The sequence below is a fragment of the Primulina tabacum genome, chromosome 4 (genome assembly GCF_025594145.1).
Source record: "Primulina tabacum isolate GXHZ01 chromosome 4, ASM2559414v2, whole genome shotgun sequence".
NCBI classification, from domain to species: Eukaryota; Viridiplantae; Streptophyta; class Magnoliopsida; order Lamiales; family Gesneriaceae; genus Primulina; species Primulina tabacum.
This window is the reverse complement of record NC_134553.1, coordinates 5,746,414-5,806,339: the sequence shown is the minus strand read 5'-3', so window position 1 is coordinate 5,806,339 and position 59,926 is coordinate 5,746,414. Positions and strand designations below refer to the sequence as shown.

Below are 59,926 nucleotides of genomic sequence, written 5' to 3'. Positions count from 1 at the left end.
TTTAATAAAATTATGAATTGTTAGTTTGAATTAGTGCATACGAAATCACCAAGGTTATAATATAATATTTTAATTACGATTGTTGCTCATCTAAAATAATATAAACAAAATCACCCATCATCATGGTTATGAAACGTAATAATTACATCAATGTGAGTTTACACAAATATAAACAAATAATCTGATAGTCTCAATTAAGTCTCTACTTTATTCCATACTAATATTTTATGAGTATACACAACAAACCTTCAAAAAATTAAAATGCATAAAAATGATACTCGACAAAAGAATTATCTCAAATTATCACCAATCTATGTCCAAATGCATGGAATTCATAAGATTATTCGAGAAACTGCGGTAATCAAATAAAGAGTTTGAGATAAAGAAATTGATAGTGAATAGAGTTTAAATGATAGGGGATATCTATATAATTTGACATGATAAAAAACTATTTAGGTAAATTAATTTAACTGAAGACTAAAATTGATTATAGTAATTGTGTGAAGTCTATTTAAGAAAATCTCTCAAAAAATTATTCTGATGCAATATATATTATTAGACGATCTCACGAATCTTTATCTATGAGACGGATCAACCCTACCGATATTCACAATAAACAGTAATATTTTTTCATGGATGACTCAAATAAGAGATCCGTCTCACAAAATACGACCCGTGAGACCGTCTCACACAAATTTCTGCAATATTAATAATACTAGTAATATATGCACATTATTTTATATCATCTAGTAATTTTGTGTAAAAACTTGGTGAATTTCATGGAAATGAGCAAGGCAAAGATTAAATCTTTCGACATCCAATTTTTCAAACATTTGTTTAAATAACCAATCTATAACATTTTTTTATTTTAAGATAAATATTTTAATTAGAAAATTTTCAGATCCCTGAAAGTAAGATTTGTTTTTATAAAAACGGAAAAAAATAAAATAATTGTGGAAAAACGATCTATGAAAGAATAAATAAAAAACAAATGTACGATAATTTATAAATCGTAATACACAAAAATTTGTGTGAGACGGTCTCACGGGTCGTATTTTGGGAGACAGATATCTTATTTGGATCATCCATGAAAAAATATTATTTTTTATGCTAAGAGTATTACTTTTTATTGTGAATATCGGTAGGGTTAACCCGTCTCACAGATAAAGATTCGTGAGAACGTCGACAAAAGACCTACTCATGAGACGGTCTCACGAATATTTATCTGTGAGACGGGTTAACCCTACCGATATTCACAATAAAAAGTAATATTTTTTTCATGGATGACCCAAATAAAAGATTTGTCTCACAAAATACGATCCGTGAGATCGTCTAACATAAATTTTTGTCCATGGTAATATCGATTTGACTCGATAAATTATATGAAACAAAATTTCCAAATTTAGATTTGAGACCTAATTTAACAAACTCCAGCCAAACAAAAGAAAAAAGAACAAGCGAGCAATGAAAAGCTAGACATCATCCTGGAAAAGCCACCTGTTGGCTGTTGACGAAAGAGAGCCCTTCACCCAAGCAATCCAAATCCCAAACTACAACCAAAGTTTCCACACTGAGGGAGAGCCAGCATACGCCGTCGTAAGCATGGCGTCGTTGGTATTTCGAGCACCTTCTCCATCTTCAGCTTCCTGTTCGTTCTCTCGTGGCTCCCTTACCCACCCGAGCTGCATTTCCCAACGAATGGTTTCCCCTAACGCCGTCGTACGTCCGAAGCCTCTTATATTTGTTCTTCTCACGATGATTGATCCTTTTTTTATATTTATTCACGAAATATGTAGTCTGTTTTCATGTTAATTGAACAGTCCATGGTCCTGATTTTGTCGCCGAAAGTAAAATTTTCAAGTTTCTGTTTTTTTGGAGAAGAATTCTGGTTTTGACCGAACAAGAAATGAAATTTCAATTTCCTTTTCCCGAATGGACAGAAAGCAGAGCATGGGATTTTTATGCTTGTGCTTTGTTTTTTGGTATAATTAGAGATGCGAACAGATGGAGCCAGTGAATGGAAAGCCATGTTTTCCGGTTCTCAACGATAATATGCTTCCAAAGTTCTTGCAATCGAAGCGCCTGGAGAAAGCAATGAACAGAAACAGCGGTAATACCAGGCTCAAAATATTCTCTGGCACCGCCAATTCTGCACTTTCTCAGGTGAGTTGCAGTGTCTATGGAGATCATATTGGATTTTTTTGCTTCCTTACATCACTAGTCTTCTAGATTCCATTTGATAGCGTTGAACTACACAGTGTTCCTCTTATCAACATGTGGGCTTGGCCATATGGTTCCAATTTAAGTTGGTCACAAGATTTTACTTGATTGAATTGAATTAGCAGGCTCAGTTTATTGGCGTCGATATTCATCCAATGTTGATATACGTATTTGGGATTATTTTTTTGAGAAACAATAAGATTATATATGAGATAATTTGTATTTATCGCGATTCCATGGTAACAAAGAAGAACAAAGCAGAATCGAGAAAGGTTGGGAAGAATAGGGGAAAATTTCTGCTGGGAGCAAGTCAAACCAAACAACTTCTATTAACTACATTTATCATGTTTATTGCCTTTCAGTTACAAAGTGAAGCTATACAGGTGCTCTTCTTGCTCTTTAGCTATAGGTGGCTATGGATCCCTTTCATTTCTTGATCTCTGCAGCTGTATCCATTTGTCCACCCTCCATACATGTTTTTCATTATTATTGCCAAGGTTACTCCAATATTCAACCATTTTAGGCATTTACCCCTGCCAAAAGTCCTCTGTTTGGAGACTACAACACAAATGCCTTCACAATCAAACAAGGACCATCATCCTCTTTTTGCTATTTGATCAGGCAGCATTTGTTGCAGACTCTTCAAGCCATTCAAGTGTTCATCTTGCTTGTGTTGGGCAGTTTATACTTTATAGCCTTTATAATAAGCTGGTCCATGCCTTGATCTCTGTAGTTGTTTTGGGCAATCAGATTAATACTTTCTCTGCTTCTGCAATGTCTTGCATTCTCACTGTTTTACTCATATATTTATTGATATAGAGGATTTTTGTCTCTTAGGAAATTGCTTGGTATATGGGCCTCGATCTTGGAAAAGTCCATGTCAAGCGGTTTGCTGATGGAGAAATTTATGTTCAACTGCAAGAGAGTGTACGAGGATGTGATGTGTACTTGGTCCAACCCACCTGTCCTCCAGCCAACGAAAATTTTATGGAGCTTTTGGTAATGATAGATGCTTGCCGAAGGGCTTCAGCCAAAAATATTACCGCAGTGATTCCGTACTTTGGATATGCTAGAGCTGATAGAAAGGCAAGTTCAACATATGTTTTACTAGCTAGATGAGTTCTTAATGATGCACACATGCTTGATGAATTTGACAACGGATGATTTAACAAGTATCTAGCTCTAGAGTGATGATATGAATTCACCATTTTCAGCTGCACTCTATTTCAGCCTGTGAAATTGTTTTGTTTTTCTATCACTAGACCCAAGGACGTGAATCTATTGCTGCCAAGCTAGTGGCCAACCTAATCACAGAGGCAGGTGCAGATCGTGTACTTGCTTGTGATCTCCACTCTGGCCAGTCCATGGGTTACTTTGATATTCCAGTGGACCATGTTTATTGTCAGGTAATCGCATAAAGTTGCTGTTCTCTAGTTTTTTTTTCCTATTAATTAGTCACTGTTTTAACTCTTTTTTCACTGCAAAAGCCTGTCATCCTCGATTATCTTGCGAGCAAGAAAATATGTTCCAATGACTTGGTAGTGGTCTCTCCAGATGTCGGAGGAGTTGCAAGAGCTCGAGCTTTCGCCAAGAAACTATCTGATGCACCTCTAGCCATTGTGGATAAAAGGCGTCAGGGTCATAACATTGCCGAGGTAGTTTTGTGCTAACCTATTGTTCTACAATTTATTGAGTTGATAATTTATGTGCGACAAACAGGTAATAAATTCCATCTTCTCTCATTTGACCTCTTATTTATGAGCCAGGTGAATTTTGAAGGCTAAAAGATGTTATGCCAAACTATGTAAGATTAAAATGTATGAAATGTGTCGACCAGAGTTAATGTCGCGATTTTTAGCGTTGCATTAATTTTTACAAGTATTACTTGAGTTACGATTTGCTTGAATGCTGCCTTAGATTACGATTTGCTTGAATGCTGCATTAGATCAGTTTATGTGTTACCGAACTAGCTAAACCCTGGTATTAATATTATAGCATTCAAGAAAACTCATAATCACTCTTTGGTGGTCTTTATGCATGCAAATGGTAATCATATGGCGTCTTATACTTATAGACAGTATTTATATTTTTAAGACGATCTGCAAGCCCTACAGTTTCCACCAGTTAACATACAAGGATCCATTTTGGTCCTATTGGCTGTTAGAAATGATTATTTATCAAATCTATCTGCTACAAACCGACTAGCCGAAATACTAACTTATCTTTCTTGTTTAAAGTTTTAGTATCATGTTAAACAACGTCCATAGCTATTTGCAGGTAATGAATTTGATAGGTGATGTTAAAGGAAAAGTTGCAGTTATGGTGGATGATATGATTGACACAGCAGGTAAGTAAAAAGCTTATATAATTACATTATGGTATTCTTTCTTTGAAAATGGTGTGAGATTGAACTCCAATATCGCATTCTCATATTTCTAATCTTGAAAATTGCATTCAAGAAAATAATTTATGAATCATCATGCGTCATTACAACAATCTTACTAAGAGCTTGCAAAGCTTTGTCTGCCAGTTAATAATTTGAAATCGATGAGGATCAATTAGAAGCTGAATGCCGATTTTTTTCTTTCATTTAAACCTTCAAATGCTGACATATCTGTTGGCTCTTAGGAACTATTGCCAAAGGTGCAGCTTTGCTCCATGAGGAAGGTGCTAGGGAAGTATATGCATGCAGCTCTCATGCTGTTTTCAGGTGACTATTAGAGTCAATCCTTTGCCGATTAACCAGAACAAACTTCTATGTGCTAGCTGCTTTTTTTTTGTAACACTTTCATATACTATTGAACAAATTGTCTCAGCATTTTTTGTTATGTATATATTTGTCTGACGTGCAGTCATATACTAGTGGTATTCAAGTATAAAATTTTCAATTCAATTTGCTTGAATATTTATGCAAGTTAAGTTCAATTAACCATCAATTGGTATTACTCTATTTGTTGTGCATATTTTTCAAAATCGTATACATGTACCATGTGACTGAAAGAATTGGATATCTTTCAATCTAATTTTCAAATGCATAGCTTTTACAATTGACCATCAAATGGTTATGCATTGCAATCGACAAACTCTATTAGTGACTTCAGTTTTACATGCTTACAGTGGGAAATATTATTGCATTGTCCTAACATGATGACTAGTGAAACTCACTCTTGATTTATCATATTTTCGGTTTTTTATGGAAATTAAGATATTCTCTTGTTTTCCAATTACTAAGTAACATAAGAACATGCTTCGGTATTGTTAGTCTACTAGTCTTGTTATGATAGGAAAGCCGTAACGTGGTCAGCTAAGCACCACATCTTGTAAAATAATGCAATCATAGAGTTTGAAGGATTTTGTGTTTGGTCATTAAAGTCTATGATGCCGAATTTTACACTCCAAAAAGTGACTGGGCGCCATTAGTTATGCTACTTTTTCTTGCATACGATGCGAAAGAAAGAATTTATCAGGAGTGTCAGGATCGATTACAATAACTATTAGGGGATAGATATTTGTAATTGTGAAAGGTAGTAGTTAACTTGAAGAGTATCACATGTTGAAGCAATGGTACAATATAATGGAATTCATTTATCCAACTTAATTCTGTTTATTGGCATCAATGCCACTCCTGCCTTGTTTGCGGAGTAGGCATAAATTTAACGGCTTTATTGATACCTGTAATAAAATACAATGGGGCATGCATCTTACAGAAAGCAGGGACTATATGATAAAACAAAGAAGGGAGCCTGAACTATTTTTCTATGTCATGGCAGTGACAAAATCCTTTGTATCTTTAATATATCTTGACTTTTTTTTGCTGAAAGAAAGAGCTGTATTCAATGGTCACACCATGTGCATGCTTCTTGTACATGCGAAGCTTCTGCTTTATTGATGTATAGATGTTTTTTACAGCCCACCTGCGGTCGAGAGGCTGTCTAGTGGCCTATTCCAAGAGGTCATTATTACAAATACTGTTCCAGTAATGGAGAAGAATATTTCCCACAGCTGACTGTCCTGTCGGTCGCTAATATTTTGGGTGAAACAATATGGAGAGTTCATGATGACTGTTCTGTGAGCAGCATTTTCCAATGAAGGAAAGATCAGTTTACAAGAGCATAGGGAGAACATACTGCTTGACTTCGCTGATGGAAAACTAAAAAGATAATCCAATCATTAGATCTCACACCCTTTACATTTCACTCGCATGGTTATCTAATTTTATCATTTTACATATCATAAGCACCACTCACCTACCAAAGTTGCAGATATTTTAGCTTGATTAGCCTAATATCGAGCATCAATTGAGATGCAGTGTGAGCTGAATCATTCTTTTCAAGCTGTCTAGTCGAAGACGAAGTGTTTCCAACAGTTGTCTTCAAGAAATCGGGGAATCCCTGAGTTGATATTTGTGAAAACTGGAAAGGGAAAGCAAAATTAAGTATTGTTAGCTCATTTGACAGTTTTATTTAACTTATTGTTTTCCATTTAATTGCAAAGCCATGGATTCAAGAACAAGGCTCATATGAAATTGTTACACAGCAAGGTGTTTAGATACTTTTTACCCCAGTGGCAAAGTGTTGTTCTGTCTCACTGTTTAGATAGATACACTGTTCTAGTTTCATATCTCAAATTTTCACTGCATCACAAAATCTATCTTTAAGATGCATTTTTGTGTGAATGTGGTCCATCGATTATGATAAATTCCAAATCATCGCACAACGCACATAAATAATTGATTTCACTAATGTTTCAATAGAGAGATATCTTATATAAAAATGTAGAGATAATAATCATAATTTGATTTGATGAGAATTTATGCAAACAAGACAAACCCTCCCATATATCAAGACAAATCAAATTTTGACTACAAACCCTTCCATCAAGGAAAATCGCTTTTTTGACTTCAAAACACAAACTAAAGAATCCGATGCATGTGACGACAAGAATTTTTTTTCCTTGCAAATAATTCCTTCTTCGCCTTTGCATGCTTTACATCCTGTTATCCACCACCCTCTGAAAAAGTTAATATACTAAAATCACGGAACTTCTTGGGCCAAAAAAATTATAAAAAAACTTTGATTTAAATATAATAATCATTGCTTTAGTAGCTTTCAAGCGGAACATTTTCAAATTAATGAACATATTCGAATAGTTGTTTTATTTCCATCTCCAACTTTGAATTAAACAGCTCTTTCTCTAAAATTTCTATGGCATTAAGTAATAATGTGATTGGAGCCATAAACTTCATTGCAATGCTTCTTTCAATACCTATCATCGGAGCAGGAATTTGGCTGGCAACTGAACCAGACAACTCTTGTGTAAAGATTCTACAATGGCCGGTCATCGTCCTCGGAATTCTCGTCCTAGTCGTTGCACTCGCTGGTTTTGTAGGAGGGTTTTGGAGAGTTCCATGGCTGCTAATAGTCTACTTGGTAGCCATGATTATCCTCATAATATTACTTGCATGCTTAGTTGTTTTCATTTACATGGTAACATTAAAAGGGTCGGGCCATCTTGTCCCGAGTCGAGCTTACTTAGAATACAGCCTCGACGACTATTCGGGTTGGCTCCAACGAAGGGTTAGAAGTTCTTTCAAATGGGAAAGGATCAGAAGTTGTCTCAGCTCATCCAGCATGTGTGCCGAGTTGAACCAGAGTTACAGAATGGCTCAAGATTTCTTCGATGCACATATAACTCCTTTGCAGGTAATATCAAAATCTTTTCAAAGCGATATTCTAAGATAACATCTTTTTTTCAATGGATTTATGTTTGAATCTAAGCATGTTGGTAACATAAATGCTCTTCGAAAACTCCCATAGCCCCCCTTTTGCCGTTGAATATTTCTTGAAATTTCGTATGTCGAAAGAAGTGTAACCAACTCTTGTTTGATGGTTTCTGTACGTAGTCTGGATGCTGCAAACCACCTACGGAATGCGGATACACATTCGTGAATCCCACATATTGGATCAGTCCCATAAGTATAGCAGCAGATATGGACTGCTTGCAGTGGAGCAATGATCAAACCCAACTTTGTTATTCCTGCAATTCATGCAAAGCTGGATTGTTGGCCAATCTCAAGAAAGAATGGAGAAGAGCAGATATCATACTGCTCATAACTTTTGTGGGATTGGTTTCGGTTTATCTGATGGGATGTTTTGCGTTTAGGAATGCCAAAACTGAAGAGCTTTTTAGGAAATACAAGCAAGGGAATTCATATAATTAACCGATTAAGGATCATACTTAACTTTAATTTGTCCTGGACCTAGCTAGCTAGCTAGAGCATCCATGTATTGTCTCTTTCGTTTTTCTAGAATACAAACTTTTAGTATGCAAAAATAATAATGTCTTCATCTAAGTTATATATATTTTTTTACATATATTAAGGATACCATGGAGAAAATAAACTATGCAGACAAAATTTCTTAAAATAACCTTATTTAATAATAATGAGAAAACAAATTATACTTAGAAACAATGAAAGTTGAATACAATTATACACATAAAAAAAACTTTATAAATGTGGAAGGTGGAGTAGATATATATTTGGGATAGACGAAAAATGGAACGCGAACTATATAATTGAGACAAAGAAGTACCAAACAAACAAGCATATATATTATACATGAGTGTGACTAGCTGTGTGTATCAGTGCATGTATATAAATTTAAATTAAAATGGATGCAGTAAGCACCTCGAGAAATTTTTTTTTTTTAATCTGATTGAGTTCATGGGTTGATGAGATCCTACCTATGTGGGTACTATCCTCACTTCATTTCAATGGGTAAGATCTTGCCACATATACAATTTCAAAAAAAAAAAGTGGGTCATATATATGCATGGACAAATCTTGACCATCCATCCTATCATTGGAACAATGTCCCACATGGGTAGGAGGATGAAATAAACCGAGTTCATGTCTTATATTTGCAGTTACTAGAAAACTTGAATTTTTTGTCCAATGATCATGTTGTGCAAATTTATATTGTCGGTTGAAAATTAATGTGAGAATAAGTTAATAGCTAGACCGTGTTTGAAACCCTGGCAGCTGCTTTTAATTGCTAAAGATCTAAGGTCCCGGGATTCAAAACCCGGCCCCAACTATTTTATTAATTTCAATATTTATTAGATTCATATATTTTTTAAAAAAATTCTATAAAAATTAGATTAACTCGAATACACACTGAAATAATAATTTTTTTTTAAAATGAAGAATAGTACATTTTATTTCGATATGTTTGGTTTTTTATGAAATTTTTTTCCAATTTTTGATTTAGTTAAAAAATGATATTTAATTTTCAGAAAAACTAAAAATATTCGAGTTTTATTGTAAAACTCTAATAAAATATAAAAATTTCAAATTTTATTTAGAAACTCAATTTTACAGATATTTTATAAAAAATAAAATAAAAGTCAGATTGAATAAACTGATTTATATGTCTTTTTTTTTTTAAAAGTCTGACTAATTGATTACTCAAGCCTAATTTTTGAAGTAATTGGGTACTACTGGCCATTTCGGGTTAGTAAAAAAATTATACCATATTTTGAAATTATTATTTTAAAATTATTGGTATTATTTATTGAGATATTTTATCAATATTAATAAGTTTTTTTATTTAATTAATATACAAAATAATTATATTATCAAAATATTTTAAAAAATAATACTCAAACCTAGGAAAGCCCGGCCCTCGAAATTAAAATATTCCGGGCCCGGCCTTTTTTCTTAATTTGTTTTTTTTTTAAATTAAAAACCCGTCTTAGCTTTTAAATTAAATAAACAAATAAATGGAATCTCAATCAAAGGTGCTTCATTTCCTTTGCAGTTGGAGCTGAAATAGTTGTCCACAGCAAATTGGAGGTCTGTTATGGCTGACAGAGTGATAAATTATGGTATAATCGGCGTTGGAATGATGGGGAGAGAGCATCTCATTAATCTTTATCATCTCAAGCCTGAAGGGGTTGCTGTGGTTGCCATAGCTGATCCTCATTTGCCTTCTCAGCAAGAAGCCCTGAGTCTTGGACGATCATTTAACTGGCCTCTTCAGGTTTTCTTTGTTTGTTTGATTTTAATTGTATCATCTAATGATACCCAAAATGATGGTGCTTTTTATGTGTGAATTTGAAGGTTTTTCCGAGCCACAAGGAGCTTCTGGATAGTGGGTTGTGTGATGTATTGGTTGTTTCAACTCCGAACATGACTCACTGTGAAATCTTGATGGATATCATCGAATACTCGAAACCCCATCATGTGTTGGTCGAGAAGCCTCTCTGCACAACTGTTGCCGACTGCAGGAAGGTGAGGAACAAACACAACAGTGTTTTGGTTGTTTCACTAGTTCCAAGTACAAGTCTAAATTCTTCATTGCAATCAACTGACCTTAGTCATAGTAGTATGGCTCTCCTTTTAGTGAATGTTATTTGTTGGAGGGAAAATTTTTTATGAAGTTTGGAGAATGGTTGACCAAAACATGTCACGTAGAAAAAGTAGAATGCAATGTGTGTGCGTGTGCTTTGTATAGAAACTGAGTACTTTGGGGTGAGACGGCAACATAAGTTTTTCGTGACTGCTATCTTGTTAAACCATAGTATTCGTTGTGGTTTTCCTATTATTATGTAGAGTTAGTATATTCGGTAATTTGTGAGTATAGAGATGATGGTATATCGATATCCCCTCCACATGGATATAGATAGAATGACCTGTTTATCACTAATGACTGGGGGGTTTCCGTGATACTGTTAATGCCGAATATTTCATGCTATGATATTATCAAATGGGAATTTTGTGGTATTATTTTCTGTGGTTGACTGATACTCATTATGTTCTGCAACTATGTTAAGCCACAAACCTTGAATTGTGAAAAGATAAATCGTGATTGAAGTGAACTAAATGCTAATCTGAGTTGCAAACACATTCCATCCTTGTTGGTCAATAATGATGTCAATAGCTATGAACCCATGAACCAGAACCAGTACAAGAAATCTTTTTCATTTGGCTGAGCTTCTCCACCGAGTTGGTAATGATGCACCTGGCTGATGCTTCAGGCTTAAATACTTTCTACGTCCACTGACAATGAACAGATGGAGGGAAATATTCTTGTGTCACCTTTTACATTTTGCTGACGTCCAGTTTGTGTGGCCTTGTATGTACCTTCCATGTCTACAGAATCATGTTTTCAGGTCTTGGATGCTGCTAAGAGTAGACCAGGTGTGATAATACAAGTTGGCCTAGAATACAGATACATGCCACCAGTTGCTAAACTGATAGACATAGTACGAAGTGGAATTCTGGGACAAGTCAAGATGGTGGCTATCCGGGAACATCGATTTCCATTTCTAGTTAAGGTATGATTGGCCACTCATACCTAAGTTGCTTTGCGCTGAGTAGTATTCTTGACCTTTGCTTTTGCAGGTCAACAATTGGAATCGATTCAACTGTAACTCTGGTGGTACCCTGGTGGAGAAATGCTGCCACTTCTTTGATCTCATGAGGCTCTTTGCTGGTTCTAATCCTGTTCGAGTCATGGCTTCTGGATCCATTGACGTAAATCATAAAGATGAAATTTATGATGGCAAGGTTTTTTCTTTTTTCTCGGAAATCTCAACACTTACGATAATTGCTTTCTAACTTGTAACACCAATACAAGCGATTAATGGCATTAATTAAAGGCTTTATTACATATTATTGTGCTCTAGATTTCTTTTTGTTTCTAATTTGGAGTACATGATGACTCTTTTCACTTTAAGTGTCACTTTCTGGTATCGGCAGGTGCCTGATATAATTGATAACGCATATGTCATTGTTGAATTCGAGAACGGTTCCCGGGGCATGCTCGATCTTTGTATGTTTGCTGAAGGCAGCAAAAATGAACAAGAGATATCTGTTGTTGGTGACATCGGGAAAGTAATACTTTGTTCTCCGTCCACAGCATATGTCTGTACACAAACATAATGCACACATCATGCACTTACCCATAAATAGCGGCAACACATGATCATTGGCTGCATGAAATTGCTACGGTCAGTTCTTTCATTTCTCAACTATAGCAGCTTCTTAAAGTTAATTAGTCACTCAACAGGGTGAGGCATTTGTTCCTGAGAGCATTGTTCGTTGGGGCAGTCGAGTTGAAGGGAGGGACGGTGTTAAGGTATTAAAAGCCGAGGATGAACGTATAAAGTGAGTCATTCTTATTTCTAGTTAACAAACCACCTGAATTGTCTTTGATGGTTTGCAGGTGTGATACAAATATTACCCTTGGGAACAAACTGTCCCATTGTGTTTAAAAAAGAGATTAAACGCAGATCATACGAGATTAGACTTGAAACGTAAGGAAATCGATTCGACGCGTCATTAAACGACTTTAATCAGGATTAAACGAGTTTTTTGTTCCGAACTTTATATTTACTTTTTAAAAAATTAAAAACCTTTCAATTTTCATAATTAAAAAGTCTTTAAAAAAATCAATGATCTTCAAAACAGAAGAAACCCACAGGCTCTCTTGTGCTAAAAATTATAGATTTGAGATTTTTGTGTTTTTTAAAATTTGATCATTTGTGCGTTAATCTTAAATTTATTTTACATGTCTTATTTAACCTAATTATTGGTATGAGGTAATTAAAATTTTAATAAGAATTTGTAACATTTTTTTAGGTTTAACCTCGTACTAAACTCGTTTAACCTTGTAAAACTTGAAACTTGGTTTTGACTCTTCCTCACACTTTCACTTTTTTAGAATCATTAGTCTCTCAAATTTAAACCGTATAACTTCTTAGCCTAAAATTCACATTATAGCTAATTTAGACACAAATTGGTTTAAATATCATGGTCAATTTTTGGTTAATTTCTCAAGATTGTGTATTTGGACCAAAATGTAAGTACTCAGTGTTTAATGTGGCACGATTTTGTTTTCGTCTAACGGGTTTCACTTGCAAAAATTCAAAGATGACTTGGAGTGATTTTCCTCTGTAGTTGCTGTATAACAGCAGTCAAAACAATAACATTGTGCACATCTCATCCTCTGTTTACTGCTCATCAGATACAATGGGCTGCATCATGGCTCTAGCTATCTGGAACATCTGCAGTTTTTATCAGCAGTGAGAGCAAAAGGGGAGCAGCCTCTTGATGTAGATTTGCATGATGGATTGGTTTCTGTAGCCATAGGAGTTGCGGCACAATTGTCAATTGAGAAAGGGCAATTTGTCACGATTGATGAAGTCATGGAATAAGCATTCATTTGACATGCATTACTTTAATTTTATGTTCAAGTAATCACAAACGTGCAGTCAAGCCAATCTAGAGCATCTCCCGCGAAGCAAATGTACGTATTCAGCGAAATCCGAGAGAAACTACGGCTCTTGCTTTATGTGTCAAACATGAAGTATGTTGTTCGTAAATATTGTATTAAATAGTTATGGTTTTCCTTCCCATTTGAAAGAACTTTTTTATTGATGTTTTTTAGTTAAATCGATTTTTAGCAGAAAAAAGTTGGTAATTATACTTTGTACCAACCAATAAAAGGGTAAAAAAAAAAAAGTGAAGGGCAATATAGCTATTTAACTGAAGGCCAAATTGTGTCGGTCTCCTTTGCTCAACTTTAATAGAGTCCAAAAAAACTTCAATTTAAGTGTAGACAGATCTGACAATTTCGTTGACGCCTTTGTATCAAAATGATGACTTGGGATCATATGTAGTCAACTCTCTATGGGCAACAGTCCCTCAGTTGAGTTTAAATAAATTTACTGCAAGACTAATTTCTACATAAAAATACCTCCTAGCTGGCCCTGGGAAAAAACCATGGTCTTGAAATATTTATTAATTTATATGCTAGGATTTGAAAATCTCACGTTTTCAGGGTAAAAACGTTTTTCTTGCAAGGACATAAAAATATGATTTTATCAACTGAAAAGATAAGGTAATTTCCTTTTCAACAATAAATGTAAAAAATAATAAATAATAAATAAATAAAAAATTAGGCAACACCGACTTCTCTGTGTAATATCATACTCTGTTTCTTCAAAATTTCATTACCATAGAGTAAGCAATTATATACACAAATATATATATCTACAAAGCAACCGCTTTCTTTATAAGATTAAATACAGCAAAAATAAGCACCATCCCCACAACCTTTTTCGAAGCTAGCACCCGGAGATTTATCCTTAAACGATGGTTCCTCATGAATTGCACCCCAGATTCCCCCAACCACATAATCCAAGAAAGAAGAGAAAATGATACCACTTTCACTGTTTCCTTAGGTCCACACACGTTTCTTAGGCCACTTGGCACCTCCACGTACGACCAACCGTGACCTCCTTGAGTGCAGTGAACCTGGTTTAGCCCAAAACACTCGTTCATCCAACTCGATAAATTGATAAGTAACTTTGCAAACCATGCAATCTCATCATCAGAGATGGGCCGTTTCATTGAGTCACCCTTGTATCTAATCTCATCCCCCATTAGGTTACCAGAACCTCTCGGCTTAAAGATTTCATGGTATGACTGATGACAATGTCTGAACTCCAATGCTCCAGATGATGGCTTTGTAATTGGGCCTCCAAATAACTGGTTTACTTGGGCTTTCAATGAGTTGAGATTCTGTAGATTCTGAACGACATTGTTTCCAGAAAGTGATTGCAGCTCAGCCTCCGCACGCAACAGAAAGAGCTGGGAAAAACAACTCACGAGTAAACACAATGTGACTAAAGCACATGGTGTGTGTGTGTTGGTGGAGGGGGTGGGGGTGGGGTGGAGGTAGAACTGCTATAGTTTAAACCTGAAGCAAATGATTTCCACCGTCTTCATCATTAGCAAACAGTTGTAGATCTTTGTTCCAATTCTCATGTAAAAAGGATCCATCTGTATTGCTCTCGCATAGGCCATACTCCCAATCCTAAATGTGTCTCCAAAACCAGCAAATTATAAAGGCTATAATACTGATGTACACATAATAAAAGTAGGTTTTCTATGTCAAGAATACAGATATAGACTAACAAGGCTCCGATAATCCTACTGAATACAGAATGTTTGAATCTGACAATGAAACATGTCTGAAAATGGTTCCCTTGATCCTAACGAATACACTTCTGAAATCATTTGAATCTGGCAATGAGACATGATATGAATCTAGCCAGCCACTATGCGTTTCAAGAACCAATCCCGAGAGGACGCTTGAAGATGTTGAATGTTGCCCTTCATCCAGCCAATGAAGGGTTGGAAACAAGGCTCGAGGGGTTCGGGTTGCATCACAATCAAGTAGAGGATGAATTGGAGGAAGCAAAATTTCCAGAACCCTCGGCGCTCGAGCGGTCAAATTCTACCGCCCGAGCGGGAACAAGCCAGAAGACCTGGCGCTCGAGCGGTAATATCCTACCGCCCGGGCGCGACTGCTGCGAGGAGAATTCTAGTTTCCTTAGTTTAATTAAATTCTAAATTAATTATTGATTTGTTATCTTTAATTATGCAATTTTCTATATTTAGGGTTTTGTTTTCTATATATAAGCTAGAATACCATGTAAACTTAGAACTTTTCAGATTCATTATTTGATATTTTATCAAAGTTTAGAGTTTTCTCTCAAACTTTTCAAAGATTCGCTTTGTTATTCAAAAATCAAACTTATCAAAGTTTTTAACTTTGTGGCGTTTGTCGATCGTGCTTGTGCGGATTGTCGTCGACTTGTTCTTCGAAGGTTCGTTATAATCTCGGTTGTTTATCTCGTGATTATTTGTTGCTAGACTTTTCATAGTTTAGAGGTGAAAATCACAACACACACACTTGATTCAAAAGATCGGGACAACAACGATTCTTTGTTCGTCAGTGAATTGAGGGCGCGATTTGATTTTAATCGTGTTTGCTATTCGTTCGTACAAAGATTCACGTCAAGACATGTCCATGATGCCTTGGCATGTGTATTAGAAGAGTAGCAAAAATTTGAACTGCTATAATGCAGTCCCTGAGCAGCCGCAATGGCGACTTGGAACTCATAACATAGAGCAAACATACAAAGAAAAATGATAACTGATCGTTCGTTTACTAATGCAGAAAAATTGGAAGTAAAAAAGTAAGACATCAAGGACATAATATACAACATATTTCCCCCAATAATAGACGTGATCTTCAGAACTAACATTTAGGTAAAAAAAGACAAACCTGCAACTGCTGGCGAATTGTGGGAACAAATCTGTTTAACATATTAAGCATCGATTTAGATGATTCTGTAACTTTTGAACGGTAAACGGTATCTACGTTTTTTAGGAGATCCATCAGCTCATTAGACGAGGTTAATATGTTAATAACCTGCAAAAAAATTTCATGCAAAAAAATGTTAATCGGGAAAATTGTACTACCTGAGATAATGCATATAGTATCATTTTTTTTTTTGGAAGAGGAAGAAAGAAAAACTGCACTACTCCTTAAATTGCAACCACTATTATTTACCAAGCGTTCCCTTTAGCAAAAGTTCTACATTGTTAGATAGTGCCACTAATGTTCTGAGGCTTCCATCTCCTGTATGCACTTTCAATCATTGAAGTCCTTGTGCAAACTCCGACAGTCAAAGAATCAACTCACCGGACCAAACTTATTCGCGGTAGACCATTTCTTATATATATTTGTAGAACGAAGCATAAGTGCATAACTAAGTAGATAATTTTATCATCTCTTGCTACAATGTTAGTTCCTTCATAGGACAGTATTTTAGATCTAAATATGTGATGTCCTATTCCCAAAGACATCCCTGCCAAGTAATCCATCATGATTGAATGTGTCTCATGATTTGAAATCACACTCACAAAAATTGTCCAACGAGAAAAAAAACAAAATTAATATCAACTTCCCAATTTCATGTGAAACGAAGCATATTACAGGATTACCAATTAAATGACAAAATTTAAGCGACACTGCCAAGAGTTAGCCAGTAAATATATTTATCAAAGTTCTTTTGCTAAAGTTCTCATATTTCAGAATTCTCTTAGTGAGGTTTAAAACCAAGAAGGTGTAAACAAGATCTAGAATTCAACAAATTGCAATAGTCTTCCTCTTACATCCAATTCTTTTAACGTTAAACAGCAATGTATAATATACCATTCCAATATATAACCATGATTCATCTTTATGTTAACATACCATTTACTGCACCTCTATCCAACATAGAACAATACCTCAACACAGGGAAGAGAAAGCATCGAATACAAAAAAAGTATTTGTTCGACAAAAAATTTATCTTCTAAACGAAGGGAAAAAAGAAGAATCCAGATTTTAGAGTCAATGGTCACGATTCGATTTTTGGATTGTGCAGAAAAGAAGAAAGAGAAAAATCTTAAGTTGTATACAATTAAATATTCTTGATGTTTGATCGGTGACTTGTTTTGCATGTTAGTCATTCGAAAAGTAAAAATTAATAAATAAAATGGTTAACTTATGATTTTTTGATGCAGAATAAAAGTGACAAATAAATGAAACAAAAAAGAAACTTGAAAAGTTTCTGGATGGAAATAGACCTTTGCGACCATCTGAACTACTGCTTCTGTATCTGTGTGAAGGAACTTGTGTGCAAATCCAATAAAATGCATGACCAAGGAGCTGTAAAACAGGTAGTTGGTCAATACATATCCCTGCCAGGAAGATGAGTATTCATGAGATGTCACTCTTGCGACACTTTTGGCTGTTTTATGTGAGATTCCGGAAAGTTCATCAAGATCAGGAAACCCTTCAAAACTAATGGACCAAGGTTCCATGTGATTAACCCAAAGCGAAAATACTTGTGATGCATTCTTTATAGATGTTCCCATCGGACAAAATAGAAATGTTCTCAAAATAAATCTGTATAACGGCCTCTGAATCAGTAAGTTCCAAGATCCATTGGAATGTAAACTAGGTGCAGCATCACTTGATTTGACAACATCAACCAAACCCGATACCCTCCGTCCAGGACTGCCAACATAATCAATCTGATCGGACTGTTTTGATGCTGGGATCGAATTTATATTCAAATACTTGACAAAAACATTCAACACATCAGCAAGTCCTGCAGTAGGTGGAGTTTCACCCAGAACTGAGTTAAAAGGAAAAGTTATTCCAAATGACTTGCACAAACCCACAGGCAGGGGTGAAAAGTCGTTATCAACCAACCAAAAATGGATGAATGTATAAACAACAAATTCTGCCCGCTCGATTGCCGAATTATCATAACCAGTAGAATATCGAAGTATGGACCGATAATATGGTTGATTCACATTCAGATCTCCAACCGGAACAAATGAATTAAGATAGATGTATAGTAGCTGTACATACAAATTACACTCGGTCTTCTTTTCTGTTCCACGTTTAGCACTTGAAAGACCAGGGATTGAATTAGACCAGTTCTCAAACCTAAATTTCCTAGGTCTCTGAACCTTCACAGCCTCTGAACTCTCACTATTTCCTCTACAAACAGGAGAATAAGCAAACCAAAACAAGAAGTATTCAAAAACATTTAATTGCACCTGATATGAATTGATCTTAAGAGAATCTTCCACGACCCTAGTCGCGAACAATGGGCATAAGTTAGCCAAACCTAAATAATCTCGTTCATTCTGAAGCATGTACCTAACCCATTCTGGCAGACGTTCAACTGGAAAATAATACTTAACAAGAGACAAACGGTCCACTTCATAGATTGCCGACAACAGCACTCCATTTGGTGATAGAAGGTTCAAGAGTTTACCTGCAAGCAGACAAAAAGCAGGGGACACAGGGACAAAACATATCAGTCGCCCAAAATATTTTTAAAATCCCAATAACCAATATGAAATACGAGAAGGAACATGCAACAAACACGTCCAAAACAAATAACAGAAAATTGCATACTACTGAAGAAATAAAATGAATATAACTACATGACTGTCTATCTATGTCCAGACAACAAACCAAAAAGAAACAAAAGCATAGCAATGACTATAACTACAATGCAAAACTACTTACAGTCCCAGAAACAAAACAGCTGAGACTAGAAACAATATCAAATTATCACCATAAATCCGATCTTCGTACATAATCCTACATCGACTAAGCTGGTAAAGCCACGAAGAAACGTCATAAAATCCCGAAAGCTTCTGAAATGCAACCCATCGACACAGGCGTTCAAAATCAATTAGAGCCTGAATTACAAGATTTGCGTGTGCATAATCTAACCTGTAAGCTCCGAATCATTTTCCAACGCAGTAATATCGATCCACCCATTGGTAAAGAGACGCCTCGGAGCTGAAGGAGGCGAGGAATCATCAAAACCAAAGAGTCTGCAAATTAGGGTCGGGAAAGTGATGGAGAAAAACCATCTCTGTTGGTCGGGGCTGTGCTTCCCGAGAAAAGACTCCACGGCAGAGCAAGCGACGGAAATCTGAGGCGGAGACGTCGCGGCAGCTACGGTGGAGGCCAACTCCGTACACTTGTTCTGCGCGTCGGTGGCGTAAGAACGAAGAATCATGTTGTGGCGAGAGAGAGAGAAGTGAACGGGCGAGGGTTTTGAGGAGATTTTGAATGAGAGAGGGGCTATGGCCCGTTGTAGGAGAAGAAGCTCGAAAAGAAGGCGACGTGGCGTTGGGTTGCGTCTTCCTCGATGGGTGCATGAGATGGTAAAATGACCGTGACACGTGTAAATCAGATGAATGAAGGCTTTTGGAACTATAGATTTCATACACACTGAATTCAATATAGATTGGAAATCTATTTTTTTTTTTAGATTAGAATGTGTCACGTCTAGATTCGGAGTATGTGTTTACGTGACTTTACAATAGATCTTTATATGAAAATGATTAAAAGTTATTATAAAAGTCTACTCTAACACATTATAAACTCATTTTAAATCATTCATTTTTATCATGTGGGACAAGATGGTATCACAATTATCACTCCTTCAGAACTCGACGTCCTCGTCGCGGCATGACCCTTCGATCCACTAGCGTCGAGAATCTAGAGGTGACTCTCATTATGTAACACTTCGTCTCAAAGGTTCAAGAGGTGGTTCTCGTGCACTAGCACTTTGCCCTGCATAGCATTTATTTCCCGATGTTATTTGCCGGTGACCGGCTCTGATGCCATTCTATCACGTCACGAGCCCGGGCCTGCATCTGCGTGACTGCACAATGGGCCCCTATAGCAACTACTTCGTATTCGTCATTGCTTTAAGAAAATGATTTAATCAAGTTGCTATTGCAGCCCATTATAAACTTATTTTAAATCTTTCATTTTTATCATGTGAGACAAGATGTATGGCAAGAAAAACAAGACATAAGCTACAAATTCAATTTATTTTTCTTTTTATATAGTGTTTTGTTTTAATTATGAAAATTTTGAATTTATTCAATAATTGAGGTATTTGAAATTAATTCTAATTTATGTTCTATTGTATTAATAAACAAGGCATGAATTTAATATTTCATTGTTAACAATAAAATTATAAAAAAATCTATAGATTTCAAATACATTCATTTAAATGTAGTCTTAAAACTAAGTAGTCACACACATTATTTTTATTTTATTTTATTATCATTACAATGAGAGTCGGGTTTTCATCGTGTGTGTACTCGCTTTATCCTAAGCATGTTTAAGGGTTCTTCGGTTGCAGTCCAATTTCAATCGATTCATCTGTCGAAACTTCGTGAATAGTACAAAACCCAAATGATTACGATTCCAGGACAAAAACCTTTGAACCAATTCGAATCGAAAGTTCAATTTCGTATCATCGAACCAGCTCTGACTAGTTCAAAGCCATGTTTTTTATTTTATTATTTATTTTATGTACAAAAAATATATTTTTTTATAGAATTTTCAGATGATAAAAAATATTATATTAAAAATTACAAACACAATCGGAAAAAAATTATTCGTTTATTGAAATTTCAACTTAGAATAATATTTCAAGTTTAGTTATATATATATATATATATACACACATATATATATATGGTATTTGTTCTAATTTATGTAACTATTTTTTTTTTGAAATGTAATTTATGTAACTATTGTATTAATAAACAAGTCATGAATTTAATATTTCATTGTTAACAATCAAATTATAAAGAAATCTATAGATTTCAAATCCATTTGTTTAAATGTAGTCTTAAAACTAAGTAGTCACACACATAATTTTTATTTTTATTTTTATTTATTATTATTACAATGAGAGTCGGGTTTTCATCGTGTGTTTACTTGCTTTATCCTAAGCATGTTTAAGGGTTTTTCGGTTGCGGTCCAATTTCAATCGATTCACGTGTCGAAATTTCGTGAATAGTACGAAACCCAAATGATTACGATTCCAGGACAAAAATCTTTGAACCAATTCGAATCGAAAGTTCAATTTCGTATCATCGAACCAGTTCTGACTAGTTCAAAGCCATGTTTTTAATTTTATTATTTATTTTATGTACAAAAAATATATTTTTTTTATAGAATTTTCGGATGGTAAAAAATATTATATTAAAAATTACAAACACAATCGCAAAAAAATTATTCGTTTATTGAAATTTCAACTTAGAAAAATATTTCAAGTTTAGTTATATATATATATATATATATATATATTTATGTAACTATTGTATTAATAAACAAGGCATGAATTTAATATTTCATTGTTAACAATAAAATTATAAAGAAATCTATAGATTTCAAATCCATTCGTTTAAATGTAGTCTTAAAACTAAGTAGTCACACACATTATTTTTATTTTTATTTATTATTATTACAAAGAGAGTCGGGTTTTCATCGTGTGTTTACTTGCTTTATCCTAAGCATGTCTAAGGGTTCTTCGGTTGCGGTCCAATTTCAATCGATTCATATGTCGAAACTTCGTGAATAGTATGAAACCCAAATGATTACGATTCCAGGACAAAAACCTTTGAACTAATTCGAATCGAAAGTTCAATTTTGTATCATCGAACCAGTTCTGACTAGTTCAAAGCCATGTTTTTAATTTTATTATTTATTTTATGTACAAAAAATATATATTTTTTTTAGAATTTTCGGATGGTAAAAAATATTATATTAAAAATTACAAACACAATAGGAAAAAAATTATTAGTTTATTGAAATTTCAATTTAGAATAATATTTAAAGTTTAGTTAAATATATATATATATATATATATATATATATATATATATATATATGAGGTATTTGAAATTACTTCTAATTTATGTAACTATTGTATTAATAAAAAAAGGCATTAATTTAATATTTCATTGTTAACAATAAAATTATAAAGAAATCTATAGATTTCAAATACATTCATTTAAATATAGTCTTAAAACTAAGTAGTCACACACATTATTTTTATTTATTATTATTACAATGAGAGTCGGGTTTTCATCGTGTGTTTACTTGCTTTATCCTAAGCATGTTTAAGGATTCTTCAGTTGCAGTCCAATTTCAATCGATTCATGTGTCGTAAGTTCGTGAATCGTACGAAACCTAGATGATTACGATTCCAGGACAAAAACCTTCGAACCAATTCGAATCGAAAGTTCAATTTCGTATCATCGAACCAGTTCTGACTAGTTCAAAGCCATGTTTTTTATTTTATTATTTATTTTATGTACAAAAAATATATTTTTTTATAGAATTTTTGGATGGTAAAAAATATTATATTAAAAATTACAAACACAATCGGAAATAAATTATTTGTTTATTGAAATTTCAACTTAAAATAATATTTCAAGTTTAGTTTTATATATATATATATATATATATATATATATATATATATATATATAAATGAGGTATTTGAAATTAATTCTAATTTATGTAACTATTGCATTAATAAACAAGGCATGAATTTAATATTTCATTGTTAACAATAAAATTATAAAGAAATTTATAGATTTCAAATCCATTCATTTAAATGTAGTCTTAAAACTAAGTAGTCACACACATTATTTTTATTTTTATTTTATTTTATTATTATTACAATGAGAGTCGGGTTTTCATCGTGTGTTTACTTGCTTTATCCTAAGCATGTTTAGGGTTCTTCGGTTGCGGTCCAATTTCAATCGATTCATGTGTCGGAAGTTCGTGAATCATACGAAACCCAAATGATTACGATTCCAGGACATAAACCTTTGAACCAATTCGAATCGAAAGTTCAATTTCGTATCATCGAACCAGTTCTGACTAGTTCAAAGCCATGTTTTTTATTTTATTATTTATTTATGTACAAAAAATATATTTTTTTTATAAAATTTTCAGATGGTAAAAATTATTATATTAAAAATTACAAACACAATCGGAAAAAAAATATTCGTTTATTGAAATTTCAACTTAGAAAAATACTTCAAGTTTAGTTATATATATATATATATATATATATATATATATATATATATATATTCTTTTCTAGATAGAGCGATCGAACCATGAAACTTGGGCTACTATGCGATTTAAAAGATTTAAGTTACACAATTACCACCATGATAGCTTTTGATAAAGTAGTAAGCGCTCGTTCCTACAGTTGGTATGAGAGTCAATGTCATATGATCAATTCTTATTGATTGCAAGAAGTGCACTTATATGTAGAATGATTGTTGAGGTGTAATAATTGTATCTACTGGGTAGAGCGATCGCACCACGATACTTGAGGTGCTATGCGGTTTAATATTTCAGTTGCACCATTACCACCAGCTATAATTTTTGATATAGCGGCAAGCGCTCGGTCCTACATAGTAAATTTAAACGATATAAAATACATATATAGTTTATATAACACAAGAGAGAAAAATAAATATAAAATCGGGTTAATTAATTAAAATAGTTTTGGAATATTCTTCTACTTCATTGTGTTGGCTCGCAAATTCATTGGTAGTATTTGTCGTCTTTTTTTATGCGTTAAACTAATCATGTAGTAATAGAAGTACGGGAGCGACTCTGAATAAATATTGTATCTCTGATCTCCAATTATTCGGCCTCATGTTGAGAAGACCGACTCGATGCTACACTTGAGCATTGAACTGAAAATATGTGTTTTGTATTTGATTATAAGATTACATATTGTCTTGAATTTTCTTTCCACAACTGTAAAATATCGAAGTTATTCTCATTTGAAGATCCTGCTTAAAAAGAATTGTAGTTCGTGTGATGAGTTTATGGATATTGATCTTTCTTAATATTTATGGTGTCCCAAAGTCCGCAAAAAGTTAATTCCAGTTGATTTGTCAACCAAAAATGCTACCGAATATGGCTCATTTACAATCCTTGTTCACATAATACTATTCAAACATTTTTTTAGAAAGATTGTCTCTGACGTCCTATGTTCATCGACTCTATTCTCTAATACTCGCCATAATGTTAAAAAATGTAAAGTCATGTAAATGATGTAATTAATTATTCGGTGATTTGACATAATTAGAATAACTATTGAGTTTAATAATTAAGATAATTAATTGTGCCAAATAAATTTAAAACATGTGATAAAAAATGTATTTTAGAATATTGGATGTTGAGGTTCAATAATTGTCTCTTCTAAATAGAGCGATCGAACCATGAAACTTGGGCTACTATGCGATTTAAAAGATTTGAGTTACACAATTACCACCATCTATAGCTTTTGATAAAGTAGTAAGCGCTCGTTCCTACCGTTGGTATGAGAGTCAATGTCATATGATCAATTCTCATTGATTGCAAGAAGTGCACTTATATGTAGAAAGATTGTTGAGGTGCAATAATTGTATCTGCTGGGTGGAGCGATCGCACTATGGTGCTTGAGGTGCTATGCGGTTTAATATTTCAGTTGCACCATTACCACCAGCTATAATTTTTGGTATAGCGGCAAGCGCTGGGCCCTACATAGTAAATTTAAACGATATAAAATACATATATAGTTTATATAACACAAGAGAGAAAAATAAATACAAAATCGGGTTAAATGAGCATGAATTACTGTTTTTAGTAACCAACTCATACTATATTACACGCATATACATATAATTACTTTTTATGGAAATAAGGGATAAAGTAAAGGAGAAGACATTTTGCGCCTCTTCTCTTTGCTCTAGCTCCCTTTGCTGGCCAAACTGCCGGAGAGGTGGCATCGAGCTCAGCAACCCCTTATCCTAGCTGTTGCATCTTTGTTCCAGCTCGAAAACGGATAATATAGCTAGGATCAAAGCTAGATCAAATCCTAGTTGCACGAGGAAGGGGTCGAGCTGCTTCTTCTTCCAGATTTTCTTCTCGCTTTTACAGTGTACTCTAGGACTTGAAGACTCATGTGTATGGATTTAGCTGTGAATTCTTACTATAATTGTGCATCTAGTTCGAATTTAAGCTAAAAAAAATGTAGTTGTGTTATGTATCATTAGGTGTCATGTAATGGGGGTAAGTTCTTAAAGTTGTTGTGAATTTTACAATGGGAATTTGTAGTGCGTTGTGTTTGCTTTCTTTGATCACTAGAATACTCGAATTTCAATCACTTATAGATTTGATATGAATTTTATACCAAAATGTGTCTACACCGTGTTATGTATTTGAGTCGGGATGAAAACCTACTGGATCTCGGGAATATGAGTTGTGTACACTGGGATTGTAAAATTTTGGTTTAAATCAAAGTTGCAGATCTATAATTTATCTTCGAAATGAAACCAAAATAGTATAATTCCATTAAGAATCGAGATAGTTATGCATGTGTTCGTGGAACTGCTATGTTATAGAATTATGTCCATGAATTATTTTGATGCAACGTGTTCTAATTAATTCTAGGCACAAACGATTGAGAATTTAAAAATGTTTTCAAAAATACAAACTATATATTTGAGTTTCTTTTCATTTCTAATTGACAGATATTGATTTGAACCAATAATGAGTTATATATGAATTGTATGCTCTTAAGTGCTGAATCTTCAAACCGTGATAGAACGATCTGCACTTGGTTTTCTATTTTTAAGTATATGAGCAAGTCAAAATGATCAAATATCACCTTGATGTCTTTTGATGAAATATTTGGCATATTATCTTATTTTTAAAGTTGTGAAGATCAAATTTGAGCTTGTTATGGTTCAAAATCGGTTTAGGTATGTTATTGTTCAATTATTTGACATATTTATGTCATTTAGTTTAGGGCATTATATTATGACATTCATGTGGAGGTATATCATTCTTGTGACATGTTCATCTTGTTATTTTGTTTTCCTGGCACACGTGATTATTTCAGAATCAGACAGTTGCTTTCGAGTCGAGTTATCCCTGATACCGATTCCGATTCTGATTCCAAACCGGTTCTGGTCTGGAACCTAGATCAGGACCGGTTCAATTTTGGTTTACTTTTAACAAATCAGTACTTTGGATTGGTTTCGGTTCCAGTTCTTAATAGCCAGTTATTAACGTGGTGGTTCCGATTCAGTTTCAGATTGAACTGCCCTTTTATGCATGCTTAATTTATTCAATCAAATGTTTAGTTGTTATTATAACTAGTAACTCATGCAGCGGCCTGGACATATTTTTAACATAATTGATTTTTTTAGAATCTTGATTTATTGATAATGATAAACAATTCATGTTGAAACTTTTAAGTTTTGTGATATGCTCGTCTTGAGATATTAGCTTTGGATTATTAAAATTTAGCAATGCGAAAAATTCAGTAGTCGATAAGTTCAGCAGACCACTTGCTCACATCTGATAGTTCTTCAAGGTTTATCGAAATAAATGGACAAGCATTATTGATCATCATCAGACTACTGGATCTTGTCAACAATCATTTATGAACATTTGATTTATTCTCTTTATTAATAGAACATAAAATAAACAAATTGAACATTGAGAAAATGTTCAGTATTCTAGTTAAAAAAAACACTTTATGAGGGATTTGGATGTCAGTGTCACAAGCATTCATTGTCGCCTTACGTTCTTGGATCAAAATGGATGACACATGACAAAGTGTGTGAGGCCTCAGTACGAATCATTTATAGTCTTTCATATCCGAACACTAGAAAACACCGATAAAAGGCCAACAATTATCTCATAACAGACTTTAGACACTTGTGCGATTTATCGACTGTTATCATTCTATGAACTTTGCTGAAAATACTTGAAGCACACTCTCAAAATCTTATCAGTTTTTTTAGAAATCATCTTGTGCAATAGTTACATTTACTTTATTCTCATACTTCTATTATCTTTTAAGTGAGTCTTTATAACTAACATGAATAATCTTTTTCTTCGAAAGTTCGTGTTAAGAGTTGTGAAAAAGTCGATAATAAGAGTTTCACTATGCATTGTTAAGTCCTGTTAAATTGGGTGTTTACAAAAATTGTAAATATCAAAGTATTTTAGTGAATAACCACAGAAAACAAAAGAATAAGAGACGTAGAAGACTTTTATCATTCGAACTTTCAGAAACAATCACCAAGTTTTTTATTACTTCTAATTTTGTTCGCAAAGTTCGATAGACTCATTCCGCATGGCATTTCAATTGTATGTTGATCTTTGATGGTCGAGATCATACTTCTATTATTAACATTATCAGAGGTCATTTAATACTCAATATAAAAAAATCGTGAAATGTTTATTCAACTCATCTAAAGCACACTCATCGAGCATAACAATTCATTTAGTTATTTTTGGAATTACCAAAATAGGTCGTTGTGATAACTTTATTAGATAAAAGAATGAATATTTTTGTCCACCCATTAAAATGGTTAAGTAGTTACGACATATTGTTTTAGTGGTGATTACAATGCAGTTTTGCGGTTTTTTAAAAAAATATTCAAATTGAATTTCCATATATGGTTGGTTAAATTTTTTTTTTAAAATTGAGGTTTTACATATAGAATTAGTTTTACGATTTGAGCGGTTTCAGACGGTTGCGATCTGTTTGCGATTTTTCTATGAAAAATATTAGAAAATTTATTCGAAACAATAATAATACAATGTCTTCCAAATATAAAATATAATTCAAATAGTAATATTCAATATTAAACTAAGTTAACATTTGAAAAACACAACACACTCATAAAAAAAAACATTTACACTATTTTGTATTTTTTTTACTTTCGAACTTTAATTAATATATTTGTAGTAAAATAAATAAATATTATAATAAAAGACTAATAGGAAGAGTAATTAAGAACAAAATGAGTTTTCTTTGTAGAAATATTAATTTTGAAAAGAGTTGAGATATAGTGAATGACGACTTTTTAATTAGGTATTTTTTTTTATAAATTATTAGAACTTAGACCAAATAGTATGACAAACAGTTTAGGCGCGGTGTGGTTTAGTGCGGTTTTTGGCAAAAAAGCGAACCGTGTACGTGGTGCGGTTTATAATTAGTATTTTTAATCGCAGTTTTTTATAAAATATTAGAAAAAACAGTGTGGTGTAATTCGGTTTGGATAATTAATAAAAAGTTTTGATCACCCCTAAATGGTTTGTGTATTATTATACAGTGTACCTTGATCAATATATTAATTATTTATTATGCATCAATGAATTCATTATATATAAAATATAAAAATTATTTGTAATATAAAATTTTATATACCTTCTATATTATCTGAAATTCAATCAATCATATAAAATATATAATTATTTATTCTTTATTATTCCATCTCCAACTCAAATAATTTGACAATCATAAAATTAAATTTTTTTATCATGTCCAATTACATTTATTCAAGTAAACATGAACAATGTTTTCTTTTAAAAGTTTAGGACTACGCTCAATTCATTTAAATTTTATAACAAGTGATACAATTATTTTCTTTAAAAATGGCATAAATACTCTCGATCAATGTATTTATTTTTACATTTTCCACCTTTATTTTTATACATGATATTGTAAGTAGGTTTTAATTACAAAAAATAAGTTTTTTATGAGTTGTTCTTACAGATTTATATTTATGAGATGAGTCTTCTGGTCCATATTTATTATAAAAAATAATATATTCTTACATAAAATAACACTTTTAATAAGAGTATGTCTCTTGTGAGACGGTCTCACGAATATTTAACTGTGAAACGGGTCAACCATACGGATATTCACAATAAAAAGTAATACTCTTAGCATAAAAAATAATATTTTTTCATGGATGACCCAAATAAGATATTCGTCTCACAAAATACGATCCGTAAGACAGTCTCACACAAGTTTTTGCTTTTTAACTAATTTATATTAGGTTGAAGATCTGTCTAACAAAATTGACACGTAAGACAATCTCACAAGATTTTTTTTGTTTGAAATTTGAGTAAGTCTTTTGTGAGACGGTCTCACGAATTTTTATTTGTGAGACGGTTTCACGAATTTTTATTTGTGAGACGGGTCAACCCTACCGATATTCATAATAAAAAATAATATTCTTAGCATAAAAAATAATATTTTTTTATAGATGACCCAAATAAGAGATTTGTCTCACAAAATACGACCCTGTGAGACCGTCTCACACAAGTTTTTGCCATAGAAATTTTTATAAAAATGCTCAAATATAATTTATACGTCTCACACAAATTTTTGCTTTAGAAATTTTTATAAAACTGCTCAAATATAATTGATACACAAAATATATATTTTCTTAACTTTAATTTTACACACGGTAAACTTATAAAAAAAATATTAATTTGTAAATAAGATTTAAATATGTAATAATATATGATTTAGAAGATATTAAAATATTTAATTTCATAATTATTTTTCTTATCTTATTATAAAAAAATTTAAATAAATTTTTTTTAATTCGAATAAATTTTTTAAATTAAAAATAATTTTATATTAATTATATAATATTATTTGATAAAATTAAAAATAATAATCGCACCTAATGGCCGACATTGAAGTATAGGCGAAACGTTTGACCGACGATCAGTGCCATCTCCGACCCCGCCTTTAACTTCGATCTATCACGGCGTCGGAGAAGGGAATCATCCCCATACCCACAAACTAACGAGAACTTGAGGACCAGACCTATCCTCAATCACGACTTCCGAGCCTGAAACCTCTTCATCAATGTCAACTCCGGAGCGTTTTCAAAGGCTGTCTCCAGAACACCAAAAACGTACTCAAAATCCCAGAAATTCTAAGAAGGTTGATAAAGGAAACGAGGAAACTTGGAGTTCTGATACTGGGTCCGGCTCAATATCGAGGCTTGATTCGGATTATGATAATATACACGATTTAGAGGATGATTCTAAGTGTGTGACAGTTTCAAAATTGAATCTTGATTGTGATGGAGGTGAAAAGAATATGTGCGAAGCTGACAGTAGAAAAGTAGTGGAGAATGTTAAAGGATCTCGTTTTAATGACAATAATGATTTGGATGATGCTGGAAAACGGCTGGAGGAGCTTAGAAGTAGTGTTGAAGAACCAGAGTTGTCGGAGGAGCAGGTGAGCGTCAATATTCAGCGGCAGGAGGATGAGGTACTCAAGTGATGATGCTTTTATTTCGTTCTATCTTGATAATTATTGTATGTGCCTTGTTTGTTTGTATCTTACTTTTTCGTTCTTTATTCCATAAATGTGCTTCTCCAATGTATTATTTACCTCTCTGTCTGGTGTAATGAGATCGGCTATATGCTTCGGTCTAGCTATGAATTTCCTGGTGAAATCTTTGTATTGTATTTTCACATAAGTTCTATGAAAGAATATATCCTTGTTGGTATGATTGACTAAAAAGCTAGCAGCTTTCTATAGCAAAAGTAAAGCGTTTCGAAACTAATCTAAAGTGGAGGAACGTGGGGTACTTTGCTCACTATTTGATGCTATTGAAGCCAGAAAGACTCTGTTACAAATGTGGAAAACTTACCTCGATGATACGTAAGTGCATGCAGAACTTAATCGAGTTATGTGAGTTGCTGAAGTATTTTAGAAATTGAAGGCATCACCTAAATGGATTTTCATTTAGGTTGAAGGGAAAACCAAAATCTTTTGCATCACAATGAAGAAAAAGCACTGATTAGATCATATTTTTATGACGAATGATAATGACTGTTAGTTAAACAAGTAGGAGGACGTTTAGATAAGTGCCGTAATCCTGAATGGGTATTTTCGGTTTGCTATAAAGTTGAAGCTATCATATATTTTTTATGTAGGAACCCTTGTTCTGGTATTTATATAGCTATTACTTTTCCTTGGTTCTCAAGGTTGATAATCACACATTGGTGGAGTTCTGTTCAGTTAGTCTACACATGGTAAATTCGGTATAAACTGCTGATATCCAGGATTGTGATCTTCTATCTGAAGATTATCTAGCTGGACCGGCTTCAAATCTTATTGGTCGATCTTGTAAATGTGTTGCTTGCGCAAGAACTTATCCGTTCCAAAATAATCTATATCTATAAAAGATATTATCTTTTTCACATATTACAAGGCAGTGATCTCTCTCTCACTGTTTGTGGTTTTCATTTTTGCAGCTGCTAGCTCTGGAATACATTTATGGAGATGATATCGTCATTTTAGACAACCAGAGTGGCTTCAAGTCTTTCCAGGTTATTTCACGATTGATAAGTATATATTTTTGTTGAAAGAAGTTCTAACATTGATTTGGTTTTGCAGATTCATGTTCATGTTGAATTGCCAAAGGGACTTAACGTCATTGCAAAGTTTTGCTCCTCCAACAGCCTTGACAAAAGAGACGACTATTCTCTGGATTTCTCATACTCTTTCAGAGTCGAATATCTCCCACCAATTATATTGACATGTTTATTACCTAAATCATACCCTAGCAACCTAGTTCCATACATTATCTTATCAGTTCAATGGCTGAATTCTGCTAAAATTTCCGATCTCTGTGACAAGCTTGATTCTATTTGGAAAGAACAAGCAGGGCAGGAGATTATTTACCAATGGGTGGAGTGGTTACGCTGTTGTACCCTCTCTTATCTTGGGTTTGACAATGAGATGATTCTTGGGCCTTATGATGTAAAGCATGGAGATATACGGGCAATCTCTGGAAGTGTGTCCCCTGATGTTGACGTTCCTTTGATGAAGAGTTACAATGATGAACACAGCCATGAGAATTTCTGCAGAAACATTCAAGAATGCAAAATCTGTTTTGGCGAGTTTTCTGGTATTTAATCTGGCTCTTTGCAACTTGTTTTGTATAATGAGTGGTTGATGCATGCAAATTATTTACTGCGTAGTCCCTGATCATAGTAAGAGTGAATGTGATTTAATGACATTGTTGTCCCACAATTTGTTTCATCCACTCACACAATCAAGCTCTATCGGCAAAGGATATAAATCTACTGAATCTTTTGTTTTAGGTGGCATTGAGGTTAGTGAGTTGTGGTGTGGCTTCCTGATGATGCTTTGAAAATAACTAGAACCTTAAATAATTTAGGTTCAGAAATTGGCTTTCTTATGATGATTTGGAAATAGTGAATTAAATTGTTGACTTTCATTAGGCTCAGAGTTCATCAGGCTTCCATGTCAGCACTATTATTGCTGGAAATGCATGAAAACTTTTTCTGACGTGCATTTAAAGGAAGGAACAGTAATGAAACTGCAATGCCCTTACACAAAATGCGGGGGCATAATTCCACCTGGTCTGCTTAAAAGATTACTGGGTGAAGAAGAGTTTGAAAACTGGGAGTCCCTTATGCTACAGAAAGCACTTGATTTAATGTCTGATGTAGTTTACTGCCCAAGATGTGAGACAGCCTGCCTTGAGGATGAAGATCACCATGTGCAATGCTCGAACTGCTTCTATAGCTATTGTTCGCTTTGTAGGGAACGACGCCATGTTGGAGTTGCATGCATGACACCAGAGATGAAACTAATTATTCTCCAGGTACGGAGTTTCCATGTTTTGTAAACTTTATTTACACTAGCAAGAAGCACGTGCATCGCACGTGAATATTAATTAGTTAATAAAAATTAAAATTTGATTTTTTTAAAAAATAATTTGAATAAATTTTTTTTAAATTTATATTGTGTTGGTAGAATAAGATTCACAAAACACGTTTTTAGTAAAACACATTTTTCTTATTTTTAGTTTAGTATAAATAGTTCATTTTCTTCCTTTGGATACAATTTTGGAAGCTCATTTATCGCGGTAAACCGAACAATGAAACCTCTCCATTTTCTGAGAAATGTTCTTATGAGTCTTAACATATTGGTTTAGTCTATTGTCATATTAGACGAATAAATTAATTAAGAACGTATATACCTTACTTTCAAAATTGTTTCTCAAATTAAAAATTCAAGCAATTGATTTTATGTTATATAATAAATTATAATGAGTATAATATATAGAACGAATTTAACTGAAATAAATTTTGAAAAAATATATATCTAAGCACCACGTATAAGTTATAATAACCTAAAAATCAATCAAATTATGGATTTTATAAATACATATATAATAATTTATATAAGTGAAGCACACTAAGGACAAATAATTATCAATTTAAAATATTTGTGACTAACTCATCAAAATATTATCAAAACTAATGAAATAATAATATTGATAATAAAATATAACCTATAATATTCAATTTAAATATTATTTAACCTCGTACAGAATTTTTTTACCTTTTGCTTTAGAATTATATATCATAGATAAATTAATTTTCATATACATTATTTAATAAATAATTTTTTTAAAAGTATATAATTTATATTTTTCATTAAGCCATCAATTACAAATATATATATATATATATATATATATATATATATATATATGTATTATGTATTTGTATGTGTTTAGTGATTGTATATTACTGGGATCAGAAAAGAATTTAATTGAGGTGAATAAACTCTTTTAAAAATATTTGCTTTTAAAATTTGTCTTCAATCGTTTTTAGGCGGTTGAAAGATTTTCTCAAACGGTTAGAATATGAACCACGTGAAAAGTGTGAAAGACGATTCAATATTTCTAATATTTTCAACCGGTTGGCAATCTAAACAACAAGATATAGTTTGAAATGTAAAAACTTGTGAAAAGTAAAGACACGAGAATTTTATGGATGTTCGGAGAAAAACACTCATACCCCTTCTTCCTCTGTAGGAAGGATTCCACTAAAACACTTGTCTGATATATATATTTTTAAAAAATTGCTACTAAAATATTTAAATTTCTTATTATAGCTAGCTCTCTTAATTTTTCTATCAGATTCATATTTTATGATATTATTAGTATATTAACATTCATGATTATTGATATAAATTATACTAAATAATTTATTAAATTATTTACTTTCAATTCTTAATTAAAAAATTATAAATATATTATTATTAAATATTATATTATTATATTATTATATACTTATCATGTTATTGTATTATTGCATATATAATTATTTTTCTTATATCTTCTTGTGATACTATGATTTATTATTTAATCAGAAACTACATTAAAATATAATAACAAAATTGCATTAAAATCATAAAATAACATGTAGAAAGAAAATTAAAAGGATAAAATATTTAAAGTTAGTATAAAGATGAAATATTTGAGAAAATTAATATAGGAGTTACATTTTATTCTTGAAGTGATATAAATTATTACAATCAATGTATATTGTAGTGATAATTTATTAGCATTTGTTAGACTATTAATTATATATTATGTGGAATAATTAGGCTACTAATTAATTATATATTAGGCGGAATAAATAAAAAATTTTGATATTTCATTTTTACACTTGCAACGATTAGAAATTTACAAATATATCTTTATTGAATCTAGGATTTGTATTGATGAGGAGGTCATTTTTATTTTTTGACAATTGGAAAACATGGCTAATGATCTACACTTTTGTAGGTATATAGATAAAATAATATTTTTTTTATCAAATATATATTCATTTTTAATGCATAGATTTCCTATAAATTGTGTAGAAAATTTTCATGCAATTAATCTAACAACACACAATTTAAGGGGGTAGTAGAAAATTTACAATGAAAAACTTTGCTATTCTTTTTACACTTTTATAAGTATAATAGTTAAATATATATTCTTTTAATATTTTTAATTATTTTTTAAAATTAAAAATCTATTCTTTTAATATTTTTTCTAAGAATTATTTATCAAGAAAATGTTATTTCTCTAATGTATTTTTATTATCAAATATCAATTCAATTTTTATGTAACATTATTTTCAAAATTTATTTTGTTACAAATTTCTATTAAAAAATAAAAATACTATTATGATCTTCATGTATTTAATGATTGTGTAGAAAATTTTTCATACAATTAATCTAACAACACACAATTTATGGGAATAGTAGAAAAGTTACAATGAAAAACTTTGTTATTCTTTTTACACTTTTATAAGTATAATAGTTAAATATATATTCTTTTATATTTTTAATAAAAAATATATTTTATTAAAAAAAAGCTATTCTTTTAATATTTTTTGTAAGAATTATGTATGAAGAAAATATTATTTCTCTAATGTATTTTTTATTATCGAATATCTATTCAATTTTTATGTAATATTATTTTCAAAATTTCTTATTTTACAATTTTCTATTAAAGAATTTTTAAATTACAAAATTATGATAACTGATTTTGGAATTGAAACTAAGAAAAGATTTAGTCTGATTTTGGTTCTACTGTTCTTGAGAACCATTGTCAGGTTTAGCTTTAGACATTTAATTTAATGTCTAAATCTTAATCAATCTTAGTAGATATTTCGAATATCACCAAATTTGTGTGTGCTGAATTTATAAATTTGTCGTATGTATAATCTTTTTTAAAAGTGCTACTAAAATCTTTACTTTCTTACTATAGTCAAACTCTCCAAATTTTTCTAAGAGCTTCATATTTTATGAGATTATTAACATATTAGCATTCATAATTATTGATATAAATTCTTCTAATAAATTTATTAACCTATTTACTTTCAATTTTTTGTTTAAAAAACCATAAAATATGTTAGTATTAAACTTCACATTATCATATTATTTTATATTTATCATGTTATTCTACTATTGGACATATAGTTAAATTTTTTTATATATCTTCTTGTAATACTATAATTTATTTATTACTTAATTAGAAATTGCACTAAAAACATAATTACAAAATTATAATAAAATCATTAAAAAAATGTAGATATAAAATTAAAAGAATAAAACATTTAAATGTAGTATAAAGATCAATTATTTATAAAGATCAATTATTTGATAAAATTAATATATGATTTACATTTTATTATTGAAATGATATAAATTACTACAATCAATGTATGTTGTAATGACAATTTATTAGCATTTGTTACAATTTTACATATATATCCTTATATGATTTTTTGAATTCATATTAATAAGAAGACATTTGTGTCTTTTCACAATCGGAAAACAAATGAGTGATCCACACTTTTATAGGTATAATATAGATTATTGTCATGCTAGTGTGAAGCATAACTTGAGCTGCAAATCTGAATATAATTGCAAAAAACCATATATTTTTTCACAATTCAGAGTCATGTATCAGTGTATAAATAATTTGAATATGGGAAAATTGCTGCAAATTGTAAGATATGATTATCTTTACGGAAGCTCTCATGAGTTCTCTCATTTAAAAGGCGGGTTCTAATTTTTCATTCCAAGAAACTTAAATCAGAAGTTAGTAATTATTCAACTAAGGTAACGTTTGCAAAATATATGCTTTTAGATAAATGAGTTAAATTTAGAAATTGTGAAGAAAATGAGGAAAATCAGAAGTGGTTAGTGTTTAAAAATAAAGTGAAACGATGAAAATATTTAAGCTAAAGTGTGATAAATAAATGATTTTAATACTAGTTTTTTTTACTAAATTATCGAAAATAGCCTTAATTAGATAACACACCGCTCTCTCACTTCAAATTATTGGGAGAAGAGATTTTCATTTATTTACTAAAATACTATAATCACTTTTGAATAATCAAAATCATCATAATACCAACTTTGAGATTTTGATTAAAATTAAGTAGAAGCTAACGCAAAATCTGGCGTTAAGAAACATGCACAACCGATTTTTTAAAGTGATTAGTAAAGAATCACATTTTTTTTTTGAGGTTGCTAACATTCCCTAAGCTACCCTTGGCATGTAAAGAAACTATTGAGCTACTTTTTATTTTAGTTTTGATAGGCTTTTGTTATACCTAGTTTTTTAGTAGATAAATTCATTGATGTTTTTTTTTTTTTGTATTTGGAATTTTTTTTTGGTTGTGTTGCATAATTTTCAATTGTGATAAATTTGAAATCATGAAAAATGGGTTGATAATTAAGTTTACAAACGAAAAAATTATTTCATGAAACTTAAATTTGATTTAGTCTTGAACTGTAAAAGATGAATTTAGTTCATATTTTCTTCTTCATCTGTTTCTCCTGTGTTTTGCTAGTACCTTTCTAGAATTTGTACATTTACTTTTGCTGGGTCTTGACCTTAATATCAGGAGCGACAAAATTCATCTCAAATGAAAGATGAGCAAAGGCGTCGAGAGCAAGATATGATCAGTGAGATTCTTAGTGTCAGGGAGATAAGTCGTTTCGCAAAACAATGCCCCTCTTGTAAGATGGCTATATCTCGTACTGAAGGTTGCAATAAGATGGTGTGCAATAATTGTGGGCAATATTTCTGCTACCGTTGTAATAAGGCGATTTCCGGATATGATCATTTCAGGTTTGCTGTCCGCTTGGACACAATATAGTTCAATTCTGTTTGGAATTTTGTCAGTAATTATCTGTTGATCTTTCTGGATATATGATATTTTGTTTAACTTAGAGATGGAAACTGTGAACTTTTCCCTGAGGAAGAAATTCAGAAATGGGAGGAGATGAATGGTCGGCAAGTTGCTGGACAAATGCAAGCACAACTATTTGCTGATCATGCTCATCCATGTCCTAATTGTGGTCAGGACAATGTAAAGGTGAGTGAAAGTATCGACTTATTTGTTTGGTTTATAGAAGTAGTTGGATTTTGTAGGAACAGTTTCAGTATTGCCACGTCTCAAGTCACAAGAGATAGCAAGGACTTGAATATTTTGTAGGCAACTGCCACACAAGATTATCGGATAAACTTTATTACTCCCTCCGTCCCAATTATATAGTCCACTTTGTTTTTTCACACATAGTAAGAATGCTATTGAGAAAACAAATTATACAGACAGATTTCCTGATAAACCTTATTACCTTATTACAAATTATACTCACAAACAATGAAAATCAAATACAATTTTACTGGTTGTTAGAAGTAGTAGCAGTAATTTTTTAAAAAGTACAGTTTTGTGTAGTCCCTTGTTTACATGAACGATTATGGTTCCGGATAGTCTCCTCTTTGCGAATTCTTATTAACTTTATTCTATACAAACTATTTTATTTTCAAATTTATTCACCTGTCTAAGTTTTTGGTTAACTCGCTCCTTTGCCTAATTTTGTTGTAATCTTTACAGGTGGGCAATAACAATCACATATTTTGTTGGGCATGCCAAAACCATTATTGCTATTTGTGTAGGAAAATGGTGAGGCGCGGCTCGCAGCATTATGGTCCAAAGGGTTGCAAGCAACACACTGTTGGGTAGATTTCAATGCGTTACACGGCTCAATGTACAAGGTAGAAGAGGCTGTACCAAAGTATTCCTCTATATTCCACAGGAGTTATTATTCTGCATTCTTTACACTAGCAACCGGAGCACCCGTGCATCACACATGGATGATTTTTCTTCCTTTCTTTTTTGTAGAATTTAGTGTACTGTATAATTATCCAAAAGAAATAGGTACCTTAGAGAGACCGACTGGATAGTGTGACTAAAATTAATCATACGAAGGCATAAATTTTCGAAATCAAAGAGGTCATATGCCAAAAGCGAACACCATGACCATTTGGTTTGATTCATAATAAGTGTGAGGCATTCCACATTTGGCGTGTTGATTGTCGATTTTTATCCGACGACGTACCTTGTATAAGACCAAGGTTCGGCCGTTTAGGTGGTTGAATTTTTTTAAGTATTTTTTTTTTAAACATAGATAATCATATATAGTCATAATCATCAATTTTTTATATAAGATGTGTAATTGAATAATGTTTAAGCACAAAAAAACTTCATACAATATAATAGCATCTAAATGATGTGCAAATAAATATATAAATGCAAACCAACAATATAATTAATAAAGCTTCGTCATCATATTAATGTTATTATACTAACAAAGTATTTATAATTATTTTTATCAAAAAATTAATTTAACTTTCAACATGTTGCAGATAGTGTGTGGTAGGCTTGGTAGTTGAGAGTTGAGATTTGAGATTGAGAATGAAAACAAAAGTAAAAAAAGAAAGTGGAGTATGCTAAGGTTTTGAAATTTAAAATTAATTGATTTTGACTAGGTTTTTAAAATTTGTTGAATACAACTTAGAAATCTTGAATGTCCGCCTCTTCGTCGCCTCGTCCGCTTGCTCACCACCTCGACCCGCCTCTCAACGTCATATAGCTTGGGCCGTCTATAACACCCGCCTCATGCGTAGGCGGTGTGGTCGCCTACCGATCGTCATTTAGAACACTGTAAGATTAATTTTGTTTTGTTTTGTTTTTTTGGTTTTTCCTTCAGTTCTTCGAATTGTACACAACTACTGCTAGCCTTTTGGTTTGTTTCTGGGCTCCCCACCCTCACAAGTATACGAATCCTAGAACAAGTTATGGGTTCAGGTGAAACTCTTGGATAAAGCATGACACTGGAAAACTAAGGCGCGAAAAGTGGACATTTGAAACAAATAGGACAGACGCTAGAATTCTCTATTATTCAGGTTTAAAGTCCATTATTCCTTTTTTTTTTTGGGGGATATTTATTTTGAAATTTCTCCTGAACTATTAATGCAGTTGGAGAACTGAGTCGATAAATTCCACAAATATACTCCCAAACGGCAAGGAAGCCTCCAAATATCTAAAACTACGCCGAGGCACGTAAGTACTAAGGAACCACGCATTGCCACGTGGCGCGAATCCAGTGGATCCCGACCGACAGCACATAATCAATCTTGGCTCCTTACAAATGACTTCATTCAACGTGTCAACTTAATAGTCGGTGACGTAAGGGGTCGTTCTCTCATTTTGACATGTATTCATATTTATCTTATTTCTCGAATCGATACTTATCTTATTTCTACCTGCGACCAAACTGTCTTTTCACTCATTCCAGATTTTGAACTTGTGACTATATTTTCAAGAAATTGTTTCCCAGATACAAAAGTTATAAATTGGGTTTTTTTTATTTAAATTTATATACATAAATCCCACAGTGAATACTCGACAGATAAAATGTAACTTCTCTGTCACGAACCTAGTGACTAAATGTGAAGGCATACTAGTGTGAGGCAAAATGGACACTTGTTATCTCAGAAGGCACAAGTGCCAAGTTAAGGCCCACCAAAAATGAACTTTAAATACCATCGTCAAGATGCACGCACATACGCGTCATGTATCGGGCATCAAAGCTCCAATAGTCTGGCTCGCTCGCCAAATAAATTGAAATTTGGAGATAATAAGAGTAGAGTGGTGAGCAACTTGAATTCATGTCTACTATTAAGAGGAGCAGAAACAACAGGAGGCGATTTAGTGATGAACAGATCAAGTCTTTGGAGACCATGTTCGACACCGAATCTAGGCCAGAGCTACGCCTGAAAATGAACTTGGCTAACAAGCTTGGGCTGCAGCCAAGACAAGTTGCAATATGGTTTCAGAACAAAAGAGCTAGATCAAAGTCCAAGCATATCGAGAATGAATACACCATGCTTAAAACAAAGTACGATGAGCTGTCTTCCCAGTTTGATATTATGAGGAAAGAGAATCAAACCCTGCTCGTCCAGGTATAAAGATTCTCATAGTAAATATATACATGAATTTACTTACAGTCGATAGTTTTGCTAAGGCATTATTACAAGTAGTGCAAGTAGGTAGGAAGAATCTTTCAAAGTGTGTAGATATATCACAATTTTGTTTCTTTACAAATGCCAGCTGCAGAGACTTAAAAATATGGCTGGCCAAAAAGATGACGAGGTACAAGGCAATTACAAGGATCGCATCAAGACAGCAACTTCTGAAAACCCCGAAATTCTACGAGAAACTCGTAGCAGTGAGCTTTTCATGAGCTCGTGTAATGATGCAGGCAAAACGGTTGATTACATGGAGGAGAATGGTTTTCTAAATATGGCAAACGTCGCACAAGATTCGTTAACATCACCGGATAATGGATGCAGCTTTGACTCTTGTACATTTCTTGATGATCCTGGCTACAGCTCGCAGTGGTGGGACTTCAAATTTGGAACTCCAGCCTGAGGGTTTTGTGAGACAGCGGCACCGTTGTCCCGTGGTAAATGGTGGAGTATAGAGAACTCGGCGACATAAAGGGTTGTGCATATCCATTTATGTTCATTTTACCATATCCCGAACCCTACATATGCAGGGTACAGCGTCCCCAGTTATTGCAATACGATACAAGTATATAATCCAGGATGGGCAATGTATGTTACTGGTTTTCAGATTTTGTTTAGATCACAAGGGCCGCCACTTGAGTGGTCCAGAGAGTGATAAAATGTCATTAAATTCAATCAATGAGCGGGTGCTCATTCAACCATCATGTCTCTAAAGTCTCCGTCCAACGAGGAAAAATTGAGGGTAATCAACCAGGTAAAATATTTACGCAAAGGCAACACATCCAAGTAAACATATAACATAATAAAAGAACAACGAATTATTTAAATAGTGTTTCCAACTACCACATTCCAAAACTTTCTCATTGTAAACAGTCTACAGCACAATACTAGGAAGAACAAACCTCAAGCTTTTAACTTCACAGAAGTATCCAGCCCAAGACGCCACTATTCTCAAGTCTCTGCCTTTACTTTCACGTCTCCGTTAGGTAAACTTCTCAGTGCTTGCTCTAAACGTTCGGACTCCTGCATAGATCACCATTAGAGAAGAGAGTATAATAACAACACCAATGTAGGTTTCTTAGAAGACTTAAACATATCGTAAAGGAAAAGCAGAATGGAAGATGAAAGGGCATGGAAGTATCATTAGTGTAAACTTTCGAAATTGAATACATTAACCATTTTTTGGGTAAATTGAACGCTACCCCCCAAGGGGTAGCAGCCATCCTGGCCATTGATGCTCCTCAAGGACACTACCCTTAGAATAGAATCGAACTCTGCCACAAAGAGACGCGACAAATTGTTCATCAGCAAGTTAATCTTTTTTCTCTAGGAACTAATTAAGAACTGCATTTGTTCTACATTTCATCACTACCAAAATCCTAGAAACACAACAGCTTGCATTATGTCTTCCTTGTTTCCCTTTCACTTTCCCCACAATTTACAATTTAAAATTTATGACTCGCCAAGAAATTTCAAATATAAGCGTCACCGTAACGTCCTGGCTAAAAAAAATTATTCATCAACATCTCCTCATTGGCCTACAATCCCAAGAAACCAATGAATATCAAATTCATAAATTACTCTCGCAGGGTACTAGTGTAGGAGAAGAAGCCTGAAAAAGAAAAAGCAAAGAGAACATAATGATACGGATTGGGAAGACCCCAAAGAAGCTAAAGCAACAACGTATAAAAGAAGCTAAAGGTCACGCTTGAAGAAGGCTCGTGAGATAAGAAAACTAAGGCCCACCAAGGGAAAATATATATTAGATGAGTTGTTTCTTATGGCATTGAGGTTTTTTTTTGTCTATCCTGTGCTAGGGGTAAGGGGATATTCCTATTTGAAAGGTTTGAAGAGAGAGAGGACTGTTATGGACTTTTCATATTTCTAGACTTCTTATTAGTTGCTTCCAGAAATATTTAGATTTCATATTCCGTTCCTTGTGTTTTTTATTATTGCAACATTGAGTTTCTCATTTGTGTAGAATTAGAGAAGCTTGAATACATCCAGTAGAGGCAAAAACTCAAGAAGCTGGAAACAATGGACTTGCTCTTCAAACAGAAGTTTTTAGACGTGGAAGAGAAGCTTGAATACATCCAAATCCATGGAAAGAATAGGAGGTTTCAAGAGTCATGGTGAGTTATTGCTGTCCATCATGAGTTCTTTGGGAGCTGCCGGCGAGGAAAAGGAGTCGAAGCAAAATGAAGAGCCATAAACGGTAGCAAATGCAGAGAATGGAAATTTCAGGACAGAGCAGTTTTTAGAACCAAAATAAGCTTTGCGCTTAACTTGATGGTTCGGATCCCATTGGTGAATCTCTAAGGCCGAACAACATTTTGAGATCAATCACACAACTCTGAAACCCAGGTTGAGCTTCTTTATGTATGTATGGGCAGGTCGAATATTCACGGTCTAGAATGACTAAGAAAACGATCCCCGCTTTACCTTGGAAGAGGCTTGCAGAGGAGCAGATCCATAGATGCAATGGATGAAAGTGGCTACATGAACAACTTGCTTCTTATCAATTGACAGTAAGCAAATCCATCAAGCAATTTAGGTCCAGTTGGCTCAGGTAAACGATCTATCAGAAGAACAATACCAAGGATATTTTCTCAGTGTCCTGACGAATTATGTGAAGTGGCGGATAAGAACCTATGGTCCAACAATAGTGAAATGGGTCACCGAGTAGGCGGTAGACATCCAGGATGAGATTGCCAAAGAGAAGAGAAAGCACCAAGGAGGTAAAATTAAATAGGAGTGGGTTTTAACTGGGTTGACAGGGAAGGCAATACTAATGATTCTCAACCACGACCAGGATCGGATTTCTTTTAAGTGGGTCGATCCAGCAAGCCCCATAATCATTTAATGTTAATCAAAATTCCAAATGCAAATGGAACTTGAAGGAAAATCAATCGAGGGAAGAAATAAAACTTTTATCCATTCACGTAAATTTGGTAATACCAATGAGGATCATAGGCTGGCATGAGCGGTGGCCGGAGCCCCATAGCTGCTCAGTGAGATGGGAGCGCTTTGACACACAAGGAATTCCTACATTGTTTGGACAATGAACCATGTTTTCCATGCAGCCAACAATACAGTCAGTTCAATGCATAATGCCCATGTAAATCGTCCGGAGCATTTGCATAATCTAGTGAATGATTTGGCCGAAGATGAGAATGATTTTGATAGAGAACTCTTGTCCGTGGAAGAAACCATGCAGGAGACAGTGGCCGAAGAGTTGGGATCGTTAGACATTAGTGTGCTTGGGATTCCTTTATACGTGGTAGGAGGAATTTCACCACCTCCTACAATGAAGCTTCTAGGTACGAGGAATTTCACAACCTTGTATAACGAATCTGGTAGGTACGCTGGAATGATTGACAGTGGTGCTAGCTACAATTTTGTCACAAGTACCATGCAAGAAATTTGGATCTCCCAACTTCACATACACCTGACTTATTGGTGTAGCAGGGATATGGATATCAACTGCCAAAAGGTTGTGCAAGGGAGTAAATGTTGACTCTGTGAAGCAAAAATTAATATCTCAAGATGGAGTGGCATTAAATCCGGGAAAATATGAATACTAATACTACATATTCATGCAAATACATAATAGCAAGATGATTGACGGAAACCTGAAGTTTAAAGTAATGTTATTCAAACAAGAACCATAGTTGAGGAATAGACATATATGATTCAACAATTGTATCGCTAGCAGTGACTGAGAAAAGAGATTGAGAAGAATTCCAAACTCACAGATGCGGATGATGCGCGTATCTCCCTATATGTTTCCACTTCATCAGGAAATGCTTGGTCCAGTTCCTCAAGCAGATGCCTTCGCAAGGCCTTCATTAGATGACAAGGATAAAATTACACGATATTAAGTTGAAAAAGAAAAGTTTTTAGAACATCTAGACTTGCATAATGATAAACAGAAAATGATGTGTAGGTTACAAAATAAAATAAATTGGAAATCATATCAGTAATTCTAAAACTCTAAGACCCATGGGCACCTGAATGTTGCAGTTTTTGGCCAATCTCGTCATATTGTCCAGCTCCAACACCAAGTTACTCCTTGAACCCAACATAATAAAAGAACTTTCAGCAGCCAAACAGACTTAACGGTGACTTCAGATCCAAAAATGAGCGCTCTTATATCCATGAATTGATCTATTGTAGAAAAAATCGACAAATATCTTCTCCAAAAACGAATGTAAATACTATCGTATCAAATTATAAGCATCCAGTTTCACATACTGAATCATGTGAATGACTTCAAAATTGAATAAATGAATAAAACTTCAAAAGGACAAATTTTTATATGTAAAATTACATGCGTTGAAGGAGGGGAAGTTGGGAAGCGACATTAAAAGAAGAAACGGTTAGGTAGAGTTGATGTAGGATGCCTAGGGTTTTTTGGATTGAATTAATGACTTGAGTTAAATTTTGTTTAGGATCGTCCGTGGGGATTCCTGCGACGGCGACGGTGGTGGCAGAAGATCCCACCGGAGATGAATCGTTCGAAGGATGGATCATAGCTCCGTTGCCACCGCCGGAATAAGCCGCCGCTGATGCGGTGGTCTGGGAAGAGAGTCCATTTTTTCCCCTTGTATCATAAAAAGGTTCTATAACTCAATTTACATAAAGGTCACACTATTTAAGTGTAAATATACTATTATATTAAACTTTTAACATTAATTTTTTCTCAAAGTAAATTCTGAGTCGACTAAATTGGTTCACATATCAAGATTTGAGGAAAAAGAGGTAGATGACTCGTAAATTTTAATGAGAGAAGATATGTGTCGACCGAGAAAAAAGAGGAGAGAAAAATTAATTAAGTATAATCAAAAGTCAATTTTTTGTTTCTTAAAAAAAAAATCAGATTCTTTGTTTCTTAATTAGCCCGATTTTTTGATGGTTTTGTATATATATAATATATATATATATATATATATATATATAATATCAAAGAATTGAAAGCACGAAACTCGTTTAATCATTTTAAACTCTACCTAGAAAAGATTTAGGTGATAAAAAATGTGTAACATCATTGGTCGATCTTCTCACATGCAGTATAAAAATAAGAGTCGTCTTTTTATCTAGTGATAGAACATCCAAAACCATCACACCAACGAGGTCTTGATCTTCCACTTTGCGATTTATTGCTTAAGCCGCATGATAACCTCATATCGGAGATGGGTCCGGTCCACTCTCGATAGTCTGGATTTGGGCCCGGTAATCAGAAAGTCCCAAAATGTCATCTTCATGACAGAGCCCGTCATGATGTCACCTCATTCATACGAAGCTGGTGGGGGTGGGAGGTCATCTAGGCCGACCTCCCAAAGTCTCGTAATCTCGTCAATCAGAAAGAGGTGGTCAACCTCCCCTGCCGACCTTCCATCATGACCCGAGCCGACCTCCCCAGCCTATGTTATCGTGTCGATTGGGAATGTTTCGGCCGAGCTCCCACAGTATCCAGATTGTAGACGGGCTCCCGTCTAGGAGAGCTTCCACTCAAATATTAACGGGTAGCCCACAGAAATAAAACAGAAAAAGGTCAAGTCCACGAAATTTTAATATAATATCGTCCAAGATTTTGAGAATATAGACCTACCAAATCAAGACTTTATTCTTCTCCTGTAAATACCAGGTTTCATTCATTTTTTATGCATTCATATATTCACCCACTCTTACGTTCTCGTTTGTGCTTCTAGATTTCGTAAGTCCGATCCGAATCCCCAAGTGAAGATCTGACCTTCCAGCTACCATCTCGGATTTCAGCAACATCACCGCCTGAAGAGAATTCGAATAAATATAAATGTTGTTAAAACCCCGGCGAAGACAGAAATCTATAACAATATGAATAATAACTAACTTTGTTCCTTTCACTGAACTAAGATAACGAATAACACAAGCTTTTACGCCCAAAAACCAATGTTGATAATCTCGCACTATTATTCTAATATTAAAATAATTTCAAACCTCATCATGTACTTGAATGGTTATACTTTCCGGATATTTATATTTTACAACGAAAATTTCAATTATAATATGAAGATGCACATGAGAAATCTTGAATTAGATATATATTTATAAATATTAGATATATTTGATTCACAATATTCAAATATAATTTTTAAATTTAAGAGAAAAAACATTAATTATAGATATTCATGTAATAAATAAACAAATATAAATTTATTGGTATCATATATTTAATAATATAAGAACATATTGTTGGATAATTATAAGTTTTGGTCATGTGCTATAAACATATAAATACTTAATTCAACAAACAAGTAAAATCAACAAAAGTATATCAGAAGACCCTTTGCTCTTATTTAGAAGACATCTTCCAGCTTATATGAGTGAGCTCAACTTAAGGAAGTCTTTATTGATAATAGATTTAATGTCATATGATCTTACTGAATCTTATTGTCGGTTGAACTCTGAATATTTATTTATTTGGCTAGACCAAAATAATCAGCAAATCCCATCATTTAGATCATGTTATGAGCATAAAGACAATTTGTTATGATCGTTTCATATTTTCAAATCACTGTCTTGGACATTAATTGTCGCGTTCTATATCATGTAAAAATATTTTTTTTTGAAAAAAACGACACCGATTACTATTTCTGTTATGGAATCAATATGATCAACTTGTAGTTGTTCAAATTTGAACATTGCATTTGCTCTATAAAAAGGTCATTTCAAAACTCAGACTCCACATATATTTCATTTATCTATGATTTATAAAGCAAATTAAAATATTCATCAAGCGCATACACAAAGTTATTTGTATCATTTAAAGTGAGAATTTGTTCTGATAGAAAGAGTCTTTCCATGCAGATTTCTATAAATTTTTTAGTACACTCAGAAATTCGAGATTTGATTGCTAACAACAATTGAGATCCCCAAAGTCTAAGAGAATAAAATTTGTGAAATGTTTATTTATTATTTTATTCACATTCACCGATTCTAACATATATTAAATAAATAAACAAATATAAATTTATTAAATAACATGTATTTAATAGCATATTGGGGCATATATTAAATGTTTAATTAATAATAAATAAGCAAATATAAATAGTTCGAACCCCAAAACAGTAAATAGCCTAACATTAATTAGTAATTCAAGGGGACACACCAATTAAATATTATATTTAACTCAGGTTTTTAATTAATACAAAAATAAATATAAATATTAAATTAATGAATAAACAAACATAAATAGTTCAAACCCATAAACCTAGATACCCTAATATTAATTAGCAATTTAAAGGGACAAACGCTAATTGGATATTAAATCACTAAATAAAAATGTAAATAGCATGCATTTAATAGCATATTGACATATTAAAAATTTAATAAATATAATGTATTTAATAGCTTATAGGGGCATATATTAAATATTGAATTAATAAATAAACAAATATAAATAGTCCAAACCCAAAAATCGTAAATAGCCTGATTATTTGGTAATTAAGGAGACGAACACTAATTAGATATTAACTCAAGTTTTTAATTAATAAATAACCAAATAGATAAATATAAATATTAAATTAAAGCTAAAAAATATTAATTTGATTTTAAATGGATATTGGTAATTAAACTAAATTATATTAAATATTATATTAATAAAATAAACAAATATAAATAGTGCAAACACAAAAACTGTAAATAACCTAATATTAAGGGTATCTCCAACCTCAACTATTTTGATGCTTGGGTTTCCTCGAACAGAGATGCGCTATTTTGCAAAATAACGCAGCACCATTTCCCTCTGCGTTTTCTTTTTTTTTTTTCTTTTTTTTTTCAATAATAAATATTTATATTAAAAATTATAAATATTATTTATATAATAATATGATATTATTATATAAATTTAATAATTAGATATATTTAAAAAATAATAATGATATTATTTTTTTTGAGTAAGATTTGAAGTAGATCGGTTGGAGATAAATATTGTATTTGATGTAAAAACTGCATTATTTTAAAATAGAGTTGCTTTAAAATAGTAGTAGGTCTCTTGTGAGACGGTCTCACGAATCTTTATCTGTGAGACGGGTCAACCCTACCGATCACAATAAAAAATAATACTCTTAGCATAAAAAATAATATTTTTTATTGGATGACCCAAATAAAAAATATGTCTCACAAAATATGACTTATTTGTAGCAACCAAATAGTTAGCTTGTCGGAATTAAAGTAAATAAGAATGCAATTTTCTTTGGTTGGTGACCTAAGATCTAATTGTAGAAAGAAGCAAAAGTTGCGGATAACTCTTTTTTTTACCTAGATTTCCCATTACTAATTTTGGGTCGATGATGACCTAATTAGTAATTTAAGGGAACAAACACTAATTATATATTAAATTAATACATAAAAAATATAATTTTATTAAATAACATGCATTTAATAGCATATAGGAGCATACAAGCACTTTCACAATTGTAAATTTTATTAGATTTTAATTTTTATTTATTTTGCTTCAAATTCTGATGGTATTATTTTATTAGAAAAATAATTGATTTATTTATAACACGTAACTTCTATTAACTCGCGAAGGAATAATTGTGGTTGTATTTGAATTAATGAAATTGTACATAAAAATTTCAATTTTATAATAACAAATTCGTTTGTGTAAAATTCATTTGACAATGAAATTTATATCTCAACCAAATTGTTTTAATCATTGTAATTGATTTCGAATTCATATAGACTACGTTGGATGAGATGAATTGATTTGAAATGATTTGATTTGATGATATATTTATAGGATGAATTTAAACTGAATTTGGATGAATTTCAATCCATAATAATCACTGTTGCAATTTGCATCTACATTCTTATAGTCATTTCAAATATATAATTCGGATAATCCACCAAATTCAAATTCTTTCTTCCAAACTAAACCTAACTAAATTCCCCACAAATTTCTACGCTCACTCGATTACCTTCAAGGTAAAAATGCAAATTGCCCACAACTAAATTTGTATGGAAAGGAATCTATTTGCCACATAATTAGGCAAAACGTAAAAGTATAATTAAATTTTACAATTTTTGACATACACAATTAGCACCAATGTGAGACGTGTAAAAACCACAAGATGTGGAAAATGAATACAAAGGCTTATTGTATGAATTGCTTCTAGTGTATCACTGCCAGATCCACCTATCTATACCACAACGTGGTGAAGATCATGAGTGTTACAAATACTCTTCGAATCCTGCAACTTTGTGGAAGGTGCTGTGGTTGAAGATCTAGATTGCTCCAAGTATTCCAAGAAATCCATTACCACGGGATCAGTCCACGGAGCCCCAAATGGAGCTTCACAACCCGCAACCCAACCCAAATGCCCACCTTTGGGTGTAACTATCAACATGCAGTTGGGGTTTTTCTGATGTTGCAAAAGGTGTAAAAGAGTTAATTCACACAAACCATGTACCAAGAAAAAAGGACAACAATTTGACATTATAAATTGATGTAATTCAAAATCGATGTAATTCAAAAAGTACCAAGATGTTGGCACATGGTATTTTGCACGCTGTCTTGTACAGCAACTTTCTCAATGAAAATATGTATTTTAGTCCTTTGGGTCCTTCAAGTACTAAAATATACTGATAATAATGAAATACTTTTTTCTTACTATCTTCAGTTCAAATGAGGCAAGAGGCGGCATAAAGTGGACGAGGTGATGAATAAATACTATAAATGCAACAGACTAAAAAGAGCCTCGTAAACCTTGATGTCTTCACGAGGAATTCCACGAGATGGTGCGATTGGATCATTCTCAGCCTGAAATTTAGCAAGAAAAGCGTTGTGCAACAAAGAGGCGCCAAGGCAAAGGAAGGATAAACATCGAAGAATAAACAAAATCCTGAATTGAGGTATTGATATAGACAAGCATTTTGATGACAAATACTTGGAAAGTCAGAATCAAGTGCATTCAACATAAACATATTAGAGTTTTCATGAAGCTTTCTCTTCTCGAAAGAGTAAGTTTTTTATCCACTTCTTTCACGGTAATGTTAAACCCGCCATGAATACCTTACACATGTTTTTTATGCGTGTTTATTTTCCAAACACCTTTTTTGTGCCTCCATAACTGTTGGAAATACTTTATCGTATGTTTATATGCAAATTCCAAGATTTTTCAAGAATCATTTGTAGGATAAAATGTTACCGCATTGGAAATTACAAGTTTTTTTAACTTCCATAAAAATCATATTTCGTTTTAGAGAGTTGAAAAATATGTATTCAGCAGTCTCATGAACCTCAAAATATCTTGCCTGGATGCAGAGAAGAGGAATTGAAACATTCCTTATGGAATCTGAGCTGCTCGACTTTGAGTAGTAGTCATCCACCGATTCAAACCCAAATGAAACTGAAAGAGTGATAAATGGGGCAGTTGGTGCAAGGTTTCACACATTTATAGATGTATACTGTATAGAATATGCAAACCTCTTGTAAGTCCCTCATCAAATTCTCTCACAGATTTGGCATTAGCAGCCAATGGGATATTAAAGTCACCTCTCATATCCTCAAACAGAAGAGCGTGTCTGCAGCCAAAAGTCGTTTGTTATATATAACGTACAATCACCATAATATATCTGAAATAATAGTAGATAAATCAAATTATTTTCAAAGGTTACCTCTTAAATATTTTGCACAATGAGTTTGCTAAAGCTTTGTCATAAACAATGTTAAAGCCCTTACGAAAGTCTTCATCAGCAACTACCAAATTGAAAGGGTTGCATAACGATATGGCACCAGAAAGAGGGCAAGTATGAAACTCCTGTAACAAAAGAAGTTCGAATAAGACAAACTGAGAATTTTATAAAGCAAAAATATGGAAGATCGTACATGTACACAAACTGAACAGACAGTTACAAGTAGTCCAATAGTTTTTCCACGATTCAACTGCATATCTTGATTTAGGGAAGCATCTCGATATAACAATTTCAGAACACTAGCATGTATTTTGCTTCAGTTTCAAGATAAAATAACCCAAGTATGCATCGCATGCAAGGGAAAGACAGAATTGAAGGTACAAAGATGCAAAATGTATAATTTATTTAGGAGTGGACATTTCAGATTTCGTGTTTGTGGGGTTCAAATTGACTGCACACTTTGAACCGTAGCCAAGTCAATTATATGATCAATCAGTTAGCAGGTGACACTTCGAAAAGTTAGCTGATTGAAACACAAGCAAATATAATGAACCAGGACTGAAGGCTAGTCAGCTGAAATTGAACTAAAACCCCTTAATGATTAATCTACCTCGACTTTCAAAAACTGCAGAGCCGTTAGTGGAGTGAAGCATTCAGAATACAAGATATCTTCTCTTCATAATTGTTTCATAGTCCTACAACAGTAATTAAACCTTTTAATTATTATGCGATAGAACTAATTCGTAACTTGATTTACAGGTATTTATGATCCAAATCTCCAATATACACCTAGTCTGGTCCAGCTATCCTAATTGTCAAAAAAACAACAGGCTGTCCAGGTAAATGCACTGTCTGGTTCATTGTTTGCTGATGAAGTTCAAGAATTATCATAATCATGTTAAATCTTTTGTTGGAGGGGGTGGGTGATAAAGGAACTGACTTAGCTAAGCACTTGAGCCAACTGACTTTCCAAGACCAATAGTGGAAATAGATAACTAATTAAACTCGTGGAACCAGATAACTAAATAAACTTTCAAATAAAAAGGTCAAAAGCTGGAACTGTTTTGTTGTCAAGGACTCAAGAATAAGGAAAGGTTTTGTCTCCGTCTAAGTAAACCCTTAACAGGATAAAGCATAAGAGAATGTTTGGAAACTGCTGGGAAACAAATTATCTTCTTGTGAATCTCAATCTACTACTTCCAAGCAGGACCACATTAATGTAAAAATTTGGAAGAGTTTCAAGAAAACATTACCCATCAGTTAGAATTAGGTAGGATATCAACAGACATACAGCTCAGTAAATGTGCTTTGACAAAAAATTACACAGTTTTCAAAACTTTAAATAAAACAAGGATAAAAAAATGAAAAGATCACATGATAGGAACATGTAGATCTGAAGTCCTATTACCTGACCAACATATCTAACAAGAATATTTGCTCCGAGGGACCAGCCAGCAGCATATAAATTAGCTTTGGGATACCGATTGCCAACATATTCCACAACCTCGGTGATATCTCCCAGAAAGGAAGCTGAATAGAACTGCAGAAATTAGCTAGTCATGAAATAAATACCAGACAATGAAGATAAAAGTTTCTCCAGCATACGTTGACTGTCATAATCAGATAAGTACTGATGCATGATAGCAACCACTGCAGTGTCAACTGTGTCCCCAGCATTTTAACAAAGTTTGAACTAAGGATCACATGCAGCTTGAATAACCATTGGAGTGAAAACAGAAACTTCACAAAGTATTTAAAAATTGAAAAAAAAATAATTCAAAGGAAAAGAATTGAAAACCACAAAGACAAGTACCTGAGCTGTGGTCACAGGGCTTTCTCCACAACCTCTGCTATTAAACACCACCCCACGCCATCCTTTACTCCTAGCACGCAATAACATATGCCTCACATATGAGTCCTCACTACCGCCAGTCAGACCTGGCTGCAAACACCCATTGTCAAACACCAGTTTACCTCATTCCACTTAGCACAATATTGCTTGCCAAGAAATAACAAACATTGTAAATCATTCCTTGCAATCCACAACTGATTATTCTCTTCAACTTTATTATACTGATTGAGCTTCAAAATTTAAAATTTGGTTATTTCCCTATTACTTGCAATACAAGACATTTTTCCTGGGGCACAATTCACCAAGACAAGCTGTGACACTTCCCACATATAAAATGTGAAATGAAAGTTTAAGAAAAGTCTTTGCTAGATAATCTGTTGTACAATTGAATCTTTAGTTTGAGAAAAGTCTTCACTATAGATGTGGAATAACACTAAATGTGTGATGTGAACTCCCCAACGGCATTCATTCTTAAAATAAGGCAATTATACTATCCTGTTACACATCAAATGTGAAAAGGGAGATTTTATCAGACCTCTGGCTATGAAACCAATTTACATAATTATACTTCTGCTCGAGTTTTGAGTTAACCCTCAATTCCCAAGGTCTTATGGATCTCATAGGATTGAACGATAGACGTATATAACTTTGGTCAATTATTTTCACAAAACAAATATAAATTATTTTCCAGTAAAATTTATTTACTCCCAAATCTCTTTTCCAAAATCCCACACATAGTTACTAGAGAAGCGAGTACAAGACGTAGAATCTTCTTTGCAAGAGAGCATGCAGATTTTAACTTAAAAAAAGAGAAGTTTTTTCATTTTGGCATGGTAATCAGTTCTTGAAATATTTTTATTGTTAGCTAGTGTTTGCTTCTTATTTTGAGTCTTTTTGGATGTGTGATATGGTTCTGGATAGATGCTGTATCATTGAATTTTGTCATTCAGTATACCCTATGCTTTTAGCCACGAGGCACGTTAGTAAGAAATCGTCTTGATCAGAGCAGATACTCACCAGCAAAATGAGTACAGGAGAATCAGATGGCAAGCTTTTATCATCACCGGAGATCCAATCTAGGGAGACAGTGCCGTCGTCTCTAGTGCGGAAACACTGGCGCCGGAATCTGACATCAGGGAGTGACCTGTAAAATGCAGAGAAAATAGTCTCCAGATGTTTATTCCAACCAACGACGGGGTAAGGAGCGTATGGGAGATTAAGCGTATTGAACGCAGGAAGGAATGAGTCCACAGCTCCGCCGATCACTTCCAGAGACAGTTGCTGGTTTGTGGAGGAGCCTGGGATAGATACGGCTCGGATATTACGGAGATTGGCAGTTTTGGAAAAAGTGAGAGTGACGGGAAACTGCGATAGGCGGCGGAGCGAGGAGTTCAGCAGGGCGGAGAAGCCGTAGGAGGCTCTCGCCATTGGTGGGTAAGAGGGAGAAAACGAGTGGTTAGTTAAGCGTTGGGTAATAATAAATTGCGTTTTTATATCAAAATATATATTAAAAAAATTAAAATTGTGATAAATCTCTAAATTACCATTTTTGGATTATTCAAATCATTATATTTATTTGTTTAAAAAATAAATATATAATATCAATTTATTACATACTACGTAACAAATAAATCAATTATATTATTTAACAATTAACAAACTAAAAATAATATTATTTGATAGTACGAATAACAATAAATATTGTAAAATAAATCAATAAACTTATTATTAGAAATATTAATAAATTTGACAATAATGTAAAAAACTAAATAAGGTTGAGTACTACTGATTTTATTAAATCGAACTATCAAACCGATTTCATTCTAATAGTTAATTTTGATATTTTTTTGAGGCAAAAACTTGTGTGAGACGGTCTCACGAGTCGTATTTTGTGATACGTATATTTTATTTGGGTCATCCATGAAAAAATATTATTTTTTATTGCGAATATCGGTAGGATTGACCCGTCTCATATATAAAAATTCGTGAAACCGTCTCACAAGAGACCGATTGTTTTTTTTATCAATATTATATATAAAAATCTAGATATTTAGTGATCTCACTTTACGAAATCAATTAGTTTTCACGAAGATACTTTATCCATTTAGATGAGTAATATAGTCACGTTTTCATATATATTTTTTTATAACTACATTATCTAATTCATTTTAAAAATTCACATATTATTTCTATAAATTATATATTTAATATAATTTTATTAATGTTATCTAAATAATAATTTAATATTATAACATAATTTTATGAATTTCATCTATTATATCTATTTGGTTTCTGTAATTTTATGAAGAAATCGATCAAACCAAATAAATTGATTAGCTCAATACAGTTCTATTTTTATGAAATTCATTTTTATATTAGATTTTGAAAATAAACTTCTAATTTTATTTTTTTCTGACAATTCAGTTAATAATTGAAATAATCGATTTTAATTTGATTTGATGACAAATTTGTTTGGTTCATATGTTATTTATTTGTTATTATTATTATTATTATTATTTGTTCTTATTTAAAGAATAGATCTTTTGTGAGATAATTTTACGAATTTTTATCTGTCAGATGATCAATCATATCGATATTCACATTAAAAAATAATATTTTTAGCATAAGTAATATTTTTTCATGATCCAAATAAAAAATCATTAATCCTGCACAAATTTTAGATTCACACACTCCAACTGGCAAGACTCGCAGCTCGTGGGGTGATATTATCCACAAAGAACTCACTTTTACTAACAATGGCGTTCTTATCGTCTCCGCTCCGCACATCTCTTTCTTCTTCTTCGCTCTCAACTCTCAGAAATTCTCCCCCACTCGCAAATCCAAAAACCAGTTCCTCAACATTTCAACACCTTACATTTCCATCATCAAAATCCTTAATTCAGAATTTCAAACCCTTCAAATTCGCCGCCGCTCCCTCTACCATAGCCGTCGAAACGGACTCTTCGACGGATTCCCTCAAAGCCCGCCTCAAGAAAGGAGAAACCCTTTATGGCATCTTCCTCCTCGCATTTTCGCCCACCCTTGCCGAGATCGCCGGCTTGGCTGGCTACGACTTCGCCGTGGTGGACATGGAGCACGGTCATGGAGGAATCTCTGATGCACTTCTTTGCCTCCACGCCCTCGCCGCCACCAACACCGCAGCCGTCCTCCGCCTTCCAGAGTCCTCGGCCGTCTTGGCCAAAAGAGCCCTTGACCTCGGTCCTCAAGGGATCATGTTCCCCATGATTGACAGTGCCAAGTCAGCCCGCAAAGCTGTCTCGTACTGTCTATTTCCTCCTAAAGGCGTCCGCGGGTCTGCCCACCCGATTGTTCGGGCCTCGGGCTACGGCATTAACGAAGGGTATCTAAACAAGTACGAAAAGGAGTTGCTGATAATGTGCCAGGTGGAATGCGAAGATGGCGTGAAGAAAATCGATGAAATCGCGGCAGTGGACGGCGTTGATTGCATACAGATGGGGCCGCTGGACTTGAGCGCAAGCATGGGGTATCTATGGGACCCAGGGCACAAGAAGGTGAAGGAAGCACTGCGGGGAGCAGAGAAGGCGGTGCTTAAGTCAGGTGAAGCATATTTATCTGGTTTCGTGATGCCGCATGACGGGGCGGAGGAGTTGCAGCGGAGAGGGTATCACATGGTGGCTGGGGCGGCGGATGTTGCATTGTTTAGAAGTGCAGCGGTGGAGGACGTGAAGAAATTCAAGAAAGCTGCTAAACGAAAGCACGATGAGGAAAATGAGGAGAAGGAGAAGGAGAAGGAGAAAGCGAAGAAGGAAGATGAGAAATACTGGAGTGAATGAGTTTCCTTCTTGGTATCGATTTTTCCTTATATATCAGATGGTTTTAATTCCTCTATGGAAATAGGAAATGGTGACTTTTATGTATCTTTTAAAGCAAGTCGAGTTCAATCTATCGCAGTTGATTCGTTGTTCCAATTTTTTCTACATATATATGCAAACATGAATCCCCGTAGTATCCAACATATTTGGATCAACGATGGATTTGTGACTATGGTACTATCTTACCGTATAGTCTCGTTTACCAGTTGACTGCATATTGGTCATAATTCAAGGGAACAGAATGAAGCTAATCGAGGATTTTACAGTCAGTTGCTCAAAAAAAATAAAAAATAGAATGTAAACAGAAATTATGAACATGGAAGTTCCCCAGAAGCTATCGATGCGCTGTATGGAAATGGTCGAGACAGGCTGCCAATTTTAATACCAACACAAATGGTATCCAGCTATTACCGTCAAACCTTTTTCAAGGGATCTCTCCGTACCATGTGGCATGGTTACAGTTATAAGGTTCGGTTAGGTCGTTCTAAAAAATGGTAGGTGATAAAGCGGATAGTCACGAAGAGCATCTTCAATGTTGCACCAAAATAATAACATCGTTTTGGCTCCAATGGGGCTGCGCTGTTTTGGTGCAGGGAAGACCCCTTGCGTCAAATTTGGCGCAGGATCTTTTTTTTAAAATTTTTAATATATATTTATTACAAATATTTGTATTAAAAATTATAAATATTATAAAATAATAGTATAATATTTATTTTATTATTTTAATAATTAGATATTTAATAATAAAAATTTTAAAAAAATAATGGTTGATTTTTAAAATATTTATTTATTTATGTTAATTATTAATATTTAAAAAGTAATTTGATTTAATGATTTTTAATTAATATAATTTAATACAAATACAAAAAATTAATATAACAATACAATTCATGACTAAATTGAAAAAGATAATTGAAATACAATTGCAACTTGAAACACATAATTAAATACAAATGTAAATACAAAGATAATAATCGAAAGAAAAATACATTTAAAAGATAAACAAACTAAAAAATATTATTATTTAAATTTATTAATAATAAAACATTAGTCATAATTTAAATATATTAAATAAAATATAATAATTAATATTTGTAAAGTAAATAGAATATTTCGAGAATATTCTTTTTAGTGTAAGATTTGAAGTAAATAGGTTGAAGATGGATGTTATATTTGGTGCAGAAATCGCAGTATTTTAGTATAAAATTTGCATCAAAATAGATTTCGTGGTTGGAGATGGCCTAAACGTCTAGGTGTTTAGACGGCCGTTTAGACGGTTTTTTTTTATATTTAAATATTTAATTTTTTTTGTTAATCTCTTTATTCCTCCAATAATTACTCTATATCGTATTCAAACTCAAAATCAATGATATATTATATCTCTTTATATGATACAAATTGATTGAAAAATATGTCAAACAATATTTTTATTTTTTTAAAAAATTATATATATTAAATTAGGCGAACACTTTGGTGGTTTTTAAAAATCGAAACGGCGACCAACCGTGCAACGACCAAGTGTCGGCTAGACGTCCTCGACGGTACTTTTTAGACTACTGCTAATATTTGGCTAAAAAAGAAATTTCATGATTTTTTTAGAGCAATTTAAAAAAAAATTATGTTAAGATGAAGCAAGTTAAAAAAAAAAAAAAATCGAAAAGAAGCTAAACATGTACCATAAGCCACAATTTTCTTGGCTTTTCAACCTTTAAATTTGTTTTTAATATAAAATAGCTCAATCAAACACTAAATTTTCTGCAAGAGCGCTTTCTTTTTGAACTTATTTTCTTAACAAAATGCTTTTGACCTAAAACATGTTCAATGCAAATGCACTCTGGGTGATGGAATAAGATATTTAAAAAGCTATAATCTTCTTCACTCTTTACTACATATAAACAAAGAAAAATAAAATAGAGGAGATCGATGGGGTCAATAAAAAATATACGATCCATTTAAAATTTAATTAAATAAAAGAGATTTTGATTTTTTGAAATCGAGAAAAAGGAGTTGAATGTGTTAGTTAGATAAGATCATTAATTAGCTTGTTAAAAATATGAAGAGTGGGTCACTCTTTTACTTCTAATTTTTTTAATAGATTTTTTAAAAAAAATAAAAAAAATGGAAGAGTGGGTCGAGAAGAGCACGACCCACTCTTCTACTTCTATTTAAAAAAAAAAAAAACTTCTAATTTTTTTTTAAATAATTTTTTTTAAATAAAAAAAATGAAGAGTGCTCGACCCACTCTTCTAAATTTTTTTTTATTTTTTTATGTTTTTTAAATAAATAATAATAAAAAGAGTGGGTCGAGTGATAATATTAGAGGTTTGGTTTAGGGTTTTGTTTAGGGTTTAGGGTTTGGGTCGAGTGGGTAGAAATTTTTGATATTTTTGAGTTTTGATCATTTTATAATATATAATTCACTTTATATATGATTAGAATGTAAATATATATAAAAAATTTATTTGTGTAAACATTAGTTATATGTTATAATTTAAGTATGTTAGTTAAAAAATTCATAACAAG

At 32.9% G+C, this 59,926-nt stretch overlaps 8 protein-coding genes and 1 pseudogene across 9 annotated transcripts; 6 read left to right on the top strand and 3 right to left on the bottom strand.

Moving 5' to 3' along the window:
* Nucleotides 1-1,406: 1,406 nt before the first annotated feature.
* On the top strand, nucleotides 1,407-6,778 carry LOC142542786 (ribose-phosphate pyrophosphokinase 1-like; annotated as a pseudogene).
* Nucleotides 6,779-7,309: 531 nt separating this feature from the next.
* Nucleotides 7,310-8,563, top strand: LOC142541484 (protein TORNADO 2-like). The gene is made up of 2 exons (XM_075648014.1): nucleotides 7,310-7,922; nucleotides 8,123-8,563. The coding sequence occupies exons 1-2, from the start codon at nucleotides 7,425-7,427 to the stop codon at nucleotides 8,438-8,440; spliced, it is 816 nt and encodes a 271-aa protein (XP_075504129.1). The 5' UTR covers nucleotides 7,310-7,424; the 3' UTR covers nucleotides 8,441-8,563.
* Nucleotides 8,564-9,994: 1,431 nt separating this feature from the next.
* On the top strand, nucleotides 9,995-13,633 carry LOC142542785 (uncharacterized). Its single transcript, XM_075649612.1, has 7 exons — nucleotides 9,995-10,262; nucleotides 10,343-10,513; nucleotides 11,395-11,559; nucleotides 11,627-11,791; nucleotides 11,984-12,118; nucleotides 12,294-12,391; nucleotides 13,251-13,633. Exons 1-7 carry the CDS (start codon nucleotides 10,083-10,085, stop codon nucleotides 13,438-13,440), a joined length of 1,104 nt encoding a protein of 367 aa, XP_075505727.1. The 5' UTR covers nucleotides 9,995-10,082; the 3' UTR covers nucleotides 13,441-13,633.
* A 565-nt stretch (nucleotides 13,634-14,198) lies between these two features.
* Nucleotides 14,199-19,834, bottom strand: LOC142542784 (uncharacterized). The gene is made up of 5 exons (XM_075649610.1): nucleotides 19,383-19,834; nucleotides 17,711-18,915; nucleotides 16,362-16,508; nucleotides 14,988-15,104; nucleotides 14,199-14,878 (listed from the first exon to the last, which is right to left on the bottom strand). Exons 1-5 carry the CDS (start codon nucleotides 19,672-19,674, stop codon nucleotides 14,279-14,281), a joined length of 2,361 nt encoding a protein of 786 aa, XP_075505725.1. The 5' UTR covers nucleotides 19,675-19,834; the 3' UTR covers nucleotides 14,199-14,278.
* Nucleotides 19,835-29,985: 10,151 nt separating this feature from the next.
* On the top strand, nucleotides 29,986-39,046 carry LOC142542783 (uncharacterized). Of its 2 annotated transcripts, XR_012819584.1 has the most exons (8): nucleotides 29,986-30,576; nucleotides 31,569-31,643; nucleotides 31,711-32,224; nucleotides 32,562-32,947; nucleotides 37,545-37,771; nucleotides 37,874-38,018; nucleotides 38,541-38,785; nucleotides 38,829-39,046. XR_012819584.1 is itself a non-coding variant. In XM_075649609.1 (7 exons), exons 1-7 carry the CDS (start codon nucleotides 30,166-30,168, stop codon nucleotides 38,667-38,669), a joined length of 1,887 nt encoding a protein of 628 aa, XP_075505724.1. In that variant the 5' UTR covers nucleotides 29,986-30,165; the 3' UTR covers nucleotides 38,670-39,046. The 2 variants fall into 2 exon arrangements, 1 of the variants encoding a protein (XP_075505724.1); XM_075649609.1 differs by having other exon boundaries at nucleotides 38,541-39,046.
* Nucleotides 39,047-40,556: 1,510 nt separating this feature from the next.
* LOC142542782 (homeobox-leucine zipper protein ATHB-7-like) lies at nucleotides 40,557-41,718 on the top strand. Its single transcript, XM_075649608.1, has 2 exons — nucleotides 40,557-40,951; nucleotides 41,100-41,718. Exons 1-2 carry the CDS (start codon nucleotides 40,658-40,660, stop codon nucleotides 41,418-41,420), a joined length of 615 nt encoding a protein of 204 aa, XP_075505723.1. The 5' UTR covers nucleotides 40,557-40,657; the 3' UTR covers nucleotides 41,421-41,718.
* Nucleotides 41,719-41,798: 80 nt separating this feature from the next.
* LOC142541761 (mediator of RNA polymerase II transcription subunit 10b-like) lies at nucleotides 41,799-46,783 on the bottom strand. Its single transcript, XM_075648227.1, has 5 exons — nucleotides 46,699-46,783; nucleotides 45,348-45,639; nucleotides 45,028-45,088; nucleotides 44,771-44,860; nucleotides 41,799-42,040 (listed from the first exon to the last, which is right to left on the bottom strand). Exons 1-5 carry the CDS (start codon nucleotides 46,781-46,783, stop codon nucleotides 41,969-41,971), a joined length of 600 nt encoding a protein of 199 aa, XP_075504342.1. The 3' UTR covers nucleotides 41,799-41,968.
* Nucleotides 46,784-49,914: 3,131 nt separating this feature from the next.
* On the bottom strand, nucleotides 49,915-55,008 carry LOC142542781 (embryogenesis-associated protein EMB8). Its single transcript, XM_075649607.1, has 8 exons — nucleotides 54,567-55,008; nucleotides 53,511-53,639; nucleotides 53,106-53,237; nucleotides 51,680-51,822; nucleotides 51,489-51,586; nucleotides 51,317-51,411; nucleotides 50,769-50,822; nucleotides 49,915-50,424 (listed from the first exon to the last, which is right to left on the bottom strand). Exons 1-8 carry the CDS (start codon nucleotides 54,975-54,977, stop codon nucleotides 50,203-50,205), a joined length of 1,284 nt encoding a protein of 427 aa, XP_075505722.1. The 5' UTR covers nucleotides 54,978-55,008; the 3' UTR covers nucleotides 49,915-50,202.
* Nucleotides 55,009-56,235: 1,227 nt separating this feature from the next.
* Nucleotides 56,236-57,499, top strand: LOC142542780 (uncharacterized). The gene has a single exon (XM_075649606.1). The coding sequence runs from the start codon at nucleotides 56,306-56,308 to the stop codon at nucleotides 57,362-57,364; it is 1,059 nt and encodes a 352-aa protein (XP_075505721.1). The 5' UTR covers nucleotides 56,236-56,305; the 3' UTR covers nucleotides 57,365-57,499.
* Nucleotides 57,500-59,926: the final 2,427 nt, after the last annotated feature.

Bases quoted from the DNA above. Each gene is read 5' to 3' on its own strand.
- LOC142542780 (XM_075649606.1), top strand. From the start codon at position 56,306: ATGGCGTTCTTATCGTCTCCGCTCCGCACATCTCTTTCTTCTTCTTCG.
- LOC142541761 (XM_075648227.1), bottom strand. From the start codon at position 46,783: ATGGTAGCTGGAAGGTCAGATCTTCACTTGGGGATTCGGATCGGACTT. The intron at 45,089-45,347 runs GTAATTTTACAT...GTTGGGTTCAAG, and splicing joins CTTCCCCTCCTTCAACGCAT to GAGTAACTTGGTGTTGGAGC. The intron at 42,041-44,770 runs GTGAGTTTGGAA...TGATCTATGCAG, and splicing joins TACGCGCATCATCCGCATCT to GAGTCCGAACGTTTAGAGCA.
- LOC142542785 (XM_075649612.1), top strand. From the start codon at position 10,083: ATGGCTGACAGAGTGATAAATTATGGTATAATCGGCGTTGGAATGATG. The intron at 11,560-11,626 runs GTATGATTGGCC...TTGCTTTTGCAG, and splicing joins GATTTCCATTTCTAGTTAAG to GTCAACAATTGGAATCGATT. The intron at 11,792-11,983 runs GTTTTTTCTTTT...TGGTATCGGCAG, and splicing joins ATGAAATTTATGATGGCAAG to GTGCCTGATATAATTGATAA.
- LOC142541484 (XM_075648014.1), top strand. From the start codon at position 7,425: ATGGCATTAAGTAATAATGTGATTGGAGCCATAAACTTCATTGCAATG. The intron at 7,923-8,122 runs GTAATATCAAAA...TTCTGTACGTAG, and splicing joins CACATATAACTCCTTTGCAG to TCTGGATGCTGCAAACCACC.
- LOC142542782 (XM_075649608.1), top strand. From the start codon at position 40,658: ATGTCTACTATTAAGAGGAGCAGAAACAACAGGAGGCGATTTAGTGAT. The intron at 40,952-41,099 runs GTATAAAGATTC...TACAAATGCCAG, and splicing joins ATCAAACCCTGCTCGTCCAG to CTGCAGAGACTTAAAAATAT.
- LOC142542783 (XM_075649609.1), top strand. From the start codon at position 30,166: ATGTCAACTCCGGAGCGTTTTCAAAGGCTGTCTCCAGAACACCAAAAA. The intron at 37,772-37,873 runs GTTTGCTGTCCG...TGTTTAACTTAG, and splicing joins TCCGGATATGATCATTTCAG to AGATGGAAACTGTGAACTTT. The intron at 38,019-38,540 runs GTGAGTGAAAGT...TAATCTTTACAG, and splicing joins GTGGTCAGGACAATGTAAAG to GTGGGCAATAACAATCACAT.
- LOC142542784 (XM_075649610.1), bottom strand. From the start codon at position 19,674: ATGATTCTTCGTTCTTACGCCACCGACGCGCAGAACAAGTGTACGGAG. The intron at 15,105-16,361 runs GTTTGTCTTTTT...AGACACATTTAG, and splicing joins CAATTCGCCAGCAGTTGCAG to GATTGGGAGTATGGCCTATG. The intron at 14,879-14,987 runs GTTTAAACTATA...TGTTTTTCCCAG, and splicing joins GTGGAAATCATTTGCTTCAG to CTCTTTCTGTTGCGTGCGGA.
- LOC142542781 (XM_075649607.1), bottom strand. From the start codon at position 54,977: ATGGCGAGAGCCTCCTACGGCTTCTCCGCCCTGCTGAACTCCTCGCTC. The intron at 51,587-51,679 runs GTAACCTTTGAA...TTTTGGCTGCAG, and splicing joins TTGTGCAAAATATTTAAGAG to ACACGCTCTTCTGTTTGAGG. The intron at 50,823-51,316 runs GCAAGATATTTT...GCTAAATTTCAG, and splicing joins TTCCTCTTCTCTGCATCCAG to GCTGAGAATGATCCAATCGC.